At 35.3% G+C, this 54,160-nt stretch overlaps 2 protein-coding genes across 4 annotated transcripts; one reads left to right on the top strand and one right to left on the bottom strand.

Moving 5' to 3' along the window:
• The first annotated feature begins 14,687 nt into the window (after positions 1-14,687).
• Positions 14,688-31,294, top strand: LOC120077844 (partner of Y14 and mago). Of its 3 annotated transcripts, none has more exons than XM_039031911.1 (8): positions 14,688-14,848; positions 14,939-14,992; positions 16,960-17,031; positions 18,686-18,739; positions 23,358-23,567; positions 24,894-25,010; positions 29,210-29,443; positions 30,841-31,294. In XM_039031911.1, exons 5-8 carry the CDS (start codon positions 23,373-23,375, stop codon positions 30,985-30,987), a joined length of 693 nt encoding a protein of 230 aa, XP_038887839.1. In that variant the 5' UTR covers positions 14,688-14,848; positions 14,939-14,992; positions 16,960-17,031; positions 18,686-18,739; positions 23,358-23,372; the 3' UTR covers positions 30,988-31,294. The 3 variants fall into 3 exon arrangements, with proteins under 3 accessions (XP_038887839.1, XP_038887840.1, XP_038887841.1); XM_039031912.1 differs by having other exon boundaries at positions 23,355-23,567; XM_039031913.1 differs by having other exon boundaries at positions 14,939-15,003.
• Positions 31,295-35,233: 3,939 nt separating this feature from the next.
• Positions 35,234-39,166, bottom strand: LOC120077303 (uncharacterized protein K02A2.6-like). The gene is made up of 3 exons (XM_039031190.1): positions 38,530-39,166; positions 37,816-38,287; positions 35,234-35,915 (listed from the first exon to the last, which is right to left on the bottom strand). The coding sequence occupies exons 1-3, from the start codon at positions 39,164-39,166 to the stop codon at positions 35,234-35,236; spliced, it is 1,791 nt and encodes a 596-aa protein (XP_038887118.1).
• Between the last annotated feature and the right edge of the window lie 14,994 nt (positions 39,167-54,160).

The raw sequence follows: 54,160 nt of genomic DNA, 5'->3' as shown, positions 1-54,160 counted from the left end.
ACAAAAATAAAGGTATAGAGCCTGGTAGTAATTCCTTACTGGCCGAGGCTTTTTACACTGAATCTTTATTCTGATCTACAAATGTTCCCGCTTCCACAGGCGTCGGCCCTCTCTCTGTCTTAGAGCTTCCAGTGCTTTCCCAAGCTTGCCGGAACGATCTATCGGCACATCTTCTTCCTCGCATCCGCCTTAAAATGAAAGAAGACTATGGACAGAGACATGAACTTGTAAAGTGATGAAGTAATCGACTGCTTAACCCCTTCTCTGAAGAATGCATTTGGCATTTACAGAGTTTCCATGGTGAAAGGCGGCTTCTCTCTCTCAGTTGTACAGATGGGACAACTTTTATTCCTGATTGACGTGCCGGATGATTGTTACCGATAAAGCTTAATGTACTTTGAGATCGTTATCAGCTGTCAACTTAATTTGGATCTGACTGTCATCAGCTTTCTGTCCCATCGCTCTTAATTATCCTTTCACCTGGATGCGCCCACCATGCTGTACTGACCAAGTTGCGGTGATTCTTCTTAGGCGAATTTTTATGAGCACAATTAATGCAAAGTCTTGTGGTGAAGTTGCGCTCGACCAATGTATTCTTGTGATCGCACTCTCTGCATTGCGTTAACGCATATTCTGCACAAAAATGTAAAGATCAACTGCTCTAATGCGTTGGACTCATGCGACCACAATATTATAGAATTTATACTTAATGGACGCAATTTAACATATTTCATCAACGCAATCCAACATTGGTTAAGAATTAGTCCTATGATAACGTACATTTCTGCCCATTATCAGTCTTGTCTTGAGGGTAAAAGGACTAAAAGTTTTTTTTTTTCTGGAAAAGGTCTTAGAGCCAAAGAACCCTTATAACTCGTGCATTCAGATTTCTGTGGACCCATTAACATTAAAGCGCGAACAAGGTATGAATATTTCATCAAATTATTATTCAAGGTACAGTTATGTTTACCTAATTCATCTAAAGCACTTGAAAAGTTCAAGATGTATAAGGTTGAAGTTGAGAACTTGTTAGATAAAACGTTTAGGACATTTCGATCAGATAGAGGTAGAGAGTACAAAGACTTGAGATTCTAGGACTATTTGATAGAACACGGAATCTAGTTACGACTCTTTACACCTAGGGTCTCAACAGAACGGTGTATCAGGAAAAAGAAACAAAACCTCGTTAGACATGGTTCGGTTGATAAATGAGCAATGCGCAGTTGCCTAATATTTTTAGGGAATAGGCAGTAGAGATTGTTATATACTTTTAAACATAGGCTCCATTAAGAAGATTTCTGAAACTCCATATGATATATGGAGAGGTCGTCAAAGTAGTTTATAACACGTACAGGTTGTTTACATTATTACATAATTTAAGGACTATCGGCACATGTGTTGGTGTGAAACCCTAAGGAATTGGAATATCGTTCAACAGTATGCCTATCGGTAGGCTACCCAAAAGCTAAATATTTCTTCAACCCAAAAGAAAATAAAGTATTTGTATCTACAAATGTTACTTTTCTTAAAGAAAATCACGTGAGAGATAATCAATTTTGTGATAAGCTAATATTGTGTCAACATTTCCATAGAAGTTATCGAAAATCAACAAACATTGTTGATTAAGTTGGTCTTATAACATGATTTGTTAGAACTAGTCAGATGCATCTTTCTCAAGAGTTTAGAGTGCCTCGACTTAGTGAGAGGGTTGTTTGATAGCCTGATCGTAATATGGGTTTAGCAGAAACTCATGTCATCAATGTTTGATGATGGCATCGAGAATCCATTGATCTACAATTAGGAAATGAATCATCAAAGGAACAATGTCCTAACACACCTCAAGGAGTTAAAGATATAAGATGCATTCCATGTATGTTGAATGTAAAAAGTCTACTGTATGTTTATTAGTCTACTGTATGTTTATTAGTCTACAAAGGCCCTCACAGCTAAAGTGTTTAAGGTCACCTAGTGAACCTAAGACTACGAGTTTTATAATCTAGGGCAAGTGGGAGAAAAACCTATGGGTATATGATGCCTAGTGAAGACAAAACATGGGTATGTGATGCCCTAGTTTATTGTGTTTCACTCTCAAAACTCAACAACTCAACAACTCAACATTATGTATATATGTGTTACCACTAGAGTTTTAGTCAAAGTGGGAGTTTGTTGAGTTTTATGTCCTAAAACTCGTGGTTTGTAAACAATAAACTTATTATGTTATCAATAAAGATGTTATTGAGATTTATTCAATAAAGTTTTTATCAGATATATGAATTGCTCATTTCATTTTATAAAGAATCTAAATTCAATAAATTAAGATTCATGGCTATTACATGAATATTTGGACTTTATGTGGATACATAAAAGTGGATCAAGTTCGAGTAAATAGTCTAAATGTTTTTGGGGACACTATGGATGCAGTCCACTTTGTATTTAGTACAAACGATGTGATCCTGAATCATTCATGTGGAGACAGTTTAGTAGAGGTGTCCTATGCAAAGATTTTGCATGAGACCAAACCAAGAAATAAGTCACTCTTACTTTAATTATAAAGTTGTTTACTGTTTAAGACTGACTAGTCAAAGCGATGACATAGGTAACTTGACTTAATCCTGAGCTAACTACGAAGTTCTTTTTATTCGGGATTATCGTTATATTTGCATGGGTGAGGGTTGTCTCAATAGTGCTGACTCAATAAGCCTCCCATTTCAAGGGTAAGGCCAAGTAGATAGTTAGGGACATAGAGTGTAAAACCCGCACCTTACTTTCTCCTTTTCAATTATGTTTATTGGTTAAGTTAAGCAAAATGTTGGGTTAAATATCTAAGTTAGATTGGGTTGGTGCATTCCGAGGTGAAGGATGAGTTTGAAGAAGGAAAATGGTTAAGTAAGAAAGCTTAGCCCTCAGTACTTATTAATCTGGCTAAAGGTTGATCATGCTGAAGGGTGCTTGAGCATCGAATGAGCGTCAGGCAAGCATTGAGTAAATGCTATCGAGCGTCGAGTATAAGTAATCAAGGAAGGGTTGAGCATCAAGTCAAGGCTGCCAAGTGTCGAGTATAAGTGATCGAGGAAGGGATCGAGCATCAAGGGTAAGTGAAAAAGGATCGTGTGTTGAGTACGAGCGTCGAGTGAGGAGCGTGCGTCGAGCGAGCTCCCAACGCCGAGTTTCCCCATCGAGTATTTAACAAAGAGTCTCAAAATTTTCCATTTAGTAAGGACTTCTCTCCACCGAGTTTTCCCAGCGAGGATTGAGTAGCTTAAAACGCTCAGTTTTAAACTTCTCTTTTAGTTGCCCGAGTGATGGCTTAATCTCGGCCCTTGATCTCTACTAGTGGGTGAGGTGGCTTATGGAGATTTCATGAAAAGGGCTGAATAGTAGTATAAAAAGGAAGAGAAATTCAAAGGCTCATTTTGGATGATTTACTCGAGCAAACCAAACGAACTTGATACCATCAGAAAGCTCTATGAGTCTAGTTTCTGAAATCAATCCTTTTGAAGGGAGTTCTCACAGTAAAGAGGGCCGGAAAATGAAGGAAGAGTCGAAGGTCCATTTTTTAGGCGTTTCCAGACAATCGATGAAGAAATGTAGATCTAGACCAAACCACTTAGATTTTCGAGCCAAGACTTTAAGGTATTCTCGTAAACACCATTTCAAGTAATTTTGTAGAAGTAACCTTGACAAAAAAAAGGTCTAGGGTTCGAGTTACATATTTTGGGAAATAAAACCTAGAATCATTACTCAAGTAGGGATTTGCGATTAGGCTATCAGGAAATATTTGAAGGCTCAGGTTAAACCACAAGGATTTTCATGCTGAAACTTTTAGGTAACATTAGTAACAAAATTCCAAACATGTTTGGAGAAGGAACTTTCTTAAAATGAGTTCTGGTTTTCAAGTTATTTACGTTAAAAATTGAATCTAGAAAATGTTGGACAGTTAGGCAACCCCTTGCTAAGTATGAGCTTAGTTAAAAGAGTAGTCTCAGAAGGGAGGCCAAAGTAGCAACTAAACTCTTATTCTTTTATGTATATGAACTACGTCCATTGGGAAGGCCTACAAAGCTTAGGAAGAACCAAGCCTAAGGATTCATGAGTGACTAAATGTTTTCAAATATGTTCACAAAAAGGACATGCGTTCCAAATGAATTTCATGCTAATGTTCATGGGTTTCCAAGGAACTAAAGTTTATACTTATGTTTTAAATGAGTATGAAAAAGTAACGTAACTACATGTTATTAATTGTGAAGTATGCATGTTGAATGATAATGATGCTCTTAGGGCGAAAGCTAAATAAGTGCTAAGCCTAAAGCTTATGATGCTCGAATCTTTTATGAATGTTATGTTTCTAATATACCCGGTATCGAAGGTATAAAAGGTATCTAATGAAGTATCTAAGGTGTTGATGGTACTTAGTATACTCCATGTGCACGTAGGTAGTTCTCTATGAGAGGATGAAGTATGGGTCTCACGACCATGAATGGACGTTGGGAGCTTGGGCTATGAATGCTCGTTCTTAACTAAGATTTGGTAGCATGATAGATTATAACACTATGATTAATGTGGAATAGATTATAACACTATGTTTAATGTGTGATACTATGCAAGTTGCTTAAGATTATTTTCCAGCATGTTATTTATTTTACATTAAAGCATAAGGTTTGAAAACAAATTTATTTCTATGTGTCACTTACTGGGCAACCAGCTCATAGTTTTCAAATGTTTTCCTTTTTTCCAGGTAGTGATCAATTTCCTTGCGGTTGAATTCACTTTAGCTTGCCACCCAAAGTTTGATGAGCTTAGGAAGAAGCTTAGGTTAAGCTTGTTTTGATGTACACACATCTGGAAAGGAGTCGGGGACTTGTGAAACTTATTTTCTTTTGCGACACATGTTTATTTTAGTCATCTTTTCTCGTCGGATATATGTTTGTTTTTGGAATTGTAATTAAGACTTGCACTGTTTAGTTTCATGGTTGTGTTTTTCCAAGTCGTTTGCATATTCAGGTTTCAAGCAGGTCCACTTAAGTTAGGCAGTAAGTGTTAGCATCTAGGTCGGTAACTGCTACCGTCATATCCTTTTTCGATTTTAGAGGGTAAACCGGGAGTATTTAGTACAAATGATGTGATACTGAATCGTTCATGTGGAGACATGTCAGTGGAGGCGTCCTATGCAAAGAGTTTATACAAGACCAGATCAAAAAATAAGTCATTCTTACTTTAATTATAAAGTTATTTACTGTTTAAGACTGGCTATTTCAAAGCGATGACCTAGGTAACTTGACTTAATCTTAAGCTAACTATGAACTTCTTTTTATTCATGATTATCCTTAGATTTACATGGGTGAGGGTTGTCTCAACAGTGCTGACTCAATAAGCCTCCCATTTCAGGGGTAAGACTAGGTAGATAGTTGGGGACTTAGGGTGCAAGACGGAATTCACTCATACCCGTTATTAGGAATAGTAGAGAGGTTGTTCCCTTAAATGCTGACTCCGGGTCCTGAACAAGGGGCCCCACCCTCTCATTGGCCCAAGAGTGACTTGATTTAATGATTGGATCATAAACCAATTATTCATTAGAGGATCAGTGGGACTTAAGGAGCAAGATGTAATCTCAGGGGTAAAATAGCTTTTGACCTAGCCGTTATTACGAACAACCTGTGAAGGGTTGACTTACTGATTCTGGTTATATCAAGTGGACAAAAATGTTGGGGATGATGCCCTAAACTCTCATTGGGTCCTGTAGTTTGTAAACATCGTATTGAACAAATGCTTGTGATGTAATAATATATGATATTTTTTTCACTATTGTCTATGGAATATTAGATGTTTTATTTGCTTTACCATAAACCAATAAACTAAGATCCTTGGTTGTCGTTGTAACTTAAGCATGTATGTGGAGACATATAGATGGATCATGTCTTAAGTGATAACCAAAATGGTCTGTAGTATATAGATATAGGAGGGAAACCTTATCTTGGTAACACTACAGATGCGACCCGCTTTGTAGAATAGTTACAAGTGTTGTGACTTACTATAGATGGTCCGATCTTGATCATTCATGTGGAACATGCGATCGGGGGCGTTCTATACAAAGGAGTTTGTATAAGACCAGACCACAAAGTGTTATAGTCTCGTTATATAACGACGTTCATGACAGAGACTTTACTTCACTAGGATGACCATAAGTAACATGACCTCAATCTTGAGTGAGTTGGGAACTCCTACCTTTGAGGATGGTCTTTTGATTTACATGGGTGCGAGTGGACAGATTTCCGACTCAAATCTACCACTGTGGAGATTCGTCTGATTTGGGAGCTGGGAACTTAGCTTCACAAGATAGAATTCACTCCTTCCCCGAAGCAGGGGCAAGTAGATAGATTGTTCCCTTAAGGGCTGATTCCGGGGCTTGAACGATGTGGCTCCATACACCTTTTCATGGCCCGAGAGGGGTTCATACATAGTAGGACTATGTTATGTTATTCATTAAAGGGATCAGTGGTACTTAAGAAGTTAGATGTAACTAAAGGGGCAAAATGGTAAATTGGCCCAGTTGTACTTATGAGCTTCTGTGAAGGGTTATCATACTATTGATTGGTTATATCTGATGGACACATAAATATATATGTGGTGAAAAAAGTGCAGCTGTCGGTCTTTAGTGGAATGCCTGACAATTAACGGATGGTGGATCTCGTGGCTAAAGAGTTTGGTTAGCTATTCACGTACCGTTGGAGCTTCGAGCCATAAATCCATTAGATCCCTTCGGTAGCTCAATGGATTCAAGTTGAGAATAAGTTTTTTGGTTAGTTTGAAGTGTTCAAATTGACAAGAGGGAGTTCGATTATATATGATATGATTGAACTGGTCAATTATATATGATATGGTTGACATGATGTATGAGATACATTAATTAGAGGAAAAGGATATAAATATGATTTATATCTAGTGAAAGAGAAAAAGGACTATGGTTTATATTTTGTATATGATGTGATATTAAACTATGTTATAAATATAATATGATTATATTTATTTCTAATTAAACAATTATAAGATAATTGTTGTCGGTCTTTTCTCCATAACCGAATGTGGTAGTGGGAGGTTGCATTCAGTTTTCGTAACTGAAGGATAAAATAAAAATGGTTTTTATTTTGCAAGGGTATCAGTTAATCGCTCCCCAAATTAGTACACTACCCATTGCCTAACAAACGAGAGCATACACAATAGCTCAAAGTTTACTAAATGATTGTGTACACGCGCAACTTACCTAAACGATCGCATAGTATTTGCTAAACGATCGCGCGCGCGGAGTGATTTTTCTAAACGATCGTCTAAACAATCAGACCCTTTTTACTACAGATCATGCACTTTTTACTAAACGATCAAGCACTCGTCTATACGATAGACTTCAGATATCTCCCACTTGCTTGGTCGTGGTAAACGATCATTCTTTCCTCCTTTCCTCTACCAAATCCAACAGAGATCACACCTCCTGGATTCTCACTCCGAGAATACTGAGGTTTTCGAGTGGTTATGTCCTTCTTGCTGCCGTGTTTGTGAGAAATTCGTTCGGTGGTAGACGACAGTATGATTTGGTGGACGATAGCCTTGATGATCTCAGCGAGGACAACGAGAGTTGCTGACTTGACGAGAGTGAGATTTAAAGCCAAAAAGAGTTCTTCAACTGGTATGTATCTCGCACCTTTGTTGTTTAATTTTCAAAGCATGTTGTAATTTGTTGTTAAATGCATAACTTGTATGTTTGATTGTGAATGCAGTATTTCTGTCACAATGAATCTTGAACGATCTTGCTTCCGCTCATAGGTACTCTTTAATAAGAGTTTCTTCAAAAAATATATCTACAGTGAGGGGGTGCAACTACTAGGCTTTAGTGGAAGGACCTGATAGTTAACGAATCACAAGAATTTTAGGCTTCAATGTCGGTTAAAAAAGTGAAATCGGATGTATAATGTCGGTTTAAAAAAATGGATCTTTAATGTCGGTTTTAAACCGACATTGAAGATAAGTTTTCATATCGATTTAAAACCGACATTAAAAGTCTAATTTATTTTTTTCTTACTTTATTAAAAAATTCCTTTCATTTTTTAACACTCTCGCGTCTATCTCTCCTACCCAAACCCTTTCATTTCTCTCTTACCTAAACCCTATCTCTCCTTGGCCATGTGAATCAGGGTGTCTGTCGTCCGTTCGTGGTTGTCTACCGTCCGTTCGGCAGTCTCCATCACGTTTGGATCTCTCCTTGGTCATGAGTCTCTGTCAGTCTTCAACAATGCAGATCTGTAGGAACAATTCAAAAAGTGGAATTTAATTTTGGAAAATTCAATTAAAAACAGGTGAAAGAAATTTGTTGTCATGTAAGGGAAGAAGAAGCTAATTTTTTGTGTTTTTGAAGGAATTTTAACTTCTCCATCAAGCCTTGGGTGAGTTATCTCTGTGTTATCCACTTTAGAACTGAACGTTAGGGCATATAAAGGACAATGAAAAACAACACAGAATTGCAGCTGTCAATCTTTCTTTTACTGTTGATTTTTTAGTATTTTCACTTGGTTAATTCCGCTCCTAGCTTGAATCTCACAAGCTCTCTTCAATCTTAGTGCCTTGGGATAGTTCCTTGCTCGGGTTGATTTTCACATATCTTAAAACATGGTTAATGGAGACTTATTGATTTATATGGGATGAGTTGTTCAATGGAATTAAGTTTATGTGTTGGTTACATTATTTTTAGAGCAAACAGAGGTCGGGGACACATGCGACCCAGTTGGTTCTTGCCCTGAATAGTGAGTGACTCTTTTTCTTTAAAATAAAACCATTATATTAACTGAAGCAAATAATACCTGTATACATAGTAACTTGCTACACTATTTGATATGCAACTTATGGTTTTTTGTTGTCATACTTGTTTGCTTGTGGTTAATGTAGATTTAAATGTTTGTAGGTGTCATCTGTTTTTAACTCCTACTTCAAAAGATCCCTCGAGGAAACATGTCAAGTTGGAAGATTCCATTGTGTCCCGTGCACTATCCTCTAACTGCGTTAGTCATGGTCTTGGTGATGTCATTATGATCAACCAATTCTGTGAATTGCATACTCTTTTCTGCAGCTGAATATATGGGTTCATGTGATTCTGTATTTATTGCCCAGTGTTGCTGTTAGGTATCTAACACAATATTTCTTGCAAAAGACAAGTAAACAGCAAAATAACACAACATTTCCTTCAAAATAATTATGATTTGAATTAAGTTCTAAGTAAATCACTCTAAACTTTTTAAGAAGGTTGACAAGTGGAAAAAGTGCACCCAATACAAAAAAGACTTCATAACAACATTAATAACAAGTACAAGGCAATATTTATAAGATGCTTATCTTAAAAGTCTATTTGCTCTAAAATTTTGGATTAGATTCAGTGTTGGAATGCTATGACTATCTTGCAGTTATGGTAGTCATAGTTTAGTTGTTTATGACTTCCATTGAGTGGTTTATGGTAGTGGAACTTCTGAAGCATCCTTTGGTAGTTTATATTTATGCATTATTTGTCTAAATGAATCCGGTTGCACTATGGTAGTTTGTGGGTTATTCATGCATTGTGGGTTGGGTTAATTCTTCATTATCATCGTCGAATCTTTTGTTATCACTTGTTTAACTATTTATTTTGCTTCTTTGTCAATTTGAATATAATTCATCCTTGGAATCTTATTTAGATAATCTAGGACGATAGCATCTTTTAGTTGGAGATGTTTTTTGTGGTTTCATTTGATTGAAGTCTTGTACCCGTTTGGTGTGCTTTTTAGTTGCTTGAAGTTTTGGTGTTGCTTTAGGGGGTTTTTTACTTTTTAGTTATATGGATAATGTAAAACTTTTTAGTTGGAGATGCTAATTTTCTCCTTTCCTCTTTCATTTGCTTATGCTTATGTTTTGGCATATTTTGGTTTTTTATTATATGATTCGAGCTTCTATGTGGTTGTTTATAACAAAACATGATATCTCAGCCTTCTTTGCTAATTCCTGTGAAGACTCGAAATAATAAATTCCCATGTTGTCTTTCCATAGCTCCCTAGCTTGCATTTCATAAATTCTTTTGTGTGGGATAGTTGAATTCTTATTAAATGTTGTTTGTCCATTTTTCTTTGTTGGAAGTCGTGCTTTCGATTTGGATTAAATCTGTGGTAAATGGTGGAGAGAACAAGTTTTAGTTTGTATTTTATAGTTTAAAAGTAAGTTCTCGCTCTTTTTAGATACACCAATAAAAGTTGTTTGGATCTAACAAAATTTTAATTTTGCTATGTAACACTTATGAGTTTTGGTAATTTATTGATTACCTTGGTTTTAAAGTTAAATTATCATCTCCAATTCCTCTTTTGTGACTTATTATTGTAGATTTGTGAAAGCAATTAAGAATTTATTTTGTGCATGTACAGGTTGATTACCTTGGTTTTAGGGACATGTCGTTTTTAACTTTTTGACCGACATTCTTTGAACTCGATCTCAGCTCAGATTAGCCCGACATTCAAAAAGAAAAAGTCGTTGAGGTTCGTTGTTCTTTGAACTTGATCTTAGCTCAGATCTGTTCCAATCTTTGACCTCTGGGTCAGATTCATTTCATCTTTGATTTCCTTATTGCTTTCCATTCTTTGCATTTTTTCTTTTTATCTTGAAATCATTTGCTAAACTAGGTTAGTTTTCATTTGTAGATCTATAAAGTGTCAACACAAAATTGGGGTTTGTAGAAATTAGAATAGCTACCAGGTGGAGGCTTTGTAGGTGGATTTGGGGCATTCGGTAGTCAGCAAGGAAGTGGTGGTTTCTTTGCTTTTGGTGTTGCCGCTGGTGGAGTTGGAGGAGCTGGAAAACCTCCTGAGCTTTTCACTCAGATTAGAAAGTAGTTTCATGTTGACTATCGATAGGCAGATGGTAGAATGTATTTTCTAAATTAATAATTAATTAATTTTAATTAAAATTTAATTAAAGGAAATTAGTTGGTGGTTATTCCAACTAACAGGAGAGGTTTTCCTCTATAAATGCAAAGTTATGGTAGAAAAGTTTTTTTCATTAGGAAAATCTCTCCCTCCTAACTCCTAAAAGGAATTCTCTCAATTTTTGCTGTGAAAAGAGTTTTCTCTATAAATATCTCTACATGAACACAAATTCCCTTTATTTTCAAAAAGTCGACTCCCACAAACTGGTCCTTGTCAAAAGAATAGTTGGAAAGATCCAATGGTAGTGTCTAGAGTTTGTTCAAGGGAGATGTGTTACGGATTTTTTTTTGAAGACCGGGAGAATATTTGAAAAGTGTCTTCAAATGTAAATTTCTTCTCCCCTCTAATTTCGGCTTAACATACTACATATTGATGTATGTTTCTTCTTTTTTGTGTTGTCATTTTAAAACAAAATCGAAGCATAGCAATCATTCACTTCCACCATGGGATTCAATCCCTTCAGATCCATCATTCTCTTAACCAACAATGGTAAATGCAAGAGGAACAATCTTAGAATTATCATCAAGAGTGCAGGCAGATAATAATGTCCCCATAATTTTGTTCTTCATAGTGGCATAATCAACTAACATAATAGAAAAACAGTAATTCCATGCATCTATAAAAGCATTATAGGCCATGAGTAATACTTAAATCTACCTTCATCATCGATTCTTGTGCTCTATATGTTTTTGTAAGGAATAAACATTTTTAGTGAATATTGTGGCAACTTAAACCCGTATGTCTCATTAATTAAACTGAACATTGAAAAAAAAAGTACCAGGATTTTTTTTTTCAATTAGTTCATATGAGAATGATGACAAAAGAGCATATGGGGACTCAGGGGTACCTTTAATATTATTGAGAGTAATCTCACGACCTCTCCAAGCCTCGTCATAACATACATTTACACCATGATATCTTCTTATATAGCTAACGATCACAAAGACGACATGACACATTGTCATTCATTTTAAAAAAAGACTTTGTACACTTAGCAAGAATTTAGGATGTTGCTTGCCTATAACTATCTTTAACAATGTCGACAACACATGGATGGATATTCATGAATTTTCGAACCATCCACACCTCACTTTTCCTATATACCAATGCATGTAGATACCAACCACGAGGTGAATCCTTGCAATGAATATCAAATGACGTACAATTTTACCTAGTGGTAGTAAGTTTAAAACTATTGTTAAGAGCAAGCAAATAAATCACTTTCTTCAATACAAATTTGCTCTAAAAAAAAGTGAACCTTCTTTAATAAAAATACTAGATTGACAGGATTTAAAATATTGGAAATCAATAATTTCAATATTTCGATCAAACTGTTGGGGAGAATAATCTGTTCCTTGCTAACTCATTATTCAAATACAATGTATTTTCAGAAGCACCAGAAGATATGTGGTCAACCACTACACGTAAATCATTTTGGGGTAGTCTGATAAAACTGACATTAGCTACAAAACATCTTTATCTTCAACAACCTGAATAAGATTTGAATTATTGGAATCATCTTGGTACATTGTCAATCGAGATATAGACAGATTGCCAAAAGGAAAAAGCTTACCTTGGATATATTCAACAAACTGTTGGAAGGACGAGTTTGATGGAATATAAACCTCAAGAGCTCGAAAATTATGATAGTGTGAACTTTCATCCCATCTACCATCGAAAAGAAGTTTAACTCATTGTAAACTCATAGCAAAAATAGCAAGATAGCAAAATTGACTAACATGAACTCTTGTTGAGATATTGATAAAACAAAATGTATATAAAAATGTTTAAATCGATATACTAATAATATAATAATATGTATGTGATACGTGATAAAAAAATTTGAAAAATCCGAAATTTAAAAAAAAAAACACACACATAATTTGATGAGAACATGTATAAAATAATGAGCAAAAATTAGGTCGGAATTAAATATGGTAACGAAAATTTAAAATAATAAAACTTATTAAGATAATGTAAATTTTGAAAATTTACAATAAATTAAAAATTAAACCGAGAGAGAAAAATAAGAGATTGAATCCATTCTAAGAGTGGTTATACAAATCTAATATGATTAAAAACTACCAATCCGAAATTCAAATGGGTGAAAAATTGGCCACTTTTTTTTTACAAATTATTTAGTTTAGAATCTTATAAATGATGCTTACCCATTGACATTATATTTCTAATTCAGCTATATTCACACTATAGCAATTACACTGTACTTAACATTTCTAATGGATGACTACATATAAAAAAGAACTTAAGTGAGTGGCACACATTTTGCAAAAAATCTTATTTCCAGATTTTACTATAAATCCAAGTGAATCATCCAATTTTGTTGTTCTATCCAAATTTCTTTCCTAGTTTTTAGGGCTAACTAGATAAATAGCAAAATTTAAGTTTTCATTTGGATAAATAGCAAAAACTTTTTAAAATTGTAAAAATAGCAAAACGGATTATAAAATTAGAAAATAATAATTAACAATTGTCAAAACTACCCCACATGGAATTCTAAAGGTGTGAAAGAAATAAACTGCTTTTTTCAATACAAACTTGCTCCTAAAAAGTAAACCAAGTCTAGTGGGAATATAAGATCGAAAGGAATCAAAATTTTGGAAATCAACGATTTCAATGTTACCCTCAGGAGATTGGGAAGCATGATCAATGTTTGCTAATTCATTATTCAAATGCAATGTATTTCCAGTGATCAGGCAACAGATGAGACATGGTCAACCACTACATATAAATCAATCTGGGGACTTTGATAAAACTGACATCAACCACAAAAGTTGGCATAACCAATTTGGTACATTGTCAAATGAAATATAGTTAACTCAACGGAGGGAAATTTTTACCTTGCATATATTCCAAAAATGGTTGGAATGATGAATTTGATAGAATATACGCATCAAAATTTTGAAAATCATGATAGTGAGAATTCTCTTCTCATCGACCATCAAAGAGGAGTCTAATGTGTTGTAAAGCCATAGCAAAAATAGTAGCTTGTTAAAAAACCATAATAAAATCTAAATTGATGAACACTTTGTATGAGTAACAAAAGTTATGACCATTTTTTTTGAAGTGATATATTTTTTCCAAATCATTAAAATAATAGCAAAAACAGTATATAAAACTAATTTATTAAGAATATGAGAAATATACAGCTAATTTATTAAAAAATGTATATAAAAAGTTATAAAAACCATTCAAAGATTTGAATAAAATCGAATACGTATAAAGTAATGAAAAACCATTCAAGATTTAAATAAAATATATGGATAAAATAAAAGTTAATAATATATGAATATTTAAAATATAATTTAGTTGAAAAATATGAATTTTTAATTAAGGTGAAATTAATTCGAAAAGTGGTTAAACAAAATCTAATATAATAATAAAATATGAAGGTTATGTTAATTACATGTCCAAAATTAGGACGAGAATTTTTCTTGTGGCCATGTACATATGACGTGAGTTGTCATAAATCTTGTTTCCTATTTTTTAAAACGAAATCTTAAATTTTATCATATTCTCCCATTCCCCTAGTTTTTAACCCCCAATTGACTCAACCAATTGGTTTAATTTTGTTTGGGCTCTTTGGTCTTATTAAATCGAAGTAGGGAGAAATTGGGCTAAAGATGACTAAAAGCTCGGTGTTTGACCTAGTCAACTAGGTTTTTTTTAAAAAAGGTAATTGATGTTTTTTCTGTTCAGCCGCCAGAACCCCCGTGCGTCTCTCTCCCGCACAGTACTCTCTCTCTTCCAGCCATCCCTCTCTCGCCCCAGTCTCGTCCTTCTTCACGCACGCTAGCGCCGCCGCAACCTCCTCACCGGACGACGACTGCCGCCGAACGCCGTCGGTAAGTCCTCCGTTTCTTCCATTCGTTCTCTCTCTCTCTAACGTTGTTCTCTCTCACTTCTCTTCCTCACAAATCCTCGTCGCCTGCCAGGTAGCACCACCATCGCACGTCTCCGGTCGCCGCCGCCGCCGATTTTGGTTGTGGGTAAGAGTTCTGTAAGTTTTGGGTTTTTTTTGTTTGGGATGATTCTTGAATACCCACACACACTACAACAAATAACCCATTTTATAGCATTTTTAATAAATTGCTATAGAAATCCCGAAAAGAAATGCGTGATAGTCTGTTTTCTTTTAAGTTGCTGCTCAAAAGTTGCACTTCCAACACTTTCCCCCTTTTCTCTTTTACATTTTTCAGACTCCTGCTATGTCTCTCTCTCAATTTTGTGTCCCTCCCCCTACATTGTCCTTCTCTCAAGCCCTAAGTCTCTTTGTCTCTCTGCCCATGACCGCCCCAAGCTTCACACTAGCAACCACCGGCAACGACAACTCCACCTGTTACATAGTGAGTCTGAGAACGTTGCAGGTGGGGCTGCGATTTAAAATGTAAAAGGGGTAAGTGCCACATTTTGGGTATGAATTGTGATTGGAGAAGCTCAGTAGATGGATGGGCATGATTCGTTGTGAAGTTCGATCCTTTCCTTCCTCCTACCTTGGCCTTACTAGGGAAGATGGTTAGACCTGTGGAAGAAAGGTTTTTTCTCCCAGGTTGGTAGCCTTATCCTAATCAGAACGGTGTTGAGTGGAATTTCCAGTTCGGTTTCCCGAGTATTGAGAAGCTTATGAGAGACTTTCTTTGGGCACAGGTGGAGGAAGGGAAAGGGTCTCATCTGGTTAACTAGGAAGTTGTGGGGGAGACATGTGAACTAGATGGTTGGATATGGGAAATTTAAGGTTATGCAATAAAGCTCTGTTGGCTAAAATTAAATGGCTTTGGCACTTTGCCGTTGGGCTCAAATCCTTGTGGCGTAGGATTATTATAAGCATCGCCCCCACCCCTTTGAATGGGTGGCAAAGGGTGTTAAAGGGATGCACCAGAATCTTTGGAAAGATACTTCATTGATCTCCCTTCTTTCTCTCATCATGTTCATTGTGTTGTGGGGGAAGGTAAGGAAATGTGGTTCTTGGAAGATCAGTGGGTGGGGGATAGACTCCTCTCCTTTGCGTTTCATTGGTTATATCATTTATCTTTGCTTAAATATCATCTAGTGACCAGTCTTTGATTTCTTGGTCTGGTCTGGAGAGCTTTGTGACATTTTCCTTTGTTTTCCGATGTCGGTTGTCCAATAGGGAAACAAAGGAGATTGCCTCTCTTTTTTCTCTACTTATCGGAAGGCGGAGGAAGACTTGGATCATCTTTTTTTGGGACTTGACATTTGCGAGATTTCTGGAACTACTTCTTTCAAGAGTTTAATTTTGAGTTAGCTCGCTTAAGGGATGTTCATGCAATGATTAGGGAGTTCCTCCTCCATCTACCTTTTAGAGAGGAAGGTTGTTTCTTGTGGTTTGCCAGGGTGTTTGCTTTGTTGTGGGATCTTTGAGGGGAGAGGAATAATAGAATGTTTAAACGTGTGGATAGGGACCCTAGTGAGGTTTGGTACTTGGCGAGGTTCCAAGTTTCTCTTTGGGCTTCGGTTCTGAAGACTTTCTATAATTATTGTTTAGGCAACATCTTATTTAGTTGGAAACCATTTCGCTAGTGAATTTTTTGTGGACTTTGTTTTTTGTATGCCCTTGTATTCTTTCATTTTTGTCAATGAAAGCATTTGTTTCCGTAAAAAGGTAAATATATTGTTGAATAAGAGTCCAGTATTTCTTTGGGAGGCTATTTTTGGTACACTATACACCAAATCTAATCTTACTTTGTCTCTACTTTTGTGCATCACCTAATTTCTCTCTTCTCTTGGATTTCTTTTCATTTTTCACGGTCAATTGGTGCCCTAATTTTTCTCTAAATTTTTAAAAGATTTTTCAAGTATTACTTTGTTTTTCATACTCCACTCATTTAATCATTATTGGGGAAAAAGTTCTCTCGTTATTTTCATCGTTCACGATTTCTTCAATTTAGGGTATGAGGTTGTTAGTTTGACCCATGCAATTTGGTGAACTGTGCAGGTATCAAAGAAGAGGGGTTTTTGAAACTGATTGCTGAAATACAGTTATCAATCATGGTCAATTGGGTTTAAGGTATATGTTCTTATTACTGTTGGTTACATGGGAAGAATTAATGGAAAAAGATTGTTTTTAAGAAAATAAACTTTGTATGGGTACCTCATAAACCCTTGCAATCTTTGGGTTGGTAAATAATTGTTTCCTCTAATAGTTGCTTAAATGGAATGTTAGAATATCCTTTCAGTATATGTTTTGAAATTGTATATTATTTGAATGTGGTCTTCTCTTGAGATTATACTGATTGGTTGAACATTTTTATTTAAATTCTTTATTCTATGATTATTTAAATAGAGAAATTTTGTTTGGTGCTTTATCTGTAGGAGGTTTTTTTATGAGCTGGAAAGTAAAACAAAACAACGAGAAATTAAACTTAGTCATGATTTTAGCTAGAAAGACCAAAAGATGGAGCTTTTGGAAAAGGTTCTCTTGATTTTGTGAATACAGAGTTAGATTTGATGTTGAGGTTTAATTCTATAAAGTTTGTTGTATTCTGTTAGATGTTTATATTTCAAACAAAATGTTGGATGTACTTATGTTTGAGATTCATGATTTTTATTAACTTTCGCTTAAACTATACTTAACGATTAGATTTTAGACACACAAAAGCTCTCATATTTCTTAATCGAAAATGCAATTTTTTGTAACGCTTTTGAATCAAATAAGCTTGTAAGCTTTAATGATGAGTTATCTAAGAGAGTTTAGAAAATGAATCAACGTAAACTTCCAGTTTGGTTAAATGTTATGAGTCTTAGTTGAGAGACATAACATTGCAAAATATGTAAAAAGTCCTCAAATATTTAATCGTTCAACATAAAACTGATTCCTTTTATGTATATTTTGGAAAAAAGGGATTGTAGAGTTGAATAAGAGTCTAAAGCAAGAGTGTAACAAGAAGAATCACTTTATTAGATAAGTGCTTCAAACTAGCTGATGATTTGAACAATTGAGTGTTGTATGAAATTGAAGTATGAGTTTTCCCCTTTTAAATTCTATTTTTATTAGTTGTTTGATTAAAATTGGTAAGCAAGCAAGAAAGGATAGGGTTCAAGAGCTTTTTCGATGAAGCAAAGTAGTATGATACTGGTTTGAATTGATATAGAATATAGCTTTTGAGCTCACTTTTCTCAAATTGCAAAGCTAGTAATTAACTTCTTTCATGTTTCAATTATAGATAGTACCGTTTTGTAATTTGTATGGCAAAATATTCTATAAATTCTCTCTTACTTGTTTTTAGATGCTTTATGAATAAAATGAAGTAACGAGTAGCAACATTGAAAACCTTAATTGTTCTACACCATCACCTTGCAGTTATTTGAAGTTCAAGGGATAGTTTGATTTCAGCTTTAAATATTCAAAGTGTAGGAGTGAAAATTTAAAATATTCTATGGGTGTGTACTATGTGATTATCATGCTCATGAAGCTTTCTTGAATGTGGTGTTGAAAACAATCAAAGTCATCTCACTTGTTATCTATGTGTAAAGTCAAGCCCTTATACTTGTCATAATGAAAGATGATTTTTGAGCTATCTTCAAATATACATTTCCTATATATTTCTTTTGATTAGTGATATCTAAGCACTAAAACAAGCATTACCTTTCATATCATAAATAATTTTTCCGTCCATAAATTTCTAATTTGAATTTTGATGATGGTTCCCTTTACTTTCCAGAATTGCTGAATGGGAAGACCCATAGGAAGAAGCCTTGGCTCGCTACTGAGGAATGTATGTGTGTTCTTTCTTTGCATATATATCCTTAAGCTTTTGCAGTTTTGCTTTCTATTTTTTTGATTTATCAAATCTAGAAGAATGAGAGAGAGGCTTTTTTTAAATTTTTTTTTTTTTTTAAATGGCTTGATTCTTTTTACTTTTTATTTTTTAAAAAAGAAATGTAGTTTCAATTTTTTTGTTCGGTAAGGTCATTTGGGGGTTTCCATATTTTTGTTAGGTCTTGTTTCTACTTATAGTCTACTTTACTGAAGTTTGTTGTTAGCCAAGTAGATATTAGCTATTTTAGATTATCACTTTATCGCATCTTATCTTTCTTAGGTACATCAATTAAATTATCTCTTATCCAGAAAAAATCTTATCTTTTTAGGTTATGCATAGTGTCTGGTGTAAACTAAAACTCTAATTTTGAATCAATATCAATTCTCTCCCAAATGAGGGAGAGATGTGTTTTATTTATAGGAAAATTGATTACAAGTAAGGCTGAATAACAACTAACTAACAAGTAACTAACTATTCACTAACTAACTTTTATTCTAACTCCCCCACATTTATTCTCAGTACACCAGTGTCCCTAGCAAAAACTATGGCAAATTTTTTACGAAGATGGTATGTTAGTACAGAATTAGGATATATGTGTGTGTGTATATATTTGGATTTCTTTGTGTTATTACAGAAAAAGGGAAGTGAGTTGAAGGTCATGAAGGTCTAGAAATTGAATAGAAGGTTTGAACATGCCTATGGTTGCTTTTATTTTTTTATTTTTTTATTTTTTAATAGAAACAACTACTTTCATTGAGAAAATACAAGAGCATACCAAAAAACAAGCCCACGAAAGGGCTTCCAACTAAGTAGTATGTTACCTAGGGAATAATTAAAAAAAAAAAAGCTTTGAAATTGAGCAAAACATGAAACTTCACTAAGGACCAAATTTCACTAAGGTCCTCCAAACCTCTCACCTCAAGTATCCCACAACAAAACACACACCCTGGAAAACCCCAAAAACCGGCCGTCCTCTCTAAAAGGTGGATGAAGGAAGAACTCCCCTATCATCGCACGATTGTCCCTCTGGCTGGCAATCTGAATATCAAACTCCTGCAAGAAGCATATCCACATGGAACTCGCATACCAAAGTAGGTGAACAAAGTCTTCCCCTGTCTTCCGACAGAGAATACAATAGAAAGGGCCTTTTAACGAGGCCATCTTCCTAGTAAGCCTATCCAAGATGTTCACTCGACCTAACAAGACTTGCCAGGTAAAGAACTTGATTTTCTTTATATCTTTGTCATCCAAACCACATCAAAGACCGACTCACTAGGAGAGGGATCCAAAAGCAATATGAAGAAAGACTTACAAGAGAAGCCATTAGAAGAATTGGGCTTCTAGACATGAACTTCCCTCCTCCCCTCCCTAAAAACACATTCATCCAGCAAAGAAAGAAGGGAAAAAATCTCCGCAGTCTCCCTATTGGATAAATGACGATGAAAACCAAAGGAAAAAGACAGAGCTACCTGACTAGAAGCTAACCTTTTACGTATCTTCTTAGAAATGGAATCCCAGAAGGACACGACTCTCAGGTTACCCCCTAATGGATGGCAAAGGTAACTGGTAGGAAAGGAACCCACCTCGCAACCGACCACACTAACCCATCTATGAAGCTTATCCTGATCACAATTAATACCCAAAATTTGGCACTTACTCTTGTTAATTTGAAGCCTAGACATCGCCTAAAAAAACCCCACCATGTGCATAAAGATGAGGAAGGAATCCTCATTACCAGAATAGAACATCATCGTGTCGTCAGCAAACTGAAGATGAGACAGGGCAACCTCATTAGAACCAACTTTGAAAGGCTCAACAATGTTTCCTTCCACTCCCCATAAGATAAGTTGACTTAAGACATCTGCCACAATTAAGAACAAGAAGGGGGACAGAGGTCTCCTTGTCTTTAGTCTTTGTAAGCCTGAATCGATCCCTTTGGGGTTCCATTAATGAGAATAGAGTACGTTCCTAACACAACCCCAAATCCACATCCTCCATTTATACCCAAAACCTATCTTCTCCAACAATTTGTCCAAAAAATCCCAGTCGACATGATCATAAGCCTTCTTGAAATTGAGTTTGAGGATTATGCCTTCCTTTTTTTTTTATCTCTATAGTCCTCAATGGCTTCATGGGCTATAAGAGATTGGACAAAAATTTGCCTCCCAGCTAAAGGAGAAGTCGAAGGGAGCACTTTCCTAAGGCGATTAGCAAGAACCTTAGCCAAAATCTTATAGATACTCGTTTGAGACTAATAGGCCTGAACTCCTTCACCTTATTGACATTTTCTTCTTTAGGGATAAGACACACAAAAGTTTTCACCATCGAACGATTCAAGATGCCTCTCTCAAAGAACTCTTTTTAGACACTGTCCAACTCACCCTTAACTGAATCTCAATTATCTTGGAAAAAGGCCATATAGAAGTCATACGAACCTGGGGATTTATTCCTGTCTCAACCAAAAACCACCCTCCTAGTTTCCTCCAAAGTGAAATGGACCACCAGGTCCTCATCCTGCCTAGATGAGATGGGACACCAATCAATGTCGCTCATAAACGGTTCGGTTCCGACACACGGGTTATAAAGAATGAACAAAGTCGATAGGACCTCTTCCTCAACCTCTTTGTATCATTTCTAGTGTGTTCCCCTTTCTCCAAAATCAAAGGGCCTATACTATTCTTATTCCTTCTTCTACTAGTCGGGCTATGGAAAGAGGAAGTGTAGCAATCCCCTTCCTTAGCCCATTTGACTTTAGCCTTTTGACCCCTAGTAAATGATTCTTTTCGAAGAAAATGCTTATGCTTTTTGTTGATATCGTTAGGAAGTGTAGAAATCCCCTTCCTTGGCCCATTTGACTTTAGCCTTTTGACCTCTAGTGAATTATTCGTTTCGAAGAAAATGCCTATGCTTTTTGTTGATATCGTGATATAAATGTCTACATTGTTATTGTTATGGGTTCACCTTCCATAAGGCCTTTAATAGATCTAAGAAACTCCCAATACAAATATATTCAGTAGGGGAAAATATGTTCAATAGCCCAAGATGACTACGTTTGTTGCAAAGCATGAGACAAAATACTAAAAGTGATAAGACTCTTGCCTTCACATCCAAAGCCATGATTTTGATGAGGACTCATGGTAAAGTAGAGCTGGTGTCAAAGCTTTGTAACTAAGTCCAAAAATTCATAGTATCTGTAATATTTTGTCAGTTCTGTAATTAACAACTTAAAATTTAAGAACTTTATTAAGGTAGATGTAATTTTAGTAAGCATCTTTTAGTTGCAAATATTCCAGATACAAAATACTATGGAACCTTGGGAAACTGTAGGAACTTTCACACAAAGTTGCAGTCTTATGTTAGGATTCTTCTACCTGCAAACTGGAAATCCCAACCAACACACAAATTCCAGCAAAGAACATAGCAACAACCTCTGCTCTTATATATTTATAAGCTGATCGATATTCTATTACAACTAAAAGAAAGAACAATCAGCGACGAGATAAAAATAATAAGCAACTAAAGGATAGATTTCTCAGCTCATTCAAGAGGGTTGAGCATTCCTCTCCAAGAAAGTTCTTCTTCTTCACAAAACATTTCATAACCTTCATTGGTTCCCCTAAACCCTTCTTAACCCCTCAACGGAACCTCCATCTGATTCCAACTTGTGGTCCCCTCCTCTATTCCAGCCATACTCCAACCACACTTCATGTCCCACTAATGGTTTGCCCCACTTGGAATTCCTTTCTTACCCCTCCTCTTGTAAGTATGATTTATGAATAATTGGATGCCTTACATCTTATTATGGCAACTAACAAAGTATAGAGAAAATGAAGATAATTGTTTATGTAGGTGGGATGTAAAGGAGTCTCAAGTTCTCAAAAGTAGGAGTTAAGACCTTCACAAAGCTATTGTGTAGTTGTTTGTGTTATGAGAGTTCACAAAGCTATAAATATTTTTCTTTGACGTTTCTTCTCTTTTCTTATAACTCAAGGACACAGTTGTACAACCTATAGAACAGATCCTATTCAAGTAAGGTTGTTGTTTCTTCTCCTTTCCTTTAAATTTCCTTCTCTATTTACTTGTGAAATTATGATTTTCCAAGCTCCATGTGCGCTGCGATCTGGACTCCAAGCTTTTGTTTATGGAATATTGCATTTTTGGATATTGAGCAAGCTGTAGAAAGAACATACCTTCACGTTTGGAATCGAACAATGTAACCAACTAAGAGAAGGAATAATGGAGACTTTGCAAAGAGAGTAAAAGTGAAATGAATCCCTAAATGGAAAAATGGCTAAATGTTGAGTAAGTAAAAGGAAGAATTTTTAACCCAGGGGTAAAAAAGAATTGCATTCCTAAAAATAAGGGAAAATAACTTCTTAGGATTTGGGAAGCATGCCCTTTTTATAAAGTTTTTGGTTTAATGTTTGTTTGTTTTTTTGCTTTAATGAGTCATTTGCCTTGAATATTATAATTTTTTCACTGTTGGACACCACTTGCTCCAGTTTGGAGTAATCGACATCATATGGCTGAAGAAATCTTTTGAATCTGAAATTGAATTTTGGCAATATAGCAGTTAATTGCCTTCTAGATGATGGGGAGCAGTGATGGAGGAGGAGAAGATCTGGTGAAGCAAATGACGGAGCTAAGTAAAACCCTAAAAGAAGGAGAAAGGATTCTAGCACCAACGAGGCGGCCTGATGGTACTCTTCGAAAACCCATTCGGATTAGGGCTGGCTATGTTCCGCAGGAAGAAGTTGCCATTTACCAGTCTAAAGGGGCGCTGGTATGTATGCCACATGCGTATTATCTTATTTCCATCTCTTTGTACTGCACTTTGTTGTGTTTCTTTTGCTTTTCCCTTTCATATTGAGATATAGTTTGCTTTCCCTTTATTATGTTGTTTGTACTAGGAAAATGAAATCATCCTTTGAGTTGCTTTTGTGTTAATGTGACATGGCTACTATCTAAATCACTATATTTTCCTTCGGTGTGTTGTAAAGGACAAAGCAAAGGACGGAGCAGAGTGAAATACAATAGCCCACAACATTAAGTGATCATTTCATTTGATGAAGCACACAATAGAAAAATAAAATGTGTGTACATGATGGAAAAGTCCAGTGAAAATAATGAGATAATGGAAGTGGAAGCCCTTTTTTAAAGAAAATATTACCTCACACGTGGGTTGGAGGAATTGAGCCTATGATCTCTTAGAGAAAGTAGAGTTTGACTTAAATGTTGAGCTATCGCTGATACTGGTGTAATAAGTGCCTTTTTAAGAATTTGATAAAGGATATAGCATTTTTATGCTGAAAATTTCTTATTTTTTTATGGAAAGGAAATATGATGATTGTACATGCCTCTTGTGATTCAATATTACTCATGTCTATAATCACATCTCTTGAGCTGCCTCTTGTTGATCAGGTACCCTCGATAGGAGGCCTATACATCATCCAGGACTTATTGAAGTCCTTGCATCATCCACAATTTGACATACAAACAATGTGTTGAAATGAAGCGAAGCACCCTCATTGGGCTTAGTGCCTAGGTTGCTCTATAAATCATTGATTTTCTTTGCTTAAGTTTAGTCTTTAGGGTGTGCTTTTTTGTGGGGTCTTTGTGGGAGAGAAACAGTAGAACCTTTAGAGGAGTTGAGAGGGACTCTAACGACATATGGTCCCTTATTACGTTTAAGGTTTCTCTTAGGACGTCGTATCATTTCCTTTTTTTTTTTTTTTTTTTTTTTTTTTTTTTTTTTTTTGTGAATACTTGTTAGGTCTCATTCTTCTTGATTAGAGCATTTTTCTCTATTTGGGCTACCTTTTTTGGGTTTATTAATTTTTTTGGATGCTCTTGTCAACATCTTTATGGGCCAAAAATTTTTCTCCTGTAAAATGATGAAGATTAGCTTATACAATTCTAATCATATCTCGCTTGAGTAAGGAAACAAAAGAAAAAATTTATTATATGTTCTGGAAAACTGATGATTTGAGTGAAAGGCAGCGACTTCATTCTATTATTTTTCTGCTAGAAGTTTAATTCCTATGTTAGTGTTCCCTACAAGTCATCTTTGTGGCATTCATGGGGCTTCTTTTGTTTCTGTGGAATACAGTGGAAAAAGGAGATGTCATCCCACGATGGACCTCCTGGTTATGATCCTCCAACAGATGTAAAATCAAAGACCAAGTCAGCTAAGCGGAATGAGAGAAAGAAAGAGAAGCGACTGCAGGTTTGTCTTCCCCTTTGTTGGGATGGATAGGCTATGTTTCTGATGGCAGTTCAAATATTGTGAGAATTTATTTGAAGAGCTCAATAGGAGTTCATTTTGGTTTATTTTCCCTGGGTAATATGGTCAACTGATATGATGCCTATCATCCAAATGAATTTATTTATGATTCCTAAATGGTGAGGAAAATAACTCAAATTTATAGTGCCGATTTTATGCTTATTTAAAGTGTCCTGAGGGTAGAAAAGGTTTTTCATCTTTACTCTATTTTCTTTTCCCCCATGCAATGAAGTATGAGTCTGGTAGGTGATGTTTTCAACTTTAACCGAGGATTCAGCTTGTAAGCTTGAGCCATAGGTCTTTGTGCCTAGAACTTGCACTAATCTGTACAAACATTAATTGATTTTATCTCTTGCCGACTCTTAGAATCTCAGGTGTGTGAGTCATTAAATAGTCAGAAGATGAAACTCATTCAAAGCACATGGCTGCGATGACTAGATTCAAGTAAGCTGTGGCAATTTCTAGGAAGAGTTTCTTTCCAGAAATACTGAGTGGAGTTGGTCCTATATTGTCTAAAAGTTCTATAATTTAATTTTAGACCTACATTCTAATTTGTGATGGTTTTCAACAACTAGGTTTTTCTAAGTTTTCCCGTGAAGATTTTTTTGGGGAGAACCATATATTGAAGGTTGGCATTAGTGTCCTTTCTGTTATTTCCATGCAGTTATAAATTATAATACAATATATATATTTATATGTGGAAAAGGAAACAGAACTTTTTATAAAATGAAATGAGACTAATGCTAAAAATTACATTAGCCTTTAAGAGGAGAGAAACTGAGAAAAACAAAAGAAAACAATACTATTGATATACAAAGAATAGAATACATCAAAAAGCAAACACTTAAAACCTACCAAATCAGTTCCAGAAAAGAAACCAAAGCTAAAAAACACATAAACTTTAAAGCCAAAGCCAATTGAAGACCATTGAGCAGACGAGGAAGGAAGTTCTTTAAGACAAAAGAGAAGATCAAACCACAAAGCAAACCAACTTTTAAACTGTTGCTTCCAAGCTTGCAACTACTAAGAAAAACACAACTTCTTAAGGGCAAAATGGTAAGGCTTAGTCGAAAAACCACGAGAATTCCACAATAATAGTTTAGTTCCTGGACCAAGCCACAAGCTACACTTTAACGGAAGGAGAATGAGGTGAAATTGACATCATTTGCAAACCACATTTTTCAGTCAAAGCAAAGAATTTGACAGGAATTATGGGTGACTTTTTTGCTTGAACATTTTCACCATTTTGAAACAAGGTGTCAAATCGTTTGGAAAGGAAACCTCTGAATTCTCCTTAACAAAATTATCTTCTGCTTAAGAGTCCATAATATCTTCGCTGCTTACACTAACAGCTAAATCTCCATCAGAATCATTACTAGAAGATTGTCTTTAGGAGGTGGATGACTATAAACTTATTTAACAAAAGAAATATTTGTTTTGGGATATTAATGACTGATTGGCTGAAATTCAAACCAGGAGAAAAAGGATGTAGATTGTGAACCTGGCTGTGAATCTTCTATTAGGAGACATGTACAAGATTCCTTCAGAGCATCTGAATTGAACAGAAGATCTTTCAATCTTCTCTTTACTTCCCTTTAAGTCAACAGTCAATGGAGTGTGAACAGAGATTTCCAAAGAACAATTAAGACTCTCGATGGGTACTGGATCTGCCTCATTCAGAGCTGAAACAAAATTAGTATCCTTGTCTGATGGTATGGGAACACCATCTTCAATAAAATCAGATACCTCATACACATCTTCATCTTGCTTAACTTCAATCAATCTTGCAATATCCAAAGAAATTTTGAGGACCTAGCAGAGAAATATCACCTAAGCTAAGGTGAAATTACCATTACCATTAGACTGATCTTTAACTTCAATTTCAGCGGGGAGAAATCCACACAAATTTCTTTTAACTTCTATACAGGCTTTAGAGCAATCCAAGAAATTCAGTGTTGAGAAGAAATACTAACCAAACCCCAAGGTTTTCTTCGATGGCTTCAAATGCAGGACATGTCCAACGACCTCCATAGTTCACAATAAACGTCAGATGAGAATGTACATTGTATGACCAATTTTATACTAAATGTAAGGAACCAATGTCCCTCCATTTTCTATTGAAGTCCATATCAGCAAAACTATCTTCGAGTTTTATCAATGCCTTATCAGTTATGAAAGGATTGATTAGAACTTCAAACTGAAAATAATCTTCCAAAAGGAGACGAATATCCTTCCAAGAATAGTGGACACCTTCAAATCATCTAGGAAAGTTGGAGCTAAAGACTCACCAACTCTAAACCGAGGGGAGGACATCAAACATGATTCCGCTTTGCCCAAAAAATCTGTAATCGTCTCCTAGAAAACTATCCAACCTATCTTCAAGAAACCAGTTGGAACATGCGACTTTTCTTACCATGAGTAGAGGCCAAATAACCCATTCAAACTGAACAATTTAAACTTAGCCAAACGAATGAATCTAAAGTTGTATTGATCTTTCTTGGAGAACACATGAACCGGATCTTGTAACATCTCAACTAAGGATAGTTCATACCAGCGGAAATAAGAGATTGAAAGGTAAGGTCTCGTTTGATAACTATTTGGTTTTTGGTTTTTGGTTTTTTGTTTTTGAAAATTAAGCCTGTAAATACTCCTTTCATCTCTAAATTTATTGCTTTATTATTTACTTTTACCAGTGTTTCAAAAACCAAGCTAAATTTTCAAAACAAAAAAAAGTAGGTTTTAAAAAGTAGTTTTTGTTTTTAGAATTGGGCTAAGAATTCAACTCTTATATTTAAGAAAGATGCAAATCATGGTAAGAAATTGAGAGGGAATGGGCTTAATTTTCAAAAACCAAAAACGAAAAACGAAATGGTTAATAAATGGGACCTAAATCTTCTGAATTTTACTTGAAATCTCAATAGGAAACATGTTCTTCTCACACCTAATCCAGAAATAAGAGTTTCGAAAACAACTCATTGCCTCCCATGGGTACAAAGTCATCTTGCTAAATGTGGCAGTAAGTGAGTTTTGCCACAGACATCTTGAAATTGTGGATTTTGCTGCTCTTATGGAAGTTCTCTCCGGGGCTATGGTAAGTGATGGGTTTGATTCTAGATTTTGGAGTTTGGAGGCCTCATGTTCATTCTCGGTGAAATCCCTCTCTTGCGAATTAAGGTCTTTTTCTCCTTTATCGAAGGGGATTTACTTGGCGTTATGGCAATCAGGAAGTCCCTTTGCGAGTTTCCATTTTATCTTGAATTTTATTGAACAGTAGCCTCAAAACAGTTGATTCTTCAGAAAAAATTAGCTAATTCCTGCCTTCAGCCCTCAATCTGTTTCCTCTGTTGATTAAGTGTGGAAAGCTTCAACCATGTTCCTTTTGCTTGCCTTTCTATCAATAGTGACGGTGCAATCTCCTTAATTTCTTCAGGTTACCGTGGTTTTTTGACTCCAATATTAAAAACAATTTACTTCAATTGCTTGAGGGTTTTTCCTTTACAGTGAGGCCACGGCTAATTTGGATTGATGCCGTGAAATCCCTTGTATCAAGCTTGTGGTTGGAAAGAAATTTGATCATCTTTGAGAAGAAGTTCTGCTCTAGTTCAGATGAAGCTTGCCTCAATGCTTCACTTTGGTGCTCTCTTACTACATCCTTTACTGGCTACTCTTCTTAGGACATCAATCTTAACCCACCAGCCTTTTTAACTCCTACTTAGTTTGGCTTTTGGTTGATCATTTTTTATGTTGCTTCTTTTTCAGCTTATGGAACTTATTATAATTATGTTCTGTTTGATGGTTTGTTTCTTGTTTCTTTTTTCTCTCCTCTGTGGAGTTCTGTAGTATCTATTTAGCATTAATCTCTTTTTTCATTTCGTCAATAGGTTAAAATAAAAGAAAAAAGAAAAAACCCATATCAATACTTAGAAAGATAGTTTATATGCATATTTGGATTTAACCATATGCAACTTAACTTTGTTATTTTCAGAAAGGCTATCTTAAATAAAAAATTTCATGGGTTGAGTTTATTTTTTTATATTCTTCATTTTTGCATTGGTTCGGACTTGACCATGCTTTAGAGTTTACAGATAACCGTTTATTTATTTTCTAACAAACAGCTGTGTCTTTTCCTCACTTATCTGCAGGCTGCTCATGAAAAGGATAAAGTCTTGGAACAAGTGGTTGTTGGAGAGAACACTGAAGCAAAGGAATCATATGTAGATAATAGGCTGGAACCTGTCCAGTCATTAAGTTCCCAGATGAATGAACTTGCTGTTTCTACAAATCCGAAAATTGAGAGCCTTTCTTCCGAGCCAATTGATGATCCACAGTTTCCTTCCAATGACCTCGATAAGAAAATTAGAGCAATTAAAAAGAAGGTGAAGACAAATTTGCGTTGGTAGAATATTACAAATCATCTTTGCTTCAAAGTCTCATGAAAATTTGTCAATCCATTGCAGGCAAATATGTCTTTTATTTAAATTATATTCAAAGTTTAAATATCTTGATTTCCTTATGAAGTAAAAACCATAGTTTTCATCACACAATACTGATTCTAGAACTAAAGGGAAAACCATTGGACACGACCCGTATCAATCTCTTTGAACAACTTTTTTCTCATTGGTACCCTTGCTGGTTTTGCATATTGGCTGGAGTAGATATTAAAGTTTCTCTCTTCTGCTCTTCTTGCTTTGTAATCTTTCTTAGCCCATCTGTTCCCTAAAAACTGCTGAATGGATATTTTCCTCTTTTTGCACCTCTTTCTTCATGGTTCTTGGTGATCTCTTATAGCCCTCTCATAACAATTGTTCAATTGTTTTATAACAGCATACCTTAAATCAGGCCTGCCACTGGAATTTTCTGTTCATCTCCCTGAAATCCATCTCATACTCTCCCGTATAAATCCTAGTCATGCTTCAACCTCATACAAAAAGTTCTCTGTCTACTTTCCTCTTGCAATTTCCAGCTTCAAAAATTGAAGAGGTGGACACATGAGTCCGCTACGAGTGATTGATTTCCAAAGTCCAATGTTTGAGTAGTCTTGCAATTCTATCTCATCTCTTCCTAGCTGTATTAGCTCTAGTATTACAGAAGAATACTACAGTTGGAATATAACATGCCAAAGAGTTTCGGGCCCAGATAGTTATTACAGATGATTCTGGTGGTGGTTTGTTTTTGGAGATGCAGAAGTTGACCTTTTGCTATGTCGTTGAATGAAAAGCTCTCCTTTAAAAGAAAAGTGCTTCCTCTAAAGCACAATATATTAGAATTGACAAAGTTTCTTTTGTTTATGTAATAAAAAACCATGAAAAATCTGAAGTTCTTTTAAACTTTAAGGATGACTGCATTCCAACATTTTCACAGAGCCTAATGGATCTTCCTCCCAGTCTCGGCATATGTAGGAAAACATCTAGTGGTAGGATTCAAAAGCCTACAATGTTCTTTGTCCTGTTCGCTCTTCATAAACTTATCTGGCCAGTGAGGAGTATACTTTATGCAAGTATAACTTGTTCAAGAAATTCATTTATTCTTGCAATATAAGTACTCAGTGCCAATACTGATAAGTTTTTGACAGATCAAATATAACAATAACAATCTGAGCTAGCATATTCTTACCCAACTGATTATGCGAACATCTTTTAGTGAATTATTGGTTGCTTTGTTGACGGCTGAAGATTTGAGTTTTTTTCTTGACATTTGCAAGTTTACTTTAGTCTGTCTATGCATTACAACATCCTTGATTTTCCTTGCCTCGTTCTCTTGTTTGGATTTGCAGATTCGAATTGCAGAAGCTCAGTTGCAAAAGACACCACTGCATGATATGAAGCCAGAGCAGTCGAACAAGTTATCGAAACTCGAAACTTGGCGCTCTGAACTAACCCTTTTAGAAGAAGAAAGGCTAAAACTAAATTCTTCGTCGTGAATGACTGCATATTGCATTATCACTTTATTTATGCTTTATGATGAGGGGGAAAAAAAAAAGAAGAAACCAGGGATTGCTGCAACAAAATCATTTCGATTTCCACTTTTGAAAATCTAATCACCTGTAAAACCCTACTCTTTTTTAATGTGGTGTGTGTAATTGCATTTCATTCAACTGGTTTTAGCAACCGCTTGAATTGTAGATAGTTTTGAAGACATTGATTTTCTTTTGCTTCAACATGAGTTATTTATGTGATTTCGAATCATAATGATCAATGGATATTTTAGCTTATCAAAGTCTTTTTTTTCTTTTTTTCTTTACATTTTTTTTTTTGAAGAACAAATGAATTTTACTTTTGAACTATAGGCCGGAAATTTGAGTTTCTGTTGTCTTGTTATACTGAAATGTTGATGTTGACAAGAATTTTATTAAAAATGTTGTAAATCATGAAAATTGATGGAGGTCATGCAAATTAATAAGATGTAAACAATACTTTAGCTTATCATTCCTGGTTGCTTTATTCAGTTTAATGTTGCTATCTGTAACAGAGTAGATCACACATGCATCAACCCATTTAATAATCTTTTGTTTGACTGGTTGATTCCTTGAATGTTAAGGATTGTCTCATCATTTTTGTGCCTTACAAGGGATTGCAATAGAAAACAATTATCTTGGTCAATAATGATAGTTGACATTATAATAGAGTTTTATTTTCTCTCAAAAAGACCTTTCAAATGAGGTGATAGTAGTGTATGTTGAATTATGGATGGTTGAATAGGCAAATCTTCTGTAGATCACAACCAATTGTTTTGTGCATCCACATAGGTTAACCCTTTCATTGATTGGTCATGATCAAAAGATCCTTCCTAGTCACTCATTTCTTCTTCAAATTGCTGCTTCTCTGCCATTTGTAGTGTTTCAAGGCTTGAGTGTTTTCCCAAATCCCCAGAGGCTGATTTTAATGCATTCAAGACATTAAATGTGACTTGTTGATCTTTTACTGGCATTGTAAGTTATTCTTATTGAAAATCTATCAATATTCTGTCTGTGGCTAAGAATGGTGTTCTTAATGATAAAGTTTACATGGAAGCAAAATTATCTTCTTTTACAAGTACATCACTAGTTTATCTACTTTTACATTTACATCCTCAATTTTTTTTTGTTGGCTTATTAGCCACATATCTGTCAGTTGCATAGTTATTATAGTAGGGCTAACTTTACAATGCCTAGTTTGTTAAAGGCTAACGAGGGCATTAGGTTGATCATAAGGCACATCCAACGTTTGTTCCAACAATCATGCAAGGAATTGTGGAACTTCCAAGATCTTGTAGCTTTGGTAAGCATCTAGCTTGTTAACAACGCACTACAATTATTTGTCAAAGCTATTGTTTTAAATTCTCCTAACATGTACTTGGTTAAGATGTCCGTTAAAATTTTAACATGGTTAGACATTTCCTTGAGTGTCTTTACTAACAATATATTGATATGGATTTCTTGAATCTATGTGGAAATGGTGGAGGTGCTTTAAAACCTTAGGGTGTGTTTGGGGTAAGGATAATCTAAGAACTATAATAACCATCTCTTGCTACAGTAAATACTATTTTGTATTATCTAATTAGTTACAGTCAATATTATTTCAAACTTCTGTTTTCTACGATATTTAGTATTTGCTAGAGGTTTTATTATTTTACATTCATCGTTTTTTTTATACTTTGTTACAATGTTTACTATTTTTTTCTTAAACTAAAATAATTTACACCTCAAACATATACTATTGTGATTCAAACTAAAATAATCCACACCCCAAACAACATACTATTATAACCTAACTATAATAATGTAGGACTATAATAACCAATTTCTTGTTTCAAACGTCTCCTTGATATTTTTGAGTTACTGATTTAGGAATTGTTGTCTTTATTTGACTCTAGGTGCATTGCAATTATGTCACCCATTCCAACGCCTAATCTATCTTTAATTGTTTCTCGGACTTCATATTATATGTTTTCCTATCATCTCTCATTTCAATCCTTGGAATTGCTTGCACTTTCCTGCAATGATACATCAGTTGGGTTTTCTAGCTCTACATATTTTAGTTCACCTCTTTATGTGATCACCTTACATTGTTCATTTCCTTCTCTTTATGGAGTTTTGGTACTGTTGAAAGATCTCCTTGCTGCCTGTTTATTATCTCTATTATCAGTTGTCCTAACTGCACTTCTAAACTCTCCAAGGTTGTTATACTACTTTTAATAATTGCATCATTCTTTGCAATATATTCCTCAATGAAAATTCTCTATTGACAAACATTGAGCTACTTTTTGTGTCAGTGCTGCTTAGTTTTGGTTGTTAAATTCGGGAGTGAGTGGTTGTTTTGCCTGTTGATTTGTATTAGAAGAGTTAGCAATTTGTTCTCCCCACAAGAAATTAGGATGTTGTCTCCAACCTGGATTGTATGTATTGGAATACAAGTTAGTCCTATTGTGACCTACATAATATATAGAAGCAGGATTAAAAGTACAATTGGTACACAGGACTGTCATTGCAATAAACACAAGGAGGTGTAGAAATTTGATTAAATGTAGCAAGATTCCTCAAAGCAAGAGTCTTTAGTGTATGATTCCTCAAAGCAAGAGTCTTTAGAGTATCATTCATCACAACTATCTATGTACTTAATGCAGGCATTTTCTCACTAATTTCATGAAACTTTCCATGTAGTATCTACTCCTTCATTGGAACCCTGCTTGAAATTGGGAACCTCCTCTTAATTGTCCAATCTTTGTTGGAAGATTGTACTTTAACATTCCTTTGATAACACACCCCATGTTATTGAATTTGGGAGAAAAGAGTCTAGTCGAACTTCTGCATGGAGATGCAGAGAAAAAGGAAACTATTTAGCTCTTATTTTGATGAGAATTTTCTTTCTTAAATTATTATAGTTTTTGAAGTATAATGACTCAAATTGTTAATGTTTAAAGACTAAACTACTATAAATTTGAAACCATGTATAGAAACTAAACTGTGGGTTCTTAAATTATTTTAGTTTTTGAAAATCCTTTAAGATTGTATGAATGAAATTTTACTTGAGTTATAATCGTAATCGACAAGATTTCTTGTAAGTATTTAAGTTGATTATTTATGGTTATTAGGAGATAGCACCATGACCTTTTGGTAAGAACGTTAGAAGGGGGCAGGTGAAGGAAACCAGACATGAGAATTTTTATAGTAGTGAAAGGATTGTTCCAAATTCCATTTGCTATTGAACATACACAATTACAGTACAAAACGAAAACTAACAGACCATGCACAATGCGAAATTACAACATGCTTATAAGATAATCAAGGGAAAGATTGTATATATCTTTGAAGACTCATTCTTCAAACTATTTAGTAAGCAATCCCCATTTATTCTAGGTGAACCCCACAACGATAATAAGAATAACCTCAATTAACTATTTAGTAAGCAACCCCAAGAAAGCTAAACAGATTTGGCTTGGAAGATTGATCGATGATCAAGAAAAAAGGAGAACTTGTTCCTAACTTCAAAATTTTGAACTTTCCACAATCTAATTTATCAAACTAGATTGAAAGTTCTAATACATGCATTCTAAACACAAGAATACAAAGAAAAAGCATAAAGCTTGAGAGACAAAAACTCTAATGAAAATTCAAAGTGTGTTCCAATGACCAAAATTCAAAGCATCTTGTCCCTTGAGATGCTTTAAACTTTCATGATCAGTATGGATGACAAATTCGTTTGGCCATAGGTAATGTTGTCAAGTTTGTAATGCTCTTACCAAAGCATACACCTCCTTGTCATAAGTTGGATAGTTTAAAGTAGCGCCATTCAATTTCTCGCTAAAGTACATAATGAGTTTTTGTTTCTGCATTAAAACGACTCCATTCCCTATTCCACTAGCATCACACTCAATTTCAAATATATTTTCAAAGTTAGGCAAAGACAACAAAGGTGCAGAGCTTAATTTTTTCTTTCAAAACATTAAATGCCCTTTCTTGAGATTCTCCCCATTTGAAAACAACATTCTTTTTAACCATCTCATTCAATGGTGCATCAATGGTACTAAAGTCCTTGATGAACCTCCTATAAAAACTAGCTAAGCCATGAAAATATCTAACTTCACTAGCATTTTTAGGTTGTGGCCATTCTTGGATAGCTTTAACTTTCTCATTATCAACTTCGATACCATTTGCAGAAATAACAAATCCAAGAAAGTTAATCTTATTGTCAAAATGCACACTTTTTCAGATTGGCAAACAACTGAGCTTTTCTTAATGCAAGTAAAACCTTCCTAACATGCTCCACATGCTCTTCTAAAGACGTGGAATAAACCAGAATATCATCAAAGTAAAATACCACACATTTTCCTATGTATTCACGCAAAACATGATTCATGAGACGCATAAAAGTACTAGGTGCATTGGTAAGATTAAAAGGCATAACTAACCACTCATACAATCCATGCTTAGTCTTAAATGCATTTTTCCATTCATCGCCAACTTTCATCCTAATTTGATGGTATCCAAACTTAAGATCAATTTTAGTAAATAAAACAGATTCATGCAATTCATCTAACATATCATCAAGTCTAGGGATAGGATGACGATACTTTATCGTAATCTTGTTGATGACTCTACAATCCACACACATTCTCCAAGCTCCATCTTTCTTTGGAACCAAGATGACACAAACAGAACAAGGACTGAGACTTTCTCTCACGTATCCTTTGGCAAGCAACTCATCAACTTGCTTTTGAATTTCTTTTGTCTCGGTAGGGTTAGCTCGATAAGCTGGCCTATTTGGAATAACTGCTCCTAGAAGGAAGTCAATTTGGTGTTCAATCCCCCTTAGTGGTGGCAACCCACTTGGTAGATCTTCAGGAAAAATGTCCTTAAATTCCTGCAACAATCTAAGAAAAACACTAGGCAAAGAAGTTTTTGAGTCACTAGTTAGAAAACATGGACCTTTGCACAAAAGTACAAAGATTGGTTTTGTGGAAACCAAAGCTTTTCTAACCTCACTATTTCTAGCTATCAGACTCTCCGTTCTTTTTTTTCTCTCTTTGGGATTTTTTTTTCTTTCCACTCCTTTCTTTTTCTTCACAATTATTTTTCTCACTCTCATCATGTCACACCCCATCCCAGATCACCCTTTTACCCTAGAAAAGGGCGTGACTGCAGCAGTTATCAACCCTTAGGCTGACACTTACTGCCTAAAAACTCTTGCGGAATAACTCTGATACCAAATACAAATTATATGCAACGGGACGGCTGTAGGCCCAAAATTTATTAACTTAGAAACTTAATATGTTTAGAGTATTTACAACATTAGATTTACAAGTCCCAAAACCCACAAACTCTAGTCCCTATATGAACAATAGTAACATGTGTATAATATTAACAATAACCACCTAGCAAATGGTTACAAGTCTTTTGGTCCTTTAGTGGCAGAGCAAATACTGAGATGTCTTCAGAGAATTTGACCACTGCCTATGGGGGGGAAAAACAAAAACATTTGAAAACGAGGTGAGCTTACGCCCAGTGAGTGACGAAGAAAACATAGTAAATTCTCATGCATAATTTCAGAAAATAGTTTTATCTGAAATATAAACTTTTGCAGCATAAATATTTTCCAAGCGTAATGTATAAAAAACTGTTTTAAACATAAAACAGTAAAATCATTTCTCAAGTCAAAGTACTGTATATCTGGTAAAATAATCCCAACACCAATTACTAGTCCAGAGAGAACCCTTTTGCTCAATCTCTGACTTTATTCACCTGTGGCCATACTAAGTACCTTCACACATTAGGTACTACTGCTCAGATACCTTCTCCTTGTACTTCTGTATCTGTCTCTTATACACATCTAGATGTGTATAAGAGACAGAATCAATACATATGCATATGTAAATAGTTTTTCAACAATATGCATGCATTCAAATCTGTCTCTTATACACATCTAGATGTGTATAAGAGACAGACACATCTCTGGTTGACAAAGGAAGAAGAATGGTTTTCCTTCCATCTTTAGTGAATTTGTAGCGATTAAGATAGCCATCATGAATTGCTTTTCTATCAAATTGCCATGGCCTTCCTAATAAAATCTCTCTAGCATGCATAGGCTGTCTCTTATACACATCTAGATGTGTATAAGAGACAGGGCCCAGACTGATCCGAAAGTCTGACCCTTCTGCCTTCTTCTCAACCTCCAGCCCAGTTCCTTTGAGCCTTTTCCTCCGGCAGCCCTACTCTGAAAACTAGACTTCCAGAGCTTTCAGATGGCTTTGGAATCACTCCAAACGCACGAGTATATTGGAAGATCTTCTCGTCCAAAGTTGACACATTCTTCTGAACCCTCACTGCCCTCTACTTTCTCTACGAATTTTATCATTTTTATGTGATTTGAAAATGAAATCCCAACTCCCTATTTATAGGCGTTCAAACTGTCTCTTATACACATCTAGATGTGTATAAGAGACAGCAATCTAAGAAAAACACTAGGCAAAGAAGTTTTTGAGTCACTAGTTAGAAAACATGGACCTTTGCACAAAAGTACAAAGATTGGTTTTGTGGAAACCAAAGCTTTTCTAACCTCACTATTTCTAGCTATCAGACTCTCCGTTCTTTTTTTTCTCTCTTTGGGATTTTTTTTTCTTTCCACTCCTTTCTTTTTCTTCACAATTATTTTTCTCACTCTCATAAGAATTTTCTCTTTTTCTTTCAAATTCTTTTCTCTTTTGCTTTTGCCATTCAATGAATTTTTTTTCCTCTTTCTCATTTTTTTCAACTTCCACTCTCATTTTCTCTAACTTGCATTGCTCATCATACACATCTCTGGTTGACAAAGGAAGAAGAATGGTTTTCCTTTCATCTTTAGTGAATTTGTAGCGATTAAGATAGCCATCATGAATTGCTTTTCTATCAAATTGCCATGGCCTTCCTAATAAAATCTCTCTAGCATGCATAGGTGCAACATCACATAAGATACTATCATTGTATCTTCCAATAGAAAAAGACACAAGACATTGTCTATTGACTCGCACTTCCCCACTATTATTCAACCACTGAAGTTTGTATGGTCTAGGATGTGGTATCGTGGTCAAAACCAATCTTTTGACAAGTAATGTACTAACAACATTAGTACAACTCCCACCGTCAATGATTACACAACATGCCTTTCCATGTACATGACATCGAGTATGAAACAATGTTTCCCTTTGCTCCTCCACTAGATCTTCTTTAACTTGAGCACTTAAAGCTCTTCTAGTAACAAACGCATTGCCTACAATTGGTATTCATAACTTCCATCACTAGTCTCTCCTTCTTCAGCCATTTCTTCCTTATCCTCCTCATTTTCACTTCCCTCTCCCTCAGTTACTACCTCACCGTTATGGATGATGATTGTCCTTTTTTTTGAACAATCTCTACTGACATGCCCTAACCCTTAACATTTCCCGCACTTAATATCTCTATTTCTCTCTTTATGCTCTTCTAGTTTAGCTTTCCCTTTCATAGAAGACTCACCTTTTTCTTTAGAATTTTCTTTCACAAATTTATCTCTACTTCTAAAATCACTTCTATTCTCATTTTTCCATGATGAGTTGAGAGAAGAAGAAGGTTTAGAAGAAGTGTACCTTGCTCTTTTGGTACTCAAATGTTTTTCCACTTTGATGGCAAGATGCAACATCTCCTCTATGTCAAAATATGGCTGCAAATCAACCTTGTCAGCAATCTCCTTGTTGAGGCCATTCAAAAATCGTGCCATGAGAGTCTCCATGTCCTCATCAAGATCAAGTCGATCCATCAAAATGTCCATCTCTTTGTAGTAGTCTTCCACAGACTTGTTCCCTTGCCTCAGTGCTTGAAGCCTTTGTGCCATATCCCTTTGGAAATGATTTGGAACAAAATGTTTCCTCATGGAATCTTTGAATTCATACCATGAAATAATTGGTGCCTCAAGATTTCTTCTCCTTCCAGTCGTTAACTTGTCCCACCAAGTTTGAGCGTAATCCTTAAATTTAGCAACACAAAATCTAACCTTCTGCTTGTCACTAAAATTATGGCAAGCAAACACATTCTCCACCTCTTTTTCCCATTTAATGTACTCCTCTGGATCAGTTTTTCCAAAGAACTTTGGAATTTTAAATTTGATTCCTCCCATATTACGATCAATTGGAGCTACTTCTCATTGAGCTTGCCTTTGGAAGTTTTGATAACCTCTCCCTCGACCTCTTCCTCTAACTACTCCATGCTCAACACGTCTTTCTCCTCCTCTTGGCGCCCCAAGTAATGTAACTTGGTCATCATTATGGTGAATTACCTCAGGTTGGGGTGGAGGAGGCAGCACTCTTTCCCTTACTCGATGCTCAATCTCCAACCTATCCAAACGATCTGTCAATGCTTCCATAGTACGGATCATTCTCGCCATAACTCCTTATTGTGCCTCTCTCAAACATACTTCATTAACTTCAACATCATCTTGATTGGCCATCCTGCAAAAGAAAAAAAAAAAGTAAAAGAAAAATGGACCTCACTAGCACTCCCTTACGTGATTACTTTCTAGAAGATGAAAAAGTCACTCGTCTTTGTACTCAATATATATATAGAATTACTCCTAAGACTAGAAATATCTCAAACTTCAGCAAGTCTTATAGTATTCTTATGAGAATCATGCAAGAACAATATCAATTTAGCTAGAAGATGGAAAGTCACAAAAATCTCAAATTTAGAAACATAAATGTGATGTACTGGAATGAACTTTTAAGAAGAAAATCTATAGGAGGCTAAAAGAAAATGAAGATAAACAAATTTAGTAAAGGATCACAAAAATATATTAGAATGAGCAAAGTGTGAATGAAAAGATGGAAATGACAAAAGGATGTAGATATGATTTTTTTTTTCTTTTTTGGACTCCTTTCAAATACTCACAATGCTTTAAAACTTTCTTGAGATTTTTTCTTTAAATACATAAAACAAGTGACGTAGAATATGAAATGTTAAAGAAGATGATAAGTCACTTTTAACCTTTCTTTTTCCTTTTTTTTTTCCTGCTATTTTTTGTCTTTTTTTTTTTGGTAGCAAGCACAATAACGTACGAAGCAAGAGAAAAAAAATGAGAAGATGAAGAGTCACAAGAAATATGGAGATAGATGATATTAAACAAAGAAAGATGACATGGAAAAGAAACAAGTAAAGATATAATCTGTTTAGAGCCAAAGCTCTGATACCAAATGATAAAAGGAACTGCCTCAATCACGTATGAGAACTCCCCTTTTATTCTAGGTGAACCCCACAACGATAATAAGAATAACCTCAATTAACTATTTAGTAAGCAACCCTAAGAAAGCTAAACAGATTTGACTTGGAAAATTGATCGATGATCAAGAAGAAAAGAGAACTTGTTCCTAACTTCAAAATTTCGAACTCTCCACAATCTAATTGATCAAACTAGATTGAAAGTTCTAATACATGCATTCTAAACACAAGAATACAAAGAAAAAGCATAAAGCTTGAGAGACAAAAACTCTAATGAAATCTCATTCAAATTCAAAGTGTGTTCCAATGACCAAACTACATAGGTATTTATACTAATTGAAAAGACAACTTGAGAGGACACAACTTTTCACCTAATTGGCTAGGTTCAACAAAAACTCTTCAATTACATACATGAACCTTAATAAATGTAAATACATTGAAATAAATTAATACATCAAGCATTAAATATGGGGATGAATCTGAATTTCCAGATTCATTAGGATTTTTGGGTGCTCAAGTGACTCTTGGAGTTTGAAGGGTTACAACTCTTCATGATGAGCTAGAAATTTAGCTTGGAAGCAAACATTTAATCCCTTTTCAAGTCTTTTAGCTCTAGCTCTTGTCATTGGTTCTTGGGGCATAATGATTGCCTCATGATTGGATCGACTTGGAAAGTTCTCCAATGGATTTTTAGCTTGAGATTCAATTGAGCTAGTTTGAGCTTGGTGAGCTTCAATTTCCTCTTCATTTGAGTTGGTTTGATCTTGTTGAGCTTCTTGGTTGGTCAGCTCCTTATCACCCTCGATCATGAATGCTCACTTAGTCTTTAAGACAGTGATACACGAACGTTTGAACATAATGGACGCAACACAGCACGATCAACAACAACCACCACATGAACAACGCGAATACACAACGAACGACCTCCAAAACTTCCAACTCAATCGAGTTGAGTGAGGACACCACCAAAATGGTTACCTTGGTATTCTCGGTGTGAGAATCCAGAAGTGTAGGCTTTGTATGATCTTGGTAAGAGAAAGAGATTGGAGGAACAACAATCGTGTAGACGATTGAGCAAGTGAGAGATGAGAAGTGTCTATTGTATAGACAAATGCTCAATCATGTAGAAGAAGGCAGCCTATCGTATAAACAATGCCCTACGATCGTTTAGCTATGACCAGCTGAGTGAACTATCGTATATGACACTCTATGATCGTTTAGTCTCTTTATAAGCTATCGTTTAGTGAAACCATTTCACTTGATAGCATTCCGTTAGTTCTTTTCGAATTAAGCAATTCTCCTAAATTTAGGAAAACCTTTTTCCTTTTATCTCACGGTTACCATAAAACCACCAATAACTTCCCACTTAATTGGTTATTAGAGAAAAAGAGATAATTATCCAATAATTAATATTATTATAAATATATATGATAACCAACTTACCATATTATATTTATAACCTATAGTTTTAATATTTCATTTCATGAAACATATAAACCATAGTTCTTTTTCTATTTCATGGTACTTAATATAAATCATATTTACATTAATCATCAAGTATATTCACATTAATCCTCCACTTGATGTATCTCATACATCACACCGATTATATCATATATAATCGAATTTTCTCTTGTCAATTTGAACATTTCAAATCATCCTCAAGAGCTTATTCTTAACTTGAATCCATTGAGCTACCAATGGGACCTTATGGACCTGTAGCTTAAAGCTCCAACGGTACGTGACTAAACTCTTTAGTCATGGGATCCATTATCTGTTAACTGCCGAGCACTTCACTAAAAACCGATAGCTGCACTCTCCTTACTACATATATATTTTGTGTCCATATCAACCAATCAACAGTGCGATAATCCTTCACAGATCGCTCGTAAGTATAATTGGGCCAATTTACCGTTATGCCCATGTAGTTACATTTAATTTCTTAAGTACCACTGATCCCTCTAATGAACATAAGTCATAGCCCTACTATGAATGAGTCCTCTCTTCCAAAAAGAAGCTGTGGCCACTATGTTCAAGACTCGAAATCAACTCTTAAGGGAGCAATCTATCTACTTACCCCTGCTTTGGGAAAGGAGTGAATTTCATCTTATGTAACTACAGGGGCATAATGGTTATTGGCCAGCTGTACTTACGAGCGATCTGTGAAGGGTTGTCGCACTACTGATTGGTTAAGATGGACACATAATATATTTGTGGTAAGAAAAAGTTCAACTGTCGATCTTTAATGGAGTACCTGACAGTTAACGAATGGTGATCTCGTGACTAAAGAGTTTAGTCAGTTATTCACGTACCGTTGGAGTTTGAGCTACAGGTGAATAAGGTCTCCTTGGTAGCTCAATGGATTCAGTTGAGGATCAGTTCTTGGTGTTGATTTGAAATGTTCAAAATTGACAAGAGGTAATTCAAAATTATATATGATATGACTGGTTTGATGTATGAGATACATCTAATGGAGGATTAATGTAAATAGATTTCCATTAACTGCTATGGAATAGAAAAAGAGTTATGGTTTATATGTTTCATGAGATGAAATATTAAAATTATAGGTTATAAATATAGTATAATAAGTTGGTTATCATTTATATTTATAATAATATTAATTATTAGATAATTAATTCTTTTTCTCTAATAACCAATTGAGTGGGAGGTTATTGGTGGTTTCATGGTAACCGTGAGATAAAAAGAAAAATGTTTTCCTAATTTTAGTAATGTAAAAATTTTGTGAATTTGAGATTTTTCTCTCTCGGAATCTCACGGAAGTTGTCAAGTAAATAGGATTTGCTAAGTGACAACTTGGAGAGAGCTAAACGATCATGTAGTATTTTGCAGGCAACAGACACGCAGCTAAGCGATGAGCTAAACGATCGCTTAGCTTTTGCTAGATGATCGCTTAGCGTTTGTTAAACAATTGGGCATCGACCTATACAATAAGTTCAACAATTTCCCACATGCTCGATTGTTTACATGATTGTTGTTTCCTCCATCTTCTGCCTCAAACCAAGTCCACATAGAGCCCACCCTCTGGATTCTCACATCGAGAATACCAAGGTAGCCTTCTTGGAGGTTTATACCCAACTCGACACCATCGAGGTTTTGTGGAGGCCATTCATGCTGTTGAGGTGTTCGTGACCAAGGTGATCACTGAGTTCAAGTGCACGGTGTTCATACAGTGTAGCCGTTGCGTTGGACGAGTGTTCGAGGTTGTTGTGTTCGAGCGTTCGTGATCAAGGAGCTTGGCGATGAGTCTACAAATGTGTGTAGCGTTGGATGTGTGATATTAAATTTGTTTATTGTTTTAATTAAATAACTTCTAAAATATGAAAATAGTATTTATATTTTTTGTCAAAAATTGTTCTATTATAAATTTATTTTAATAAAAAATTAGTTAGTGGAAAAATCCAATTGTTGGATTTTTCCACTAAGTAAGTGGGTTTTGAAGTGGCTTATGCTAAGCTTGACCTACATTAGTCATGCTAATGGAGTTTGAGGTGGAAGCCATGCAAGAAGGCTTTTTGCATGTGTTTTGTTTACAAATAGGTTTTGTTTTTCAAAATTTAAAAATTAATGATTCCTTGAATATTCAATATATTTTTTCCACAAATTTTCTTTGACTCTCCAATTTAATTAGTGAAATTCTCTATCTTTCACTAATAATTCGATCCCACAACTGTGTTCTTCAAATGGAGAAGAGCGAGGATTTACTGTTGGTGGTGCCGATTGATCATGGAAACAAAAATTCTCATGGAAACTACAAAGGTTGTATCTCTAACTCTTTTTGTATGCTTAATCCTTAGTTAATTATTTGTAGTTAGAGCGATATGATCTGTTGCTTCTGTTGTGCATGCTTCTTTAATTCCAAAAATTGGTGTCAGAGCATGCTTATAACGTTCTATTGCATAAGGTGGGTGTTATTCATGTGATGAATGCTTTGAGGACTAAAGTGGATACATTACGTTTTGGCATTTGTTTTCTCATTATTTTGTTGATGAAATTGTAATTGCTTACATGTATATGAGCTTTAATGTGTTGCAAAGGGTCTGTATTTTTTATGGAGTCATTAGAGTCCTTTTAGGCCTTCATTTGTTCAAAAGAAGTGGTTGAACTTAAGCTGGCCAAGAGGATTGGAGAAGAAAACACTCATAGACCCGGTTTCATACTCTCAGACCCTGCGACCAACCCGTCTGCACATCCAACCCGGTTCTCCATCCCGCGCGTGCCTGCCTTCAGCCAATCCGACCCGTCCAGCACCCAACCCGCTTCGTGACCTGGTTCTCCAACCCACGCGCCCGGATTCCTCCAACTGTTGACCAGCTCCAACTCGTTGACCAGTCCGATTCGACTTGGTTGAGTCAGTTTGATCAATTCAACCAATTTTTTTGGAGTTTTGAGTTGGTTCAAGTGATTTTTGGTTGGTTCGGGTTGATTCAAAAGGTTTGAAGTCGATTTAGGGGAGAGGCTTGGTGAATTATGTAATAATTTAGTTGTTTGTTTATTTTAATGCCAAAACCAGTCCACTTTAGTGTTGTTAAGTATTATGCATGTGATGTATGATATTGTTTTTAATATGTGTGCGTAAAGTATGCCATATAGTTTTAAAAAACCCCACCATAGGATAAGCATGTGACATGCATTTGTTATATGTTATAAGTGTTATCATGTATATAGTATGCATGCTTAGATTTTCATAATTTAACATAAGTGTTATATTAAAGCATGAATTTCTTTAAGGAAGCATGTTATAGATGAATGTTCTAGGGTTATAATTGATATGATTGCTTTATAATTTTTATAAAATAACCTAGACTTTTAAAATCTATAACAAAGATAAATTGCATGCTCACCTAGGGTTAACCGGCGCAATTCAATTGATTTATTTTTAAGAGTTAAAATAGATCGATTACTTGTAAAATAAGAGTTGTTTACTTACCCGGGGAGATCTTGTCTAAGGCTGGGGATACTTAAGTTGACGGTTTATAGAACACCTCCTACTTGGAGATCAAACTTGCGTCTAAGTCAATAACCCTAGTTTTATGAGCATGCGTGAGTGATGTAAGGTAATAAAATTGATTTATCACCTAGACATCATAGGTTAATTCCCCGTATAAGAGTTATACTAGGAAAAATTACCTAGACTTAGGTTGTATAAAATTAGTCAGTTTATAACCAAGTTAGTACCAATTTTTATAAAATAGAACACTCTAGTGGGAGATTAATAGTATTTGAGATATATTATTTCTAGCTCTCATGTCCCTAAGAGTTCACACCATGAGATCCATGCTCGGCTTTGAGTTATTATCAGTGACAACCTCCCTTTGGAAAGTGTTTGCATGGGTCAATAACAAGGTGAATAGGGGAAGTAGTTCATAGTAAGTGGGTGAAGGGTGTGTGTCAACACGTCCTACGGTCTCTTCCATTAGGTCATACTGTGAGATTCCTATGTTGCGTCTGCTGGTTGGCTTTATGCGACCCTTTGCTAGTCGTTTCACGACGGCTATCCCTTCAGAAGGTTGTAACATAGGGTTCAGAACACCATAAACTCTAGAAATGGATAGGTACTTAGGTCCGTTTTCAAACAATTGTTTCTCCTTCGAGGGCTTGTTTGATTCCGATTTTTGTAATTTGAAAATGACGGACGGGTATACACTTACAAGACTTACTAAGTGTTAGTAAAGATCTTGACCAAATAAATGGTAACTAAGTACTATAAGGATAAGAGTTATACTGGTATTAGTATTTAGTCAAGAATGTCTTGATTTAGTGAAGGAGTAGTCGACTGCCTTTCGTGGGGGCTATTCTGACTCACTAAAATATCGTACCAAAAGAATAATGAGAACGAGTACATTATTTTTGCTAAATAAATTGGATAAAAAAGAGTTAAATCAACTCTCTAATAATTTGTTTACTTTTTTCAGCAATGTCAACATCCATATACAACTACTAGCTTCTGAAAAACTTAATGGCGATAATTATGGGACTTGGAAATCAAATATAAACACGATACTAGTAATAGATGATCTTTGATTCGTTTTAACGGAGGAGTGTCCTCTATCCCCTGGTCTCAACGCAAACTGAACAGTTCGGGATGCGTATGAGAGATGGGTCAAAGCTAATAAAAAGGCTTGGGTTTATATTTTAGCTAGTATATCTAATGTACTATCTAAGAAACACGAGAGGTTAGCTACTGTAAGAGAGATCATGGACTCTTTCCAGGGCCTGTTTGGACAATCGTCCACATCTGCCATACATGACACAATTAAAATCATTTACAACTGTAGAATAAAAGAAGGAACCTCCGCAAGGGAACATTTTTTTTAACATGATAGTTCACTTCAATATTGCAAAAGTGAACAGAGCCGTCATGAATAAGAAGCGTCAAGTTGGATTCATCATGCAGTCTCTTCCAAAGAGCTTTTTTCAATTTAAAATGAATGCCATGATGAATAAGATAGAATATAACTTGACAACTCTTCTCAACGAACTCCAGATTTATGAATCTTTATTGCAAAATAAAGGTTTAGAGGCAAAAGCAAATGTTGCTTCCACTTCAAAGAGGAAACCCCAGAAACATTTGTCTTCTGAGAGTAAATCTGGCACTTCTTTCTCCAAGAATAGATGTATTCAAAAGAAAAAGAATGAAACTGAGAAGGAGAAGGCTCCAGCTGCATAGAAAGGCAAAATGTTTCCATTGCAACAAAAAAAGGCATTGAAAAAGAAATTGCCCTAAATATCTTGCCGAGAAGAAAACTGAAAAAGAAAGACAAGATAAATTAGATTTACTAGTTATTGAAGCATGTATAGTGGAGAATGAAGATTCTACCTGGATATTGGATTCAAGGGCCACTAATCATATTTGTTTTTCTTCTCAGGAAACTAGTTCCTAGAGGCAGCTTGAAGAAGATGAGATTACTCTCTGGGTTGGATCAAAGGAGCGTATCTTAGAAAAAGCAATGGGAGTTATTAAGTTAAATTTTGGAAATAGATATCTGTATTTAGAAAATGTTCTTATGTACCTTCTTATAAAAGAAATTCGATATCTATTTCTTATTTGTTGGAAGATTTGTACAAAGTAAATTTTTGTCTTAATGAAGCGTTCATTACAAAAAGAGGTATACAAATCTGCTCTACAAACTTAGAAAGTAACTTATATAAGTTAAAAACATCTAAAGTTGAAGCTGCATATAACACAGAAATGTTTAAAACAACCGAAACTCAAAGAAAAAGACAACACATTTCTCAGAGTACTTATCTTTGACACTTGAGATTGGCCACATTAATCTCAATAGGATTGAGAAACTGACTAAAAGTGGACTTCGAAACAAGTTAGAAGAGTTCTTTTTCCCTTTGTGTGAGTCATGTCTCAAAGGAAAAATGACAAAAAGATCTTTTTCTGGAAATGGTCGTCGAGCCAAAGAAACCTTAAGGCTTGTGCATTCGAACCTCTGTGGACTGATGGGTGTTAAAGCACATGGAAGTTATGAATATTTCATTAGCTTTATAGATGATTATTAAAGGTACGGTTACATTTACCTAATTCATTTTAAGTCTGAAGCTCTTGAAAAGTTCAAGGAATTTAAGACCAAGGTTGAGAATAAATTAGGTAAATCTATTAAGCATTTCAATCAAATCAAGGAGGGGAGTATTTGGACTTGAAATTCCAGGACTATATGATAGAACATGGGATTCCATCACAACTCTCTGCACCGAGAATGCCTCAGCAGAACGATGTATCTAAACGGAGAAACATAACCTTGTTGGACATGGTTCAGTCCATGATGAGTTATACTTGGTTGCCTAACTCGTTCTAGGGGTATGCAGTAGAAATTACAGCTTCCATTTTGAATAGTGTTCCCTCTAAGAGTGTTTCAGAAACACCTTATGAGTTATGGATAGGGCCTAAAGCTAGTTTATGTCATTTTCGGATCTGAGGTTTCCCGGCACACGTGTCAGTGCACAATCCTAAAAAATTGGAACATCGTTCAAAATTATGCCTATTTGTAGGTTAGCCTAAAGGAATGAGAGGTGGTCAGTTTTATGATCCTCAAGATGAAAAGGTAATTGTATCGATAAATGCCACATTCCTAGAGAAAGACCACAATCGAGATCATAAACCCCACAGTAAACTAATATTGGAAGAGATTTCACATAATGCTACAGGCGAATAAACAAAAGTTGTTGGTCAGCCTTGCTCATCAACAAGAGTTGTAGATAGATCAAGGACGTCCTGTCCATCACATCCTACTCAAGAGTTGAGAGGGCCTTGACGTAGTGAGAGGGTTGTAAGACAGCCTGACCGCTATATGGGTTTAACTAAAACCGAAGTCAACATACCTGATGATGGATTAGAGGATCCATTAACATATAAACAGGCAATGGATTATGTTGATTGAGATCAGTGGATCAAAGCCATGGACCTTGAAATAGAGTCTATGTACTTTAATTCAGTTTAGGAACTTGTAGATAAACCTGATGAGGTAAGACCTATCGGTTGTAAGTGGATCTACAAACATAAAAGAAACCATACGGGGGAGGTACAGAGCTGCATTGCAGACTCCACAATGGAAGCAGAATATGTCATTTCTTGTGAAGCAGCCAAGGAAGCAATATGGCTTAGGAAGTTCCTAAATGATCTGGAAGTTGTCCCAAACATACGTCAGATAATCATTTTGTACTGCGATAACAGTGGGGCAGTAATGAACTCCAAAAACCTAGAAGACATAAGCGCAGAAAACATATTGAGCACAAATATCATCTCATTAGAGAGATCATGCTAAGAGGAGACGTTATTGGGAGACAAATAGCGTCTGAGGACAATATTGCTGATCCGTTTACAAAGACCCTCCTGGCAAAGATTTTCGAGGGTCACTTGAAGAATTTAGGACTACTGGTAGAATAAATAGGGCAAGTGGGAGAAATTGTGGGTATGGGATGCCCTACTTTATTTTATTTAGTCATCTCTCACAGTACTCAACTTTGTTGTAACCCACTAGGAGTTTAAGTCCAAGTGGGAGTTTATTAGGTTGTATGTCCTAAAACTCCTAGTTTTGTAAACAGTAAATATATATGAAGTTTATTCAGACAAATGTTGTTGATTGTTTAATACCTCTAAATCCAATAAACTATGAACCCTTGGCTATTATCATGAATACTTGGACTATATGTGGAGATATAAACTTGATCAAATTTGAGTAAAATAGCCTAACAGTCTATAGTACTTGGATTAGGTTGGGTACCTATTTTTGGAGATACTATTAAATACGATCTTCTTTATGATTGTTACAAATGTTGTAAAGTGTCATAAACAATGTGATTGGTATGTTCATGTAGAGACATGTAAGCAGGGGTATTCTACACGATGAGATTGTGTAAGACAGACTACAAAATAATCACTGTTACGTATTAACACCGTTACTATTAACACTGATTAATTTCACTTCTTGATGACCTAGATAACTTGATCTGAATCCTGAGCTATCTATGAACTCATGTTTATTCGCGATTGTCCCTTGATCTGCATAGGTAAGGGTAAGCTCAACATCGCTGCTCAATATGCCTCCCATTTCAAGGATAAGACTGGGTAGATAGTTGGGGACATAAAAATTGCAAGATGAAAATTACTCCTACCCATTTTAGGGATAGTAAAAAGGTTGTTCCCTTAAGGGCTAATCCCGAATCTTAAACAAGGGGCCCCATCCTCTCATTGGCTTGAGAGGGAATGGATTTAGTGATTATGATTTTAAATCAATTGTTCATTAGAAAGACAATGGTACTTAAGGAGAAAAGATGTAACTCAGGGGTAAAACGGTGTTGAGGTTACGAACAACTTGTGAAGGAAGAACTTATTGATGACGGTTATATCAAATGGACACATAATATATCTACAATGAGAGGAGTGCAACTACAGGCTATAGTGGAGAGTCTTGTTAGTTAACAAATGTTGATTAACTAGGTTAAAGAGTTTGATCAGTTAGTCTCAGATCGTTAGAGCCCATGATCTATAGGTACAGATGTCCACGGGGCGGGGCAGGGACGGGGAAGCACATGCCGTCCCATCCCGCCTCTCTATACTCACTTCCACTATCCCGCAAAATTTTCTGCGGGAACGGGGCAGGATTCCCTGTGGGGATTCCGCGGGGATCGGGTATCTCGCGGGAAAAAATTCCACCGCTTTTGTTTTTTTCTTAATATTTTTTAAATAAAATGTGGACTTTTTTCAATTCAATTCTTAATTGAAACAAAACATTTTCTAGTGAAATTTCCAATAGCAATTATCACATCATTTTCTATGAAAAAACATTCCATTCATAATCCATCAATTATACTAATTAAACAATTCAACACCAAACTAAATAATAAATCATTCATCTTCATTATTCAACTTAAATTTAAATGATATTCTATATTACATAGTCCAATCAACTATTTTTAAAAAAGTACAACATGACAACAAACATATTTGTTAAAAAAGTTACAACAAGACAACAAACAATTTGTTTAAAAAAAGTTACAACATGACAACAAACATATTTGTTTTAAGACACACAACAACAACACTCCACAACATCGCCAAACGAAGCCACCATCAACGAATTTCATCCAACTTTGCGAGGGATGATTATTAAAAAAAACACACAATATATCTGTACATATTATATAAAATCAGATATTAAATTAATACATATAATACATGAACTTATAACTAACAATTCATCTGGATTCTCGATCCATCAAGAACATTTTTAAAAAAAACTTTAGCATCGATAGGAGCATGTTTATCTATAATTAATCACTAATGTGAGAAATGTTAATTAATAATTAACATTTATCATTAAATTGTTATTATAGTTAGTTTTTAATGACAATTTGAATTTAAAGATAATTACTCAAATATTTGGCCTAAGAAGCTTATATTTTTTTAGTAGAAAGAAAATAACATATCAAATTATTCACATATATCTAAATTTAAACATATTCATTATGTTCTCCCATAAATAAATCAAATTTGAAATTTAATGTAATATTTATTAATAATGTAATACATAACATTAGGATAACTATATTTAATAAATTATGTAAAAGCTACATCGGGGTGGGGACGAGGGAACGGGGCGGGTATTGGGCGGGGGTGGGGACGGGGATGTTTAGCTCACATTCCCCTCCCCACCCTTGTTTACTCACGGGAATTTTTTCCCCCATTCCCTCCCTCAAATTCCCACTCTAAATCGGGGATCCCCACCCTGTATGGCGCGGGGCCCCATTCCCCATGGAAAATTGGAACATCTCTGCTCGACAAAGTTAAACGGATGGTGGATCCGTGACTAAATAGTTTAGTTAGCTATTCACATATACTGTTTGGATCGTTTCACGCTATAAGGTCCCCTTGGTAGCCCTCAATGGATTCAAGTTAGAATCAGTTTTGGGGATCAGTTTGAAGTGTTCAAATTAATAAGAGGGGGTTGATTATATATAATATGAATTAAAAACTAAGTCAATTAATTGATGAATTGATGTGATGTATGAGAACATTATTTGGAGGGATTATTAATATAAATATGATTTTATAATGAATAAAAGGAGAAAAGGATTATGGTTTAAATGTTACATATGATGTGATATTAAAACTATAGGTTATAAATATAATATGATAAGTTAGTTATTATATTTATTTATAATTAAAATAATTATACGATAATTGTAGGCAGTTTCTCCTTTAACTATGCGTGAAGTTGGAGGTTATATTTAGTTTTCATAATTGAAAGATAAAATGAAAAAGGTTTTCACTTTTGTAAAGGATCGCTTCATTAAGTGTATGATCAATTGTTTAGCTCACGGAGATTGAACGATAGCCTTTTAAGCGAGAGCCTAAACGATCATGTACTAGCGCCATTGACTAAACGATCGTGTAGAATTTTACTAAACGATCGCATGACAAGCGAGATTATCTAAACGATCAAGCCTATTTTTCCTAAATGATCGTGTACCTACTGAGTTTTACTAAAAAATCAAGCATAAAGTCTATAGATAAACAGGATCCTTCTCCTACTTGCTTAGTCGTATAGTTCGATCATTGTTTCTTCCTTCCCTCTACCAAATCCAACAGAGCCCACACCTCTTGGATTCTCACTCCGAGAATACCAAGGTTACTGAGTGGTGGTGTCTGAGAGGTTACTTGTTCATGGAGAAGATTGTCCGTGATTGACCAGACGATTACCTGGACGATCGTAGTGACAGCAAGAGGTTGCTGGTCCAAGTCTTCACGAGAGCGAGAGGTCTTTAGAAGAAGAGTTCTTCAAAGGTATGGTTCTTGTTCCCTTTGTATTTATTTACTAAAACATGTCGTAATTTGTTCTAAGATGCATAACTAGTATATATGTCTGTGAATGCTTATAATTCAGTCATAATGAATTTGGATCGATCGTGCTTCTGCTCATGGGTTCTCTTTGATTAGAGTTCCTTTAATTGGTATCAGAGCTAGGATTTGATATTCCAAATCCCTTGATGTATAGAATAGCATTTACATTCTTAGTGGGTGTAAGTATGTCTACATTTTGTTTAAGTGTTAAATAAGTTTGTGGATGTGGATTAATGGAGTTTCTGGGATGGTTGCCTCTGGTTATTGAATTCTTTTACATTCAAAGTTAATTGTAAGGGCTCCTGCGTTTTTGGGCATATTGACTTGCTATCGATTCTGTAATTCAAAGTGTTTGAGTCAATGTGAGTCACTCATGATGAAGCTTTAAGGCATGGAGATACACATTACTTCGAGGTTGAAGAAGACCAAACGTTGGTCAGATCGTGTAAACGATGAAGGTAAGCGATCGTTGAGTATGGGATACTCAGTAGTAATGTTGATGTATGCGCACTGAACGATCGTGTAGCTTAGAAGGCTTCAACGCCTTGTCATCAACTACACGATCATAGGGTAAAATTTACTTAGCGTTTGTTCTTCGATCATTTCGGAGATCATGCCTTATAGCATCATAATCGTCTAAACGATCATTTAGCCTTACATTGTTTAAATTAGTGCGCTAAATGATTGAGTGGCCTTAAGCTTCATTGCATTGTAAATGGTACTCGATCATAGCTAAGCGATCGTGGTTACTCACCCAATTTACTAAACGATCAGGGAAGACTTCGCCCAGGCAGTTCAAGACCCGGTGCTTGTGAACCGGTTTGCTCGATGGATTTATGTAATAGATAGAATTTAATTTTGGTTTTTTAGGCTAATCATCCCGGTCCACTAATTTGTGAATGTACATAAGATGTATGTTTTATTATATGCCATATAGTTGAAATCCCACCATAGGTTATGCATTGCTCATGCATCATCTCTATATTGTAAGAGCTATGATATAGTAGTTTGCATGATTAAATTACTTAAGAGCATGCTCATGCATCATATAATATAAGAGTTATATTTATGCATGCATTAAGCATATTCATGCATCATCTTTATATTATAAGTGTTATAGTATAAGGGTGTATGGAAACATGTATGCTTAGTTCATTACCAAGTATATAAGTGTTATATATAGTAATGAATGGACATAGCATGAAGCATGACACATAGGTTAAATTTATAAGAGTTGTAAATACCTAGTTATGCATAGCAATGTGAATGGTTTTGGATGTTTCTTTTATAAGAGTTATAAGGGCAATTAGAACTAAAATCAATAGAAAGACATGCATGCGAACTTAGGCTTGAATCATGGTTTTAAAAGAGTTTTAAAACTTGGTGGAGATAGACCTAAGATCACGGTTCTAATGAGATTAGAAACCTAAGGTTTAATCTTTTAATCAGTTTAATAGGATTAAATTGACTAATAAAAGATTAAATATGTAGCAAATCTATCTGTAAGGGACCTTTTGTCTAAGGTGGGTT

This window comes from Benincasa hispida, chromosome 5 (genome assembly GCF_009727055.1).
Source record: "Benincasa hispida cultivar B227 chromosome 5, ASM972705v1, whole genome shotgun sequence".
In the NCBI taxonomy this organism is placed as follows: Eukaryota; Viridiplantae; Streptophyta; class Magnoliopsida; order Cucurbitales; family Cucurbitaceae; genus Benincasa; species Benincasa hispida.
The sequence above is the reverse complement of the archived record's forward strand: the minus strand, read 5'-3'. Positions and strand labels throughout refer to the sequence as shown.

Excerpts from the sequence above, each read along its gene's own strand:
- LOC120077844 (XM_039031911.1), top strand. The coding sequence starts at position 23,373 with ATGATGGGGAGCAGTGATGGAGGAGGAGAAGATCTGGTGAAGCAAATG. Across the intron at positions 25,011-29,209 it reads AGAAAGAGAAGCGACTGCAG|GCTGCTCATGAAAAGGATAA; the intron begins GTTTGTCTTCCC and ends ACTTATCTGCAG. Across the intron at positions 29,444-30,840 it reads TTAGAGCAATTAAAAAGAAG|ATTCGAATTGCAGAAGCTCA; the intron begins GTGAAGACAAAT and ends TTGGATTTGCAG.
- LOC120077303 (XM_039031190.1), bottom strand. The coding sequence starts at position 39,166 with ATGGGAGGAATCAAATTTAAAATTCCAAAGTTCTTTGGAAAAACTGAT. Across the intron at positions 38,288-38,529 it reads AGAAAATTCTAAAGAAAAAG|GCAATGCGTTTGTTACTAGA; the intron begins GTGAGTCTTCTA and ends TACCAATTGTAG. Across the intron at positions 35,916-37,815 it reads GTGTATGATGAGCAATGCAA|ATTGTTGCAGGAATTTAAGG; the intron begins GTTAGAGAAAAT and ends TGTTTTTCTTAG.